At 38.3% G+C, this 72,089-nt stretch overlaps 4 protein-coding genes across 8 annotated transcripts; 1 reads left to right on the top strand and 3 right to left on the bottom strand.

Annotated features, from left to right (window-relative positions):
- Positions 1-30,129: 30,129 nt before the first annotated feature.
- On the bottom strand, positions 30,130-33,104 carry LOC111877141 (uncharacterized). Of its 5 annotated transcripts, none has more exons than XM_023873672.3 (10): positions 32,965-33,104; positions 32,093-32,220; positions 31,869-31,983; positions 31,735-31,771; positions 31,580-31,649; positions 31,388-31,492; positions 31,144-31,294; positions 30,968-31,050; positions 30,615-30,708; positions 30,130-30,522 (listed from the first exon to the last, which is right to left on the bottom strand). In XM_023873672.3, exons 2-10 carry the CDS (start codon positions 32,130-32,132, stop codon positions 30,450-30,452), a joined length of 768 nt encoding a protein of 255 aa, XP_023729440.1. In that variant the 5' UTR covers positions 32,133-32,220; positions 32,965-33,104; the 3' UTR covers positions 30,130-30,449. The 5 variants fall into 5 exon arrangements, with proteins under 5 accessions (XP_023729440.1, XP_023729442.1, XP_023729438.1 ...); XM_023873674.2 differs by having other exon boundaries at positions 33,024-33,097; XM_023873670.3 differs by having other exon boundaries at positions 32,834-32,973.
- Positions 33,105-33,644: 540 nt separating this feature from the next.
- LOC111877157 (protein TRACHEARY ELEMENT DIFFERENTIATION-RELATED 7A-like) lies at positions 33,645-34,088 on the bottom strand. The gene has a single exon (XM_023873686.2). It carries the CDS (start codon positions 34,086-34,088, stop codon positions 33,645-33,647), a length of 444 nt encoding a protein of 147 aa, XP_023729454.2.
- A 1,419-nt stretch (positions 34,089-35,507) lies between these two features.
- On the bottom strand, positions 35,508-35,837 carry LOC111877156 (velvet complex subunit B-like). Its single transcript, XM_023873685.2, has one exon. The coding sequence runs from the start codon at positions 35,835-35,837 to the stop codon at positions 35,508-35,510; it is 330 nt and encodes a 109-aa protein (XP_023729453.2).
- A 13,512-nt stretch (positions 35,838-49,349) lies between these two features.
- LOC111877154 (bifunctional aspartokinase/homoserine dehydrogenase, chloroplastic-like) lies at positions 49,350-50,198 on the top strand. The gene is made up of 3 exons (XM_052771404.1): positions 49,350-49,688; positions 49,834-50,028; positions 50,104-50,198. The coding sequence occupies exons 1-3, from the start codon at positions 49,638-49,640 to the stop codon at positions 50,176-50,178; spliced, it is 321 nt and encodes a 106-aa protein (XP_052627364.1). The 5' UTR covers positions 49,350-49,637; the 3' UTR covers positions 50,179-50,198.
- The last annotated feature ends 21,891 nt before the right edge of the window (positions 50,199-72,089 follow it).

The following is a 72,089-nucleotide window of genomic DNA, read 5'->3' as shown; positions in this document are numbered from 1 at the left end:
GAAATCCTCTCTTCATTAATAAGTATAATGAATCTATACAAAGTAACTAAACATTTTTTTTGCAAATTCCCAATCCTAGTTACTTTAGGAAAAGTGAATTGATGCAATCCCATGAAATTACACTTTGCACCCTTGCTAAGAAGTTAGTGGAGCGTGTGTGGTTTACCGGCACACTAATTGGTTCTAAGCAAAGGTGGCAAAGGGTGATTCATTGTTTGTCATAGTTCGATGGAGCATGTGTGGTTTACCGGCACATCGAATAGGAGATTGTAACAATGAAGGCACCATGTAGATTTGCATGGTTATTCACACCCAGTTTGTGATCCTCGGCATCCCAGTCACAAACGAGAGGGGCATATCGAGATTTAAACATGCCATTGAAAAGTTTAATGTATCTCCAAGAAAATATAGTAATTCTCAATACATTTAAAACTTAAGCTTATGTTTTTCATGGTGAAGAATTAGTGAATCGTCATTCACTTACCTCCAAATTATTTGCGTGTTGGATTACGGCATCCCTTTTCTAATATGTAAATAATGTTGTTGGGTCCTAGCCCTAAATTTTTCATTTTGGGTGTTAATTAGGGACTTAATTCTAATCAAACTTTGTTCCTTTCTATTTGTAGATGTCTAACGCAAACAACGCTGCTGCTAGCTCATTCACGCTAATGAGCCTTTGTCAAAAAGTGACTTTCGATGGATTGAACTTTAGCGAATGGATAAGATACATTCGCACTATCACGCATTACGAGGTCAAAGAGTATGTTCTCGATGAGAAGCTCGAGAAGATCAATCCAGAAACTGCTACTCCTAAAGAAATGGCTGTCTTTGAGACCCATGAGCGTGATGCAACGAAAGTTCATTGCATCATGATAGCCACAATGAACTCCGAATTCCAAAAGTCCTATGAGGACATGTATCCCTATGAGATGCATTATAGACTTGATGGAGAGATATCACCAAAGCGTGAGGGAAGAGCGCTATGAGATCATTACGAATATGATCACTGCTAAAATGGGAAGTGGAGAGTCTCGAACCGTGCACTTGCAAAAGATGCAAAGGTATGTTGATCGTCTTCGCAAGTTGAATGTCAACTTTGGGGAAGATTTGGCTATCGACATTGTTCTTCACTCCTTGCCCGCATGCTACAACCAATTTAGGATGACCTACCACATGAACAAGGAAGAGGGCACCCTAAGCAAACTCCAAGGGCTCCTAAGGACTGCTGAGAGCAACCTTAAGGACAAGTTTGTTGCACCAACTCCTAATTGTAAAACTCTAAAAATTTCAAACAATTTAAAATTTTCAAAAACAACCCGGTTTCATAAAGTTATTACAAAAAGGTTTTCAATACAATTATTATCAGAGTCTTCCCAGAACCACATCATAAAACATAATCATGAGGAGCGGTATGATCACACCTTTGCCTTGCCACGGTCTCCTGAAGAACCTGAAAAACATTAAACCACAACTGTAAGCCCGAAAGCTTAGTGAGATACCCCCAAAATACCAACCAAATATACCATACACGCACAACATGCCATATCATAACAGAACACAGAACAACCATGCACTTCGTGTCTACTGTGTGACTGGTCCGCCGCACCGGCCTTCAGTCCACCTGGTCCACCCTTCGAGTCTAGCCATATACATCGAGTCTACAATGTGATTGGTCCGCCCGTACCGGGCCTTCAATCCACCTGGTCCACTCTCTGAGTCTACAGTATGATTGGTCCGCCCGCATTGGGCCTTCAGTCGGCCTGGTCCACTCTCCGAGCCTCAGCACGACTAGTCCGCCCTCTTGGGGCCTACAGCCTATCCGGACCGCACGCTCGGCCTTTGGGATAACCGGTCCGCCCTGGGTATGTTGGCCTACAGCACAAAGCAGGACCCACCTCAACCCAACCCCAGTCCAACAACCATATGCACATAAACATTCAATCATATAACAATTCACTTAACCGAGTACCACTCCACGATACTTCACTCGCTCCAAATCACAACAATCACTTGACTCATACGAGCTAGAAAAAACTCTGAACCACCGGGATCCCAATCTGAGTCCAACTTTATCCACTCCATGCTGACATGATGACACATCCTTCAGCCTCAGAGCAACTCCCATGAGTTCTCCTCCGCAATCTCATACCCATGCTAATCTGGCTCTAGCATCCTCGGGTTGGGAAAACCCGATACACTGACGACACCTCCAAACGTCCCCCAGGATGAATTACCGCTACATACATAATTCCCTGTTTAGAAATAAACTGGGAATCCAAGACTCCATCCCTGCATCCCTTCCGAGCCTCTTGGCTCTACACCCTCGAAATTCCTTCCGAGACCTCAGCCGACATCCAACCCGAATGTGGTTTCATACCACCGCCGCAACACACTGCTCAATAACCATAATTGGAACACCCCAATCATAACTCCGCACTATCGCTTTCACTTCCGTGAACTTACACTCCCGCTCGGAGCTACATTCATTTCCCTTTCCTTACCAAGGAAATCCACTTGGCTGCCTTGACACTACCACAAGTGCCACGGTGCTCACCCAATACTATACCATCCCCTTATAGCATAACTGTTATCTCATGCACCACACATGCTCTGAATCCGCTCGCAAGGACTCTCGAGTCCATGCACCACCTTCCACTAATCACGATCAATACCCGGGGCCAGACCTTCTGATGCTATCACATCGCTACATACTCATTCCAAATCCTCATACAGATCTATCAACACATGCAGAGTCTTCAGCATGACTGGACCGCCTTACCAGGCCTTCAGCCAATCTGGACCACTCTCAGGACCTTCAGCAGGTCTGGACCGCCCTCTAGGGCCTTCAGCCAGTATGGATCGTTCTCCGAGCCTTCGGCCTGACTGGTACGCCCACCGGCCTTCAGTCTATCCGGGCCGCTCAACTAGCATCCAACATCCCGAATTATCCCTCCAGGAAAACTCTCCCACGCATACTGCTCTAGCCCTCTAGGGGCTCCGAACTCTGACTCCATCCTACATACTCAAACCCGGCCTGATCCCAGGCCTTCCACAATCAATCACCCCTTTCTCACAAAACCCTTGGTCTGTATCCCGCCCCGTCTGCATGTCACTTGCTCATACCAGTCTACGCTCTTGGCTGATCGAACCGCTGCTGAATCCCCAACAGCTAATCGACTACTCATGCTTATCGATCTTCCAGATAATTTCCAATTCTCCCCCACTTAGAGCACCGACCACCGACCACCGGTTGCCATCACTGACAACCCTACACAACACAATCCCTTACACGTGAACTGATTCCTACTAGAATGAACAACCTTCAAAAAATTACATATCAACACAGATCATCTCGGACATCGAAAGAAACCCGACACTCAGCAAACCACTCCTCAGACTGCAGATGTTACCCGACATTCAGACCAAAAGACGGATCTCCCACTAAAAATCCTCATGAATGATAACCAACGAAATTCCCAATACCAAAACCCTTAACCATACCAAAAATCACACAACGAGACTAGCAGATAAACAATACTCCATAATAATCGCAAGATAACAAGATATCAAGAAAGAAACATACCCGCAGATGCATCCGACACTGTCCTGACCTCCTCTGCTGTAAGCTGAAAAGCACAAACCTGAGAACTTAGGGGCTCCACTCCACCCTGACCTCCACCCGAAATCCTCAAAGTGGCCGGTGCTGGAGCCTGCATCGGTCCTGCAGCAAGCTGTGGACAGTTGACCCTCAAGTGTCCAACCTGATGGCAGTGATAACAAATCCTCAAATCCTGAACCGGGGCTGTCTGCCGACAATCCCGCACATAGTGCCCCTCCTTTCCGCACTTGCGGCATGCACCACCGGATCTACAAAATCCGATGTGACCCTTCCCACACTTCCCACAAGCACGACTGCTCTGATCTCCCAATCTAGAATCAACGGTCTTGAACCGTTTCGGCGCCGGCTGCGACTGTGCCGGGGCCTGCCTCTGCTCTCTCAACTGCAGCTCAATCTCCAACTCACGCCGCCTGGCGGCCTCCTGCAGCTCTAAAAAGGTCTCGCACCTCTGCGTAGACACAAACTGCTTGATATCCCTCTTGAGCATACTCAGATATCAGGACATCTGAGCCTGCTCCGAAGCGAACTCAGGACAAAACATCGCCCTCTCAGCGAACATCCTGGTGATCTCCGTCACCGACTCCGAATCTTGCTTCAGCTCCAGGAACTCCTGAGCTAATCTCTCCCTCTCAACCCGTGGAACATAACAAGTGCTGAACATCTCCCAGAACTGATCCCATGAAACCGCAGCCCTCTGCGCATCCGAGTATGATCCTGTGGTCAATCTCCACCAATCCTTCGCCCCGAGCCTCAACAGGTTCAGAGCACACCTCACCCTCTGATCGGCAGGGCATGTGTCACACCCCAAAACCAAGAACGGCGGAAACGTTCTGGGGCGGAGGACGTCATGTACAGTATCACAACACAGTAAATGTAAATAAGCAAACAACATCATCCGTTGCATTAAATATATAATTTTAATACAAGCGTGTTCCGTCCAGTTTTAGACACCAAAAATATAATGTAATTCAAAATAATATGATGAGTCTTGAATGCGCTCCATCTTCTCAAAAGCTAGCATCGGTACCTGTCTACTGATGACCTGAGAATACAAGTTATTTTGAAAGAGTTTATCAGCATTAAGCTGGTGAGTTCATAAGTATTTTAGTGTCGGTGTTTGTTATCAAAACGTTTGAACGTGTCTCAAGTATAATTTTGTAAAATGTATGTAAGTGTTTGTAAAAGTTTGAATCTCTCAGAAAAACCTATATTTTCTATTAAAGTAGCCTTCTACCAAGGCTTAACTGTTTTGTATGCTCGTTTGTTGTAAAAGTGTGTAATTTCCCAAGTGTAACTATCATTTAACAAATATAGTTTGTACATTAATGTTTAAGTGAGGTTATCACTAAAAATATGTAATAGGTAAATCATTGTAGTACTGTAGTTTTGTATTATAGGAACTACTGCTGTACTAACTACCTTAAACCGGATTTATATTAAGGTATAATGTGATAATTGCACCATACTATCGACTGGTAACAACGACATACGAATGGTCGTAATAACGGAATGACGTTTGGCACCCGCAGACCTGCAGGTCCGGTTGTAGCTAGCAGCAAGGTGTAGGATAGTCAATCCAGTATAGATCTATACGCAAACTCACGCTCTCCCTCCAAGAGAATTCTGGCTACAACTCGGGCCATGACATTTAAGGCATGCTCCGATCCAGTGGATCACAATTGTTAACGTATTCTTGTATATGTAGTGTAATGTTTCTCGTTCTAGTATAGTTGTATATGTTCTCCTCCTAGTATAGTTGTATATGTTCTCTTTCTAGTATAGTTGTATGTGTTCTCTTCCTAGTATAGTTGTATATGTTCTCTTTCTAGTATAGTTGTATATGTTCTCGTAGTAATGTAATGTATAGAATCATGAATGAACTGACTCATTGATCTAGAAGTTGTAGTAGTATGATCCTGTGTTACCCCGATGGTAACTTACTAGTGATGTGAATAGTACGCATGAATATGGAAGTACTTTTATGTCTATATATATATATATATATATATATATATATATATATATATATATATATATATATATTTGATATATAATTAATATTGAAACGACCTTCGGATGGTCACCCGAAATCCCACCAGACCACATCCAAATCGAGAAAAAGGAAATAGGGCGGATGGCCTTCCTAAGCCCTTTAAACATTTCTTATATATCTATACATATATGGGCATGCAATTTATAAGAAGTATAACAAGGTTTAAATAAAAGTATTTGATAAGTAAAAGAGTTTGTAAAACATTTCGAAGTAAAGCAGTTTGATAAACAGTTTGAACAGTGATAAAATCATTGGTTTTCTAGTTATTAATCACATGTGATTGATTTCAATAACTATAAGCATTGAACTTGTATCCCCTCCATAAAGTATTTAAAACTTTTAAAAGCATTTCAAAGGTTAATTAAAGGGGTATGAACTCACTTATGGTGAGTGGTTTGCATTGTAGTGTCGGATACCGTGGTAGGTGGCAAACGGAGACTTGTTCACACGCATGAGCCTAGTTATCATATAATAAGCATATATATAACTAATTAGCCAAATAATAACTTAATGAAATAAGTTGGGACACTTAGGAACATGTAAACACTTTGTATAAGTGTTATAGGTCCTAATGGTTGTATCTAAGTGTTATGGGACAAGGCTAAAGGGGTTGGAAGCTTCCAAGAACCTTGAATAAGAGTTTACTACCCAAAAAACCCCACCCAAGGAGTTTACGGTTGTAAACCCTTGAGTTTACGGCCGTGAACTCCACTCTTGGTGGTTTTGGGTGTTTTAAGGTGCTAAATGAATTCTAGAATAAGCCTAGCTTGGTGGTTTAATCCTTTGGGTAGTTTAGGGCATAGATAACACTCCTTTGAGGAGTTTACGGCCTAAAGACCATACCCCTTAGAGTTTACGGTCGTAAACTCTCATGGGGTGGATGTTTTAATTCTTTTAAGTCTCTTGCACAAGTAGGATAATTTCTAGGCTTTTGATTTAGGCTAAGGGGGACTTTAGGCACACTTTGGTGCCTTTACTTGGAGTTTACGGCCCAAGAGCATTTCTTGGCCGTAAACTCCCTTTTAGGGATGATTTTGATGTGTTTTAGTCCCCATTTTAGCTACAAGTATTTGAGGGTAATAGTCTAAAGCCTTACGGGGTGATTAGGGCTCATTTTGCCCTTGAAAATGGTGTTTACGGTCCAAGAATTTCTTGGGCCGTAAACTCCTAAAACTTGGTGTTCTTGATTGATTTCTAGCCTCAAATGATCCTACATAATATGCTAAACTAGTTGCCTAACACGGAATTGGGACTAGATAGCCTTAAAGCTCCTTTTTGGAGTTTACTCCCCAAGAACGTTCTTGGGCGGTAAACTCCCGGATCTCATATATTAGACATGTAATCTATGTTAATAAGCATAAAACAAACATTATAACACAACTAGAGAAGTGTACTCACGATTTGGGATGAAAACCCGAAGATCCGTGAGAGAGAATATGGCTTTTCTCTAGTTGGAAATGTGAATAATGAATGAATTTAGTTCAGAAATCTATTTATAGTCCTGAAATATTTTGGCAGAAAATATTTTTATTCTGGAATTGGACTCTAACATTATGAAGTGTTGAAATGCTCAAGTTTCACAAACCCAAGAGCATCCACTCTCCTGATACCTCCTTAAATGTAAACCCTAGCGTACACAAACTTATTCGGAAAAGTCTGAAGTTCATTGAAACTGGACTAGCTTCTATTGAATAGTTAATGTTTGTACAAAGTGGAAATTTCGGGTTGTCACATCATCCCCCCGTTAGAAGGAATTTCGTCCCGAAATTAGAATTTAAGCAAACAAGATGTTACAAATAATTAAGCGAAAAGATGAGGGTATTTCAGTTTCATCTGGTCCTCGCGTTCCCAAGTGAATTCCGGTCCTCGCTTGGCGTTCCAGCGAACCTTCACGATAGGGATACGGCTTTGCTTCGTCTGCTTGACCTCACGGTCCATGATCTCTACTGGTTCTTCCACGAAGTTGAGGCTCTCGTTGATCTCGATCTCGTCGAGTGGGATTACAAGAGTCTCGTCGGACAGACACTTTTTCAAGTTAGATACGTGGAATGTAGAATGTACGTTACGAAGTCCGTCGGGTAGGTCGAGTTTGTAAGCTACGGGGACGACTCTTGCAAGAATCTCGAAAGGCCCTATGTACCTTAGATTAAGCTTCCCACGCTTGCCAAAGCGTATCAAGCCTTTCCAGAGTGAGACTTTGAGAAGGACCCGGTCTCCCACCTGAAATTCCAAAGGTTTTCTTCGTTTATCAGCGTAGCTCTTCTGTCGGTCTCTAGAGGCTTTTAATCATTCACGGATCTGAACAATTTTCTCTGTCGTTTCCCGAATGATCTCCGGACCGGTGAGAGTACTGTCGGAAGCTTGCCCCTGGCTAATTGGGTATCACCCACCTCAGCCCAGCATAGAGGAGATCTGCACTTTCGGCCGTAGAGAGCTTCAAATGGAGCAGCCTTGATGCTCGTGTGATAACTGTTATTATAGGAAAACTCGACAAGGGGTAAATGAGTATCCCATGCCTTCCCAAAGTCAATCACGCAGGCTCGCAACATATCTTCCAGTGTTTGGATGGACCTCTCACTCTGTCCGTCGGTCTGTGGATGGTAGGCTGTGCTCATGTCCAACCTTGTTCCTAAGGAATGTTGTAGTGATTGCCAGAATCTGGAGGTGAACCTACTATCTCTATCGGAGATAATGGACATAGGTACACCATGTAGCCGTACGATTTCCCTAATGTATGTTCTCGTAAGTTTCTCCATCTTGTCAGTTTCTTTGATAGGCAGGAAGTGTGCAGACTTGGTCAATCTATCGACGATGACCCATATGGTATCAAGTCCACCCGTTGTCTTGGGCAACTTGGTTATGAAATCCATAGTGATCCGCTCCCACTTCCATTCTGGAATCTCTGGTTGTTGCAATAAACCAGAGGGCTTCTGGTACTCGACCTTTACCTTTGCGCAAGTAAGGCATTTATTTACGAAGGTAGCAATCTCTGCTTTCATATTAGGCCACCAATATAGCTTTTTAAGATCCAGATACATCTTAGCTGAACCTGGGTGGACGGAATACCGAGTGTTATGTGCCACGGTCATGGCCAAGTCTCGGAAACCACCGTGTTTCGGTGTCCAGATCCGGTTCATGAAATATAAGGCTCCGTCACCCTTGGCTTCTAAATTCTTGTCCATTCCTCTAAGGGATTCACTCGTCACATTTTCAGGTTTCATGGCTTCAAGTTGGGCCGCCTGAATTTGCCTAGACAAGTGCGAATGTATGGTTATTGACAATGACTTGACTTTGCGACCAGAATATTCCTTCCGACTTAGGGCGTCTACTACTACGTTGGCTTTACCCGGATGATAACGAATATCGCATTCATAGTCACTGAGTAGCTCGACCCACCGTCGTTGTCTCATGTTGAGCTCCTTCTGATCGAAATTGTGTTGTAAACTCTTGTGGTCGGTAAAGATAGTGCTTTTCGTTCCGAACAAGTAATGTCTCCAGATCTTCAGAGCAAACACCACTGCTCCTAGTTCGAGATCGTGGGTCGTGTAGTTAACTTCGTGTGTCTTCAACTGTCTGGAGGCATAGGCGATGACCTTACCTTGCTGCATCAAAACACACCCGAGCCCTTGATTCGATGCATCGCAATAGACTATGAAGTCTTCTATCCCTTCGGGGAGGGATAGTATTGGTGCGGTGCACAAGGCTCGCTTGAGCGTTTGGAACGCTCTCTCTTGTTTCTCTTCCCAGTCATAAGCCACGCCTTTCTGGGTCAGGGTTGTAAGGGGTTTCGCTATTCGGGAGAAGTTTTGAATGAATCTGCGGTAGTAGCCAGCGAGACCTAGAAATTGACGAATTTCTGTAGGCGTCTTGGGTGCTGACCAGTTCTCAATGGCTTTAATTTTGGATGGGTCCACGTGGATTCCCTCTTCGCTTACCATGTGTCCTAAGAATTCGACTCTTCGGATCCAAAATTCACATTTCGAGAACTTCGCATAAAGTTTCTCCTTTCGTAATGTCCCTAGAACTTGTCGCAGGTGATCGCCATGTTCCTCCTTACTTCGGGAGTAGATCAGGATGTCGTCAATGAAAACGATGACGAACTGATCCAAGTAAGGTCGGCATACTCTATTCATCAGATCCATGAAGACTGCGGGCGCATTGGTCAATCCGAATGGCATCACCACGAACTCGTAATGTCCGTAACGAGTTCGGAAGGGTGTCTTTGACACATCCTCCTCTAGTACTTGTAACTGGTGATATCCGGATCTCAGATCAATTTTGGAAAAATAATTTACCCCTTGCAGTTGGTCAAATAGATCGTCTATGCGAGGCAGAGGATAACGATTCTTGACCGTCAGTTTGTTGAGTTCTCTGTAGTCAATACACATACGGAATGATCCGTCTTTCTTCTTAACGAACAAGATTGGTGCTCCCCAAGGTGAGAAACTTGGTCTTATAAAGCCCTTACTGAGCAGTTCGTTAAGTTGACCAGAGAGTTCTTGCATCTCAGCTGGTGCTAAGCGGTAGGGCGACTTGGCTACTGGGGTAGCTCCTGGGACTAAGTCGATTCTGAACTCGACCTGTCGTTGCGGAGGTAATCCAGGTAGCTCTTCTCGGAAAATGTCGGGGAAGTCGCTCACTACTGGGATGTTCTTTAGTTCTTTCATTTCGAGGCTCGTGTCGACGAGGTGAGCAAGGAATGCATGGTATTCTTTACGCAGATACTTTTGCGCTTGAATACTTGATATTATACGAAGATTCACACCAGGTTTGTCGCCGTAGACTATAAGAGTTTCGTTAGACGGAAGGTTTAGACGGACTGCTTTCTCGTAGCACATGATGTCGGCGCGATGAAGACTTAACCAATCCATGCCAATGATAACAACAAAGCTTTTTATTGAGACCGGCATGAGGTCGATTAGGAATGAATGGTTATCTAGAGTTAGGTTACAACCTAAGTATATGATATTCGTACTTTCAGTTTTTCCATTAGCCATTTCTACTGTGAATAGTTCTTTGAGTGCGTGTGGTGGTTGTTTAAGCATGCGAGCAAATTTATGGTTTACGAAGCTTCGCTCCGCTCCACTATCGAACAGAATGCATGCATAGGAGTTATCGAGGAGGAACATACTCGTCACCACTGTCGGGTCAGCAATTGCTTCCTCGTGGCCTATAGCTAGTACCCTCCCTGCTCCTCCAGCATTCTTTGCTTTGGGGCAGTCCCTCTTAAAGTGGCCTGCTTCGCCACATCCATAGCATGTCGGGCTCGCGCCAGAGCCAGGGACCTGGGTGATCGGTTGTGCCGGGAACTTACAGAAACTGATGGTGTGTCCTTTCTTGTTGCAGTTAGAGCACTGCATTTCACGACAGGGGCCGTTGTGGTGGAAGTTGCATTTGTTGCACTTAGGCAAACTTCCAGCATACTGCTTCCCCGGAGCAGTAGCAGCAGTAGGGGTTACCGCGGCATGCACTGCCACAATTTGCTGCTTTCTGGCAGCTTGCTGCTTCTTCTTTTCATCCCAGAATTTTCGCTTAGTGTCAGCGGGTTTGGAGGGTTCCGGGATGGTTAGGGTGGTTGTTGTTGCAGGGGTTTTGACTCCATGGTCAATGAGTCGCTGTGCCAGTCGCTTGGCACTGTCGAAGGTAGCGGGGTTTGATGCTAGGACATTCCCCTGATACGGAGGCACTAGCCCCCATATGTACCTTTCGATCTTTTTCCCTTCAGTGGGAACCATATTGGGGCAGAGGGCCACCAGCTCGCTGAATCGGGCAGTATAAGCGATTACGTTGGTGCCCTTCATAGTCAGGTTCCAAAGTTTCTGCTCCAACTTCTAGACTTCGCCCCTCGGGCAATATTCCTCAATCATGAGGTCTTTCATCGTTTCCCAGCCCATTTCGTTGGCTATGACGAGGGTTAGTGCTTTAACGTGGTCGTTCCACCACGTCAGGGCTTTTCCCTCAAAGGTGCATGCGGCATACTTGACTTTGCTCGCAGCAGGGCATGAACATATTTCGAAGACTGATTCAGTCTTCTCGAACCATTGCGAGAGGGAAATGACTCCGTCGGTGCCATAGAAAGGCTTCGACTTGCAATTGGTGAAAGCCTTGTAGGAGCACTCTCTCGAGCGCACAGGGGTTTCAACCGGAATTGATTCCACAGGGGTTCCACCTCTGCTGGCATCAGATGAGTGATACTGAGCCATGGCAGTTGCCACTGCTGCAGCTACGGCAACATTCAGGGCTGCAGTATCGATGACCGGAGGCAGAGGAGGCGGTGGAGGTGCAGGGTTATTCCTGGGAGATTTGCGAGGAGGCATCTTTCAGCTATAAGTTTATAAAGATAAGAAAGATGGTAAGAATCAATTTGTAAGCAACGTGAGAGTGACACATGGACTAACTAACCATAGCCCAACAGTTGAATGAGTGTTTGAGATCGCAACAAAGAATATTAGTAGGAAACACAAATGTACAGATTTTTCCCACAGATTCGATAGATGTCAATAATACTGGTATTACTGATGTAATAAGTTCAGGGAAAATCGACCTATCAGTAGGTCTTACATCATACCATACAGAAAAGTTTGATAGTTCTTAGATTCCTAATTAGAGTACTGAAAGTTAGGAATATTTTACAGATAAGTGCTACATAGAGCACAAATGTTAAAGGCTATTCCTTAACCAAAAGACAGAGATGTACTAGACATCATCTAACGGTGATGGGAATTCCTCGGGCGAGTCCTGAGGTATGACACTTGACGAAACACCTCTTGAAGGTGTCGCTCCTGAGCCCTCTGACGGGCTCGAAGTTCCAAGACTTCAGCTCGTGACGAAGCCAGCTGTTGCTGCAGGGTTTCATTGGTTCTCCGGGTCCGTTCCATGTCTTCTTCAAGACGGCGGATGCGGACTGTGTTGACACCAGAGTTGGCATCAATCTCCATGACCCGGTCGATGGCTGCTCGACCTTGCTCAACATTACGAGCTATTCTACGGATAATGACGGGCAGAGCTCGGTCAGCAGAACCACCTTCACTGACGTTGTAAAAGCTTCGGTCCCCAAAGTATGGTAAGGGTTGACCCTGTTCGTCACTCCAGCGATTCAAGTTGGTTGCCCACAAGGGAGTAGGACCTGGAAAAGCTGGTCGGGGGTTGTTGTTCGGGGCTTAACCTACTAGCGATAGGTTGTTGACTTCAGGCTCGGAGTCGGATCCATCAGAAAAGCCTTTTGCGAGGTGATCATCCAAAGGGATTGGATGCTCATCTTCGGGCTCTTCTTCGATCCACTTGGCATTGCCTTCATTTGGAAAGTATGGGTCGCCGTGATGGAATCCAGCCATTTAAATCTACGCGAGAAGAGAGGTATAAGAATATAGTATACATGTAACTAGTAGTACAAAATACACCTATAGTATTTTAAGTTTAAGTTCTACTGATCTTCTTGTGGTATTGTTGGTAAGTTTTTAGACTTGTTAACACATCACAACCATTCTAGGGCATATGCTAATCACTCCTCGGACCAGCATAGTTGATCAGGCTATGCCATTCCTAGGACTGACCATACATCCCCGAGCTCACTTGTGATATTTAACAATCGTAATACTTTTGTTCTTGTCATTGTGACACTGATTTTAGTATGAATGCAGACTAGTATACTTAATTAAATATTTTAATATTTAAAGTATATACTCTGGGTCAGAGTGCTTTAATCCCTAATGGGTTTATAGTTTAGTATATCTTTTATGGGTTGATATACTTGATTCACTATAAACAATGCTCTGATACCAATCTGTCACACCCCAAAACCAAGAACGGCGGAAATGTTCTGGGGCGGAGGACGTCATGTACAGTATCACAACACAGTAAATGTAAATAAGCAAACAACATCATCCATTGCATTAAATATATATTTTTAATACAAGCGTGTTCCGTACAGTTTTAGACACCAAAAATATAATGTAAATCAAAATAATATGATGAGTCTTGAATGCGCTCCATCTTCTCAAAAGCTGGCATCGGTACCTGTCTACTGATGACCTGAGAATACAAGTTATTTTGAAAGAGTTTATCAGCATTAAGCTGGTGAGTTCATAAGTATTTTAGTGTTGGTGTTTGTTATCAAAACATTTGAACATTGTAAAATGTATGTAAGTGTTTGTAAAAGTTTGAATCTCTCAGAAAAACCTATATTTTCTATTAAAGTAGCCTTCTACCAAGGCTTAACTGTTTTGTATGCTCGTTTGTTGTAAAAGTGTGTAATTTCCCAAGTGTAACTATCATTTAACAAATATAGTTTGTACATTAATGTTTAAGTGAGGTTATCACTAAAAATATGTAATAGGTAAATCATTGTAGTACTGTAGTTTTGTATTATAGGAACTACTGCTGTACTAACTACCTTAAACCGGATTTATATTAAGGTATAATGTGATAATTGCACCATACTATCGACTGGTAACAACGACATACGAATGGTCGTAATAACGGAATGACGTTTGGCACCCGCAGACCTGCAGGTCCGGCTGTAGCTAGCAGCAAGGTGTAGGATAGTCAATCCAGTATAGATCTATACGCAAACTCACACTCTCCCTCCAAGAGAATTCTGGCTACAACTCGGGCCATGACATTTAAGGCATGCTCCGATCCAGTGGATCACAATTGTTAACGTATTCTTGTATATGTAGTGTAATGTTTCTCGTTCTAGTATAGTTGTATATGTTCTCCTCCTAGTATAGTTGTATATGTTCTCTTTCTAGTATAGTTGTATGTGTTCTCTTCCTAGTATAGTTGTATATGTTCTCTTTCTAGTATAGTTGTATATGTTCTCGTAGTAATGTAATGTATAGAATCATGAATGAACTGACTCATTGATCTAGAAGTTGTAGTAGTATGATCCTGTGTTACCCCGATGGTAACTTACTAGTGATGTGAATAGTACGCATGAATATGGAAGTACTTTTATGTCTATATATGTATATTTGATATATAATTAATATTGAAACGACCTTCGAATGGTCACCCGAAATCCCACCAGACCACATCCAAATCGAGAAAAAGCAAATAGGGCGGATGGCCTTCCTAAGCCCTTTTAAACATTTCTTATATATCTATACATATATGGGCATGCAATTTATAAGAAGTATAACAAGGTTTAAATAAAAGTATTTGATAAGTAAAAGAGTTTGTAAAACATTTCGAAGTAAAGCAGTTTGATAAACAGTTTGAACAGTGATAAAATCATTGGTTTTCTAGTTATTAATCACATGTGATTAATGCAATCACATGTGATTGATTTCAATAACTATAAGCATTGAAATTGTATCCCCCCCATAAAGTATTTAAAACATTTAAAAGCATTTCAAAGGTTAATTAAAGGGGTATGAACTCACTTGTGGTGAGTGGTTTGGATTGTAGTGTCGGATACCGTGCTAGGTGGCAAACGGAGACTTGTTCACACGCACGAGCCTAGTTATCATATAATCAGCATATATATAACTAATTAGCCAAATAATAAATTAATGAAATAAGTTGGTACACTTAGGAACATGTAAACACTTTGTATAAGTGTTATAGGTCCTAATGGTTGTATCTAAGTGTTATGGGACAAGGCTAAAGGGGTTGGAAGCTTCCAAGAACCTTGAATAAGAGTTTACTACCCAACAAACCCCACCCAAGGAGTTTACGATCATAAACCCTTGAGTTTACGGCCGTGAACTACACTCTTGGTGGTTTTGGGTGTTTTAAGGTGCTAAATGAATTCTAGAATAAGCCTAGCTTGGTGGTTTAATCCTTTGGGTAGTTTAGGGCATAGATAACACTCCTTTGAGGAGTTTACGGCCTAAAGACCATACCCCTTAGAGTTTACGGCCGTAAACTCTCATGGGGTGGATGTTTTAATTCTTTTAAGTCTCTTGCACAAGTAGGATAATTTCTAGGCTTTTGATTTAGGCTAAGGGGGACTTTAGGCACACTTTGGTGCCTTTACTTGGAGTTTACGGCCCAAGAGCATTTCTTGGCCGTAAACTCCCTTTTAGGGATGATTTTGATGTGTTTTAGTCCCCATTTTAGCTACAAGTATTTGAGGGTAATAGTCTAAAGCCTTACGGGGTGATTAGGGCTCATTTTGCCCTTGAAAATGGTGTTTACGGTCCAAGAATTTCTTGGGCCGTAAACTCCTAAAACTTGGTGTTCTTGATTGATTTCTAGCCTCAAATGATCCTACATAATATGCTAAACTAGTTGCCTAACACGGAATTGGGACTAGATAGCCTTAAAGCTCCTTTTTGGAGTTTACTCCCCAAGAACGTTCTTGGGCGGTAAACTCCCGGATCTCATATATTAGACATGTAATCTATGTTAATAAGCATAAAACAAACATTATAACACAACTAGAGAAGTGTACTCACGATTTGGGATGAAAACCCGAAGATCCGTGAGAGAGAATATGGCTTTTCTCTAGTTGGAAATGTGAATAATGAATGAATTTAGTTCAGAAATCTATTTATAGTCCTGAAATATTTTGGCAGAAAATATTTTTATTTTGGAATTGGACTCTAACATTATGAAGTGTTGAAATGCTCAAGTTTCACAAACCCAAGAGCATCCACTCTCCTGATACCTCCTTAAATGTAAACCCTAGCGTACACAAACTTATTCGGAAAAGTCTGAAGTTCATTGAAACTGGACTAGCTTCTATTGAATAGTTAATGTTCGTACAAAGTGGAAATTTTGGGTTGCCACAGCATGAACACGTGAAGAAACACCCCTCCACGTCCGACAACCATCTCATAGCAACAATCGGGTCCTGAACCCCATCGAAGGTAGGGAGCTTCGTATTATCGAAGTCCCGATACTGAAAACCTCTAGCAGCTCCTCCCTCTGTTGCTGCTACAGCCGTTGTAGCCGCCGTGACAGCCGTCTCTGTGAGAGCCGCATAGCGCTCATCAAAATACTCAACCATGGCGGTCTTGATCGACCCAAACAGTTCCGGCAACTCGGCCCGGAACAACGCAGTAACCTCATCATGCAGGATCTCACGAATCCTAGCATCCAACTCGCCTATGCTCATATGACCAATAACATTGGGCGATAGTGACCCACCCTCTCCTGCTCCCGATCCCGATCCGGATCCACTCCCATCATGCCTCGTAACCACCATACTGAAAAACACCGCAAGATCTCAGATACTTCCCACTAACCCGGGAACCAACCCCCAACCCAACCCTAGAGGTTGTGGCTTCTTTGATACGCGTATGGGTCCTGTGCTTTCAGTAGTACGGGCCCATACTACCTTCCACACCTACCCATATTTATATCAAGTATCCCACAACACCCTAGAGAAGAACATACATAACAAGCACTCAACCCTCACTCCTAGAGGAACATCGGAAATCTCCCACGGAAGAAACCCTAGGCTAGCAGGCATCATAAATCAGGCAACATTATCATGAAATCCTGAAGATCCCTAGCCTAGTACTAGCATGCTGTTCTATCATAGCTCAAAAACAAATATCATGTATGGTATTTTAGGGTTACTTACTGGCTCCGGCTGATCGTACCCCTGCGTCCTCTTTTACTCATTTTGAAAACCATTTTAAATTCTCTTTTGAAAACTCTCCTTGATTTGAGACTGGATTCACACGAATGTTCCTCCAATTCACTCAAACCAAGGCTCTGATACCAACTTGTAACACTCTAAAAATTTCAAACAATTTAAACTTTTCAAAAACAACCCGGTTTCATAAAGTTATTACAAAAAGGTTTTCAATACAATTATTATCAGAATCTTCCCAGAACCACATCATAAAACATAATCATGAGGAGCGGTATGATCACGTCTTTGCCTTGCCACGGTCTCCTGAAGAACCTGAAAAACATTAAACCACAACTGTAAGCCCGAAAGCTTAGTGAGATACCCCCAAAATACCAACCACATATACCATACACGCACAACATGCCATATCATAACTGAACACATAACAACCATGCACTTCGGGTCTACTGTGTGACTGGTCCGCCGCACCGGCCTTCAGTCCACCTGGTCCACCCTCCGAGTCTAGCCATATACATCGAGTCTATAGTGTGATTGGTCCGCCCGTACCTGGCCTTCAATCCACCTGGTCCACTCTCTGAGTCTACAGTATGACTGGTCCGCCCGCACTGGGCCTTCAGTCGGCCTGGTCCACTCTCCAAGCCTCGGCACGTCTGGTCTGTCCTCTTGGGGCCTACAGCCTATCCGGACTGCTCGTTGGGCCTTCGGGATAACTGGTCCGCCCTGGGTATGTTGGCCTACAGCACAAAGCAGGACCCGCCTCAACCCAACCCCAGTCCAACAACCATGTGCACATAAACATTCAATCATATAACAATTCACATCTAATCAAACCGATCTAGCAGATCACATAGCATAACATCATCCTAACCAGGATACCGACCTAACCGGTCACTAGCATATACCATCCTAACTACCAGGATGCAATCATAGCAAAGCAATAACATAACAACGATACCCGGATCACAATCCGATACAGGGACGGCCTTGGTGCCATAGACCCTGTCGATATAGTGAGGATAACTCACCTCGCAACTGCCAACTGAAAAGATAAGACCGAGCTGCTCCGACCACTGACACGATCTCCACCACTAGCCAAAACCAACACTGAACTCAAAACAAATGCCAACAATTACCAAAATGCCCCTGGAAGTCAACTGGTCAACCCTTGGTCAAAGTCAAAGTCAACCTCCTGACTGACTCTACTCGTTAAGTCAACCCGATGACTCGTCGAGTCCCCATGCTCAGAACTTCCCTAATCCACGACTCAACTCACCGAGTCCTCCCTTGACTCACCGATTCACGGCTCAACCAGAAGAAGGTTAGGACCTCACGACCAGACTCGCCGAGTCCAAGGCTATCTTCAACCAACTCGCTGAGTTGTTCTTCCAACTTGTCGAGTTCCTTCCCATCTTCAAGCAACTCGCCGAGTACACCCTTGTGATTCGCCGAGTACCCCTAGATCTTAATCCATACAGAAGCTTTCCAGGCCATGCAGATGATCCAAACCATAGATCTACCCTTCTACAACCCATCCATCACGTAAAGTGGCAAACTTCACGTGAATCCAAAGAGATCTAAGCATATAACACTCTAGGGTTAGGGTTTGGGACAAGACGGCTTCACCAACCACTCAAGAACAGGGACTTTAATGCACTCTAGACCTTCTCCATTCCAGATCTGAGGTAGCAACCTCAGATCTAACCTCCAAACCCAAACTATCACAAGCTATTCTTTCCAAATACTCCAAAATGATGAATCTATGTGAATATCAGCCCAAGCAACGAAATAATACCTCAAAAGAGAGCTCCAATAGAAGAGAAATCCAAATCCTTGCAAAGCCCCTTGCTCCAAGCATCTAACTCTCCAAGATCTCTTCCAAAATCTCTTCTCCAAGGTTCAAATGCTCTCAAAACACTCACAAACGCGCCTTAGGGTTTTTTGGACTTCAAGAGAGGGTAAAGAGGCTGGGGAGAGGGTATAATGTCCTTTATAAAGGGCTCATCCTCCGAAATTAGGGTTTTCTCCACACAACACCAACTTGCCGAGTCCAGCCGCCGACTCGCTGAGTTGGCCACTTAACACGCGACCATAATCGCGACCCTACTCGCCGAGTCCACCCATGGACTCGCCGAGTTGCCCATTCACATTTTCACTTTGAACCCTGAACTTGCACTCTTGAACTCAGGATGTTACACTAATCCATCCGCTGCTCCTGTTTTGGCTATAGGGCAGGGAAGGGGCAAGAAGAGGAAGGCTCCGTCAAAGAGCCACCGCAAGGCAAAGTCCCAAGATGGTTCCTCTTCTAGTGGGACCAAGGTTGATCCTGCTAAGCCCAACCCTAACCCAAAGGAGGCAGAGTGCCATCATTGCCACAAAATAGGGCATTGGAAGAAATGTTGCCCGGAATATCTGCAAGCCATCAAGGATGGAAAGATCAAGCCATCTTATGCAGGTATATACACAATTAAATCTAATGATTCATCTCATGCTATTTCTTGGGTTCTTGATACAGGATGTGGTTACCACATTTGTTCTGATTTGCAGGGACTAGGAAGAAATAAGGATGTGGAGCTTGGAAGAATAAATCTAATCATGGGGAACAGAAGAACGTCGGTTGTTACCAAGATTGGAGTGTATTCTTTAGTGCTTAGTAATGGATTGAATTTAGATTTAAACAATTGTTGCTACTTGCCAGATATGGCAAGAAAAATCATTTCTTTTCATGGTTTATTTAGACAAGGATTTAGATATTCGTTTAATAATGAAAATGGTTCTATTTATGCTTATCTAAATGGTGTTTTATACTTTGAAGCAATGCCTTGTAATGGAATTTATGAAACTGTTATGGTTGTAGATAACCTAGGAAATGATGTGTTGTGTATGGATTCTTTCAATAGTATGGATAAAGCATCTTTGTGGCATTGTCGTCCTAGACATGTCAACAAGAAGCGCATAGCCCAACTCCAAAAGGATGGAGTGTTGGAGTCATTCGACCTTAGGGAAGATGACACGTGCGAATCTTGTTTACTTGGAAAGATGAGCAAGTCACCCTTCACTGGCACTTGTGAAAGGGGTGAGGGTTTATTGGATCTCATACATACCGATGTATGTGGGCCCTTTAGATCCACCACAAAGGATGGGAACCGCTTCTACGTGACTTTCACCGATGATTATAGTCGATATGGGTATATTTACTTAATCAAGCACAAGTCAGAAACGTTTGAAAAGTTCAAAGAGTTCAAGCATGAAGTGGAGAATCAATTGGGCAGAAAAATCAAGATGCTTCGATCCGATCGAGGAGGAGAGTACCTATGTCTTGAATTCCACGACTATCTCAAGGAATGCGAAATCGTTTCGCAATTGACGCCACCTAGGACACCGCAGTTGAATGGTGTGGCAGAAAGGCATAATCGAACCTTGTTAGACATGGTTCGTTCTATGATGAGTCGTGCTTCACTACCTATCTCATTTTGGGGGTATGCCTTAGAGACTACCGCCCATGTCCTTAACCGAGTCCCTACAAAGAAGGTTGCCAAAACACCTCACGGGATGTGGACAGGGAAAGCTCCCTCATTGGCACATATCAAGGTTTGGGGTTGTGAGGTTTTCGTAAGACGAGAGACTCACGACAAGCTCGAACCTCATAGTGAGCGATGTATTTTCATCGGCTACCCGCAGAGATCCTTTGGATATCTCTTCTATAGATCGATTGACAATGTTGTCTTCGTTGCGAGGAGAGGAGTTTTCTGAGAGAGAGAACTCATAAGCCAAGGAGACAGTGGGAGGCAAATCGATCTTGAAGAGATTAAAGAATCGAGCGATGAAGGAACCTCTACCGCTGGCGCTCAACCCGAGGAGGAAACTCCGGTTGAACCAATTGACGAGTCCTTACCTCTTAGACGTTCCGAAAGAGTTAGAGTTCAACCCCAATTTTATGGTTTTCATATTACTACCGAAGGGGACACATATATTACTGATGGTACACCAATAAATCTAGATGAACCTAATAGCTATAAGGAAGCCATGTCAGGCCCAGAGTCTATAAAATGGAAGGAGGCGATGGACAGCGAGATTCATTCCATGTATGACAACCAAGTTTGGAATTTGGTTGACAATGTGCCCGGACGTAAGACGGTTGGGTGCAAATGGATCTTCAAGAAGAAGACCGACGTGGATGGGAATGTGCACACGTATAAGGCACGACTGGTGGCGAAGGGCTTTACTCAAACTCCCGGAGTTGACTATGATGAAACCTTCCCACCAGTTGCTAAGATAAAATCTATTAGGGTGATGCTAGCCATTGCTGCATTTCATGATTATGAGATATGGCAGATGGATGTCAAGACCGCTTTCCTTAATGGGAAGTTGGCTGAGGATGTTTACATGGCTCAGCCAGAGGGTTTTGTCGATCCGAAGCATCCCAATAGAGTGTGCAAGCTTGAGAAGTCCATTTATGGACTTAAACAAGCATCTCGCAGATGAAATCTTTGCTTTGATGAGAAAGCCAGAGAGTTTGGATTTGTACGAAGCGAAGATGAATCATGTGTATATGTCAAAGCCAGTGGGAGTATAGTTAGCTTCCTCGTTTTGTATGTCGATGACATACTACTCATAGGAAACGACATCCCGACTCTGCAGGAGGTTAAGTCCTGGCTCGGGAAGTGCTTCGCTATGAAGGACCTCGGAGAGGCTTCCTATATTTTCGGAATAAGGATAGTGAGAGAGCGAAGTAATAGACTAATAGGACTTAGTCAGAATACTTACTTGGAAAAGGTACTAAAACGTTTTAGTATGGAAAACTCGAAGAAGGGAGAACTACCGATACAGAGTAATGTCAAGTTGAGTAAGACTCAAAGTTCGAGTATCGAAGCCGAGATAGCAGAGATGAGCCGAGTACCTTACGCTTCCGCAGTTGGCTCGATCATGTATGCTATGACTTATACTCTCCCTGATGTGGCCTTTGCCTTGAGCATGGTCAGTAGATATCAAGGGAACCCGAGCAAAGCTCATTGGATTGCGGTCAAGAATATACTTAAGTACCTTCGGAGGACCAAGGAATGGTTCTTAGTCCTCGGAGGGAGTGATGAAGTAAAGGTGCGAGGGTATAGTGACGCCAGCTTTCAGACCGACAGGGACAACTACCGTTCGCAGTCGGGCTGGGTCTTTACCCTTAATGGAGGAGCAGTGACTTGGAAAAGTTTCAAACAAGAAACCGTAGCTGATTCAACGTGTGAATCAGAATACATTGCAGCGAGCGAAGCATCAAAGGAGGCGATATGGTTGAAGAACTTCATTGGTGACCTTGGAGTTGTGCCTGCCAGAAAGGAGCCTATGGAAATTTCCTGTGATGATGAAGGAACGGTTGCCTTGACCAAGGAACCGAGGGATCATGGTAGATCTCGGCATATCGACAGAAAGTATCATTTTATTAGACATCAAGTAAAAGAAGGAAACCTCGTGGTTAAGAGGATATCATCAGAAGATAACCCAGCAAATCCACTTACGAAGGGACTGAGTAGGGTTAAGCACTTGCAGCACGCTAGGAGCATTGGGCTGAAGGATGATATTAGTTTAGATTAGATAGTTTTAAAAACATATAATAGATAAATGTAATTGACATTTGATGATTAAATAAAGGAGTATTATTTATAAGTAAAGTTACTGTCTTATGTTAATTGTTTAACTATTGTTTCAATTTGCATGTTTTGACTTCCTGAATAATTGAGTTATTAATAATAATCGAATTATTCGAATGGTCCACAATCGTTCATATGTTGGAAGTAGGTATGAATGAAGATTGTCATGAACTGGTATGTAGAGTGTCTAAAAGGTATTAGACATAGCAAAGGTTTGCTGCAACGTTCATGAGTGCTTATGAACAACTTTTGAGCATTGGAATAAACTCGCGCTTGCTGGAATCATTTTATGGAATGTGACAAAAGTGATCGCAAGACGATAATATCATATGGTCTTAAAACCAAGATATATGGTTTATTGTTTACTAATTGGTTGTACATTGATAATGCGAAACCGCATCAGTAAATTGATGTCATAAAACGCATTGTTGTGTATAGTTGATTAATAAATAGTAAATGCATATAAGTCAAAGTTTATCTGTTACTTCTATCCTAAGAGGGTAAAAGCGATATCACGGCCGCTCGATGATTTGATTTGACTTATGTGTCGGGCCCGGTCAGGACTGAATTGATGTGTTCAATTAAGTTCTATGTCAAATGAATCTATCGAGAAACCAACTGCTGGACAATTAGTTCCATGAGATTGTCCGCACAATATCTAAACAGAGGACTGTACGATCCCTTATCTAAAGGACAGGTTACTGATGAGATCATAGTTCGACAGCGTCTTTGAGAGCTACGATTGCTAATCAAGTTGTACGTTACATTTGTGGTTACTAGACTTATCCAAGTGGGAGACTGTTGGATTAGTGTCTAAGCCCGTAACCATATTTGGTAAGTACTTGACCCGATTGTGCATGGTCCTTTTGGGTTGCCTTCACCAAAGCAACTTGACTAGAGAAATAAATAGAGAAAGAGGTTATTATGATTTATTAATATGTTATAAGAATAATATATTAAAGGAGAAATCATATTTGTTTAATTAATATTGGTCAATAATTAATTAGGAATTAATTTTGTGATTAAGTGTAATTAATTAAACTAGAGGGGCTGGATTGTAATTATGTGATAGTTGCAAAATAGGGCAATGGTTATCCTTGTTAAAGGTTGGACGAATTCAAGGGATAGGATATCCTTGAAATCGTCCAAAGGACCAAGAGATAAGGGTTATCAAGGCTTATCTTATGATTGCTTGGTGGGCAAGCAACTAGATAAGGATAAGGACTGAAACCCTAATCTCAACCCTATATAAAGACCCCTAGGCCTTGAGAAATCGTCCACTTGCTTCCAAGAGATCCCAAGGATGATTTCTACCTCTCCCCTTCTCTCTCTATAGCCTCTCTAATTGCTTGTGGTGTTTGTGAGCCATTAGAGGCACTACACTTGTGGTGCTTGCTTTCAAGACTTAGGGTTTGAAGATTTAAGTTGTTATTGCAATATAACAACAAGAGGTATGTGATCTAACCTTATATATGAATTTCAAAAATAGCAAGATACATTAGGGTTTTATTCATGTGTTCATAATGTTGTGTATCTAATAGTGAAAACATAGATCCAAATCTAGGGTTGCATGCACACATAGGATTGTTTGTATAAAACCCATCACCTTATCCCCCTGAGAGTTCCAGAAACCCTAACCTTCCTGTGAGACTTCATTATTGAGGATATTGGAGCTTGGAAGAGGAAATTGGTGGGAAAGAGCTTGAGGAATTAAAGGCTTGCTGCAAAGGAGTGGTGTAGATCCGGGATCTACTTTAGTTGGAGCATATATTGGAGGTAATAATCTGTTGCTTGGGCTCTTTGGTATCTAGATCTATTATCATTTGAGATTTTGGGGCATTTTTGGTATGATTAAGAGCTATTTCACGTTAGAAGCTTAGATCAGAGGTTGCTACTTCAGATCTAGGCTTGTGATGGTCCATAATGTCATAAAGTTTCAGCCTTTGAGTTGTTGGTGAAGCCCCTTTGTCTAAAACCCAATCCCTAGTGTGTTTTTGGGCCTATATCTCCTTGGTTTCACGTAAAGTTTGCAACTTTATGTGAGTGTTAGATTGTAGAAGGGTGAATCTATGGATTGGAGCCCCTGCATGGCTCGAAAATCTTCTGAATGGATTAAGAACTGGAGAGACTCGGCGAGTCACATGGGTGTACTCGACGAGTTGTATGAACCTGTGCATGGACTCGACGAGTTGGAAGAACAACTCGGCAAGTCTGTTCTTAGACTCAGCGAGTTTGGTCGCAGAACCCAATTTCTTTTGGGTTAAAGCTTTGGATTAGTGATTCGGTTGGCGACTCGGTGAGTTGGACAGGATGGGACTCAGAGATCGTTGGACTCGGCGAGTTAAGTTGTGATATGAGAGTTTTCTGGGTGTGGGAACTCAGCGAGTCGACGGGGTGACTCGGCGAGTAGAAGTCAACCAGGAAGGTTGATTTTGTCTGAGGACTTTGACTTTGACCAAGAGTTGACCAGTTTGACTTCCAAGGATATTTTGGTAATTTTGGGTATTTTTGGAATTGGTTCTTTGGTAGTGTTCTGTGGTGAAGATCGTGTCGGTGGTCGGAGCAGCTTGGTCTTATCTTTCCAGTTGGCAATTGCAGGTGAGTTATCCTCACTATATCGACAGGGTCTACGACACCAAGGCTGACCCTTTATCAGATGGAAATCCGGGTATTGTTTGTTATGTTATTGCATTGCTAGATCTACATCCTGGTATTTAGGATGGTGTTATGTTAGTGACCTGGTTAAGGTCGGTACCCGGTATATAAGGTAATGTTATGCTGGTGACCGGTTAGGTCAGAATCCTGGTTAGGATGTTGATATGCTATGTGATCTGTTAGACTGTTTGTCTGGTTAAGGATTTGTTATGTAATTAATTGGTTTATGTGCACATGGTTGTTTGACGGGGATTGGGTTGAGGTGGGTCCTACTTTGTGCTGTAGGCCAACATACCCAGGGCGGACTGGATATCCTGAAGGCCCAACGAGCAGTCCGGATAGGCTGAAGGCCCCAAGAGGGCGGACCAGATGTGCCGAGGCTCGGAGAGTGGACCAGGCCGACTGAAGGCCCGGTGTAGGCAGACCAATCATACTGTAGACTCAGAGAGTGGACCAGGTAGATTGAAGGCCGATGCGGGCGGACCAATCACACTGTAGACTCGATGTACATGGCTAGACTCGAGAGGGTGGACCAGGTGGACTGAAGGCCCGGTGCGGGCGTACCAGTCATACAGTAGACCCGATGTGCATGGTTGTTCTATTTGTGATATGTTATGAGTATGTTTATGTGTGGTTGGTATTTTAGGGGTAACTCACTAAGCTTTCGGGCTTACAGTTCAGTGTATTGTTTCAGGTACTTCAAGAGATCGTTGCAAGGCGAATGCGTGATCGTACCGCTCCTCATGTTTTATGATTTTTGTGATATTGTTCTGGGGGATACTCTGATATTTAAACTATTTTGAAAACATGATGTATGAACTTAATGGTTTTTGAATGAGATAAAATGTTTTAATTTGGCTCGAATTTTATGGGTGTTACAGCTAGCTATAGCGGGACCTGTTCATCGCCGGATGTTCTCGGTTGTACTGTTCTGCGATTTACCGCGTCGTGTTTATCTTATGCAAAAGGATACGATTTCAATGACTATATAATTTTCCCCATTATCTTTATTTTGTGACACATTCACATAAACGATGAGGTAGACTATATTTTGATAATAATAGTTGTACATGGGAAAAACCTTCATTTTATAGAGAAGCAAACCTCCAAAACAGTCGGGTCTTGATAGAAGATTACTTTTTATACTAGTAGGAAATATGAGATTTTCTAGGGTTTTCATACTTATACAAACTTTTTCATCAAACATTTACAAGTCTTTTCTTCACAGTTTTACAAATTAATGACACTAAAATACTTATGAATTCACCAGCTTAAATGATGATCTACGCTTTCGAAATAACTTGTATTCTCAGGTCACCAGTAGACAAGTACGATGACCAGGTGTTGAGAAGACGGAGCAGTCAAGACTCGTTTTTTATTTTGATTACTTATTTTCATGTCTTATTCTATAAAAGAGCACACATGTATTAAAATTTTACTATTAATGCAATGGATGATGTTGTTGCTTGTTTACTACTTTGCACTGTTGTGATTCTTTACATGACGTCCTCCGCCTCAGAACGTTTCCGTCGTTCTTGGTTTTGGGGTGTGACAGATGCAGGCAACCAAATCTGCCTAGTGAGGTATTCTATTGATATTTTCTTATATTAGTTACAATCAAAGTCTAAGTTATTTTAATACATAGATCATTAACGATTGTAGCAGGATATCATGTATTTAATACACAAATATGCATCAATTAAGGAATAGTGATGAATAGATGATAATTTTCAGATACTTGCAACAAAAAAGAACAATTGACTAAAAATAATAATTAATTTAAGGTTTATGATACCTTTCACACTCCCTTCGTCTTTCTCAAATCTGAATTAGTCGCATAGAACATTGCAGGAACCCTCCATAATATGCATGATTTGATACCATTAACGATCATATCCATACATCAATGAAGATGACAAAGTTTCATTCCAGATCTACGATAGCAGCTTAGCTAACTCATCAACTGAATCGTAATTACTGACCATCTATTGACTCGATTTGACAAAGTAATATGTGTAATCGGAAGCATTGTTGGTTTTTGCTAACAGCGTCGGAATTTAGTCGGGATTAGAAGTCGTGACAGACGAGGAAAGCGAAGAGATCGCTGATGAAACGAAGGTGCGACGGTGGTTTGAGAAAGAGAGAGAGAGAGAGAGAGAGAGAGAGAGAGAGAGCATTAACGTTCAACATCTTAATATCATATTTTAGTTCCAATAAGAACCTTGCATCAAAAAAATTAAGATACCCCCGTGCCTTTTTTCCAATTTATTTACAAAACTGCCATAAGAGATCTCAGCCCCTTATTTTTCCGATCTTATGGCCTAGAATTAGTTTTCGGGTTCTTGGGAAACTATGAGTTCTCAAATGATCATTTCTCTCTCTCTCTCTCTCTCTCTCTCTCTCTCTCTATATATATATATATATATATATATATATATATATATATATATATATATATATATATATATATATATTGATTGTATTCCTTGCGACATATAGAATAAAAGGTGGATCATTACACAAAATTTATCATAAGGGATGTTAGGGTTATGTTTACTTGCTCAATGAATATGGATAATTTTTATGTGTTACAATTATAAAGGCATTATCGAGTATCTTTTGTCCTGTGCATCAAAAACCCATGGATCGGCCCTTGTCAAAAAAAAAAAAAAAAAACATATGAAAACCTTAATCTGATGGAATTTTAGAATCAATATCTCTAACTCGTTTCTCGTATGTTAGTCTTGTTTGAATGGAAAGATTACTATTTACTAAGGTTCTTTTCAGTTTTCACTGGTCAATGTGACGAACCAATGATCTATTATAATTCATGCATACATATGAATGTAGAGCTTTTAGAACCATATCAAGATATGGCAAAAGCTACATCATTACCTTGTATATGATTTCTATCGATATGGTTTTGTATATATGACGAGATATAAGCATAAAGCCTTCGACACATTCAAGACTTTACAAAATGGAATAGAAAATCAGTTTTATAAAACTATAAAAGTCACCCGGTTTGATCAAGGTGGTGTATATATGAGCCAAAATATTTTGCTATTAGATTTTGGTTAAATCAAAACTGTATTTTAGTGCATTTTGTATCAGATATGGATATCCAGTATGATCGGTTACTATTAGAATAATCATTTTTTTTTTAAAATCTAACTTTTGATTAACCTATATAAATCTGATTTTTTAATATTCTTTTTAAAATATTCAAATTTACTTCAACTAAATAAATAGTTGTAAAATTCTTTAAATTTTTTCAGATTAAGATTTTCGCAAAACCCGATTCTTAATTGGTCAAAATGAAGAATTTTTAAACCGGTTCGATTTTTTTTCCATCCGATAAAATAAAAACCTGAACGAACTAACCAAATAATAAACTGTAAACCCGAATCTTAACACAAATGTTTGGGCCAAAATGGGCCACTGTAACCCCATTTTTTTATCGGAAACTGGGAAAATCAAATCAATGAGGTTTTTGATAATGTGATTTCACACTTATTACTTGGTTATTACGGTTTTGAATAATCAATAATAACTTTTTTTATTTAATCGATCAAAGACTTAATAATCAATTGCAACTATTGGATATTACGGTTTCAAACCGGTTTCTGAACAAAAATATCCAAGCTTATAGGAAACGGTTAGGTCAGTTTTAAACTGATTTAAAATAAACCTATTTTTTCAATAGTTTTTAAATTTTGAGTAAATTACAAGAATGGTCCCTATGGTTTAGGGTAATTTACGTGTTTGGTCTCTAACTTATTTTTTTAATTCTGAAGGTCCGTATTGTTTGTTATTGTTACACGCTTGGTCTCTGTCTTACCTAAAAAAACTATTTTACCCTTGATTTCTTAAAATATTTAAATAAACACACCCCAACCCCAACCCCCCTCACCTTACCTTACCTATCTCATAATTTTTTTCTATTTAAATAATAGTATTTATAGGTAAGACAGGGACCAATCGAGTAACAAAAACAAACAGAAGGGACTTTCCGAGTTAAAAAAATTAGTTAGGGACCAAACGCGCAAATTACCCCAAACCATAGGGACCATTCGTGTAATTTACTCTTAAATTTTTTTACCAAACTTGCTTTCGTTGTCGGAATTTAACGAAACTTTAATGATCGATTAGAAACGGGCAAATAAATAACAATCATGGCTAGGCCATGAGCTAACTTATTTTCCGGGCATTCAGGGCTGTTTAGGGGAATAGTTTTTTCAACTTTATGCTTTTAGAAAATATTTTTCAGGCATCCAAGATAGTAGAAGGAGTGAAAACCGGTCTTGAAAAACCATTAAAACAAACAAACAAACAAATTGAAGAAATAATGGATGAAAACAATATTTTTACCATATAAAAATCGTTTTTTCATAGATTTGAAAACCAGTTTCTAAACCCGTTTCTTCAAACCAGTTTGAACTTAGCAATATACTCAAACCGGCGATTTGGTTTCGGTTTTTCAAACCAGTTTCGGATCATGAACCGATTTATTGTGTACCCCAAATTGACACATCAACAACTATGATCAACAATATCAATGATCTAATCTTGTTTATCAGTAGTAAAGGTATAAAGTAAAAACAAACAAAACAAGATGTAAACAACAGAAGCTCATTTACCATCTAAAGTCAATATTACAATACAATCTCAAGCTGTCAAACAAACAAATTTCCATCTAAAAACCAATAATCCCGAATATCTTTATTTTATAACAACCAACTTACAAAACAACATTATATATAAATATTTATAGATATATATATTATATATGTATACCATTAAATCGCCACCGAAGCCCCTCTATCACTCTACTCATTATTCCTCCCAATACAAAATCTGTTTCTTTTAGTTGTCATTCTTCGGTTATTGTTTACCCAAATCTCCCCATGTCAGTTCCATAATCAAGAAATAAATCTCTCAAGCTCCAAGTCTTGCATTCAACCATTGACACACCTCTTCCATCTCTTTAGGAACTGTATAATGACCAAGCCTACAAAAATCACAATAAATTTTCCTTTTCCTTTTAGGGTTTTGATCTTATGACAATGAAGTATGCAATTTTGTTTTTAAATCCATACATACCCTTGGTAGCTTTTGAATGTAACATATCGAAAACCGGCGGAACTCATCATCTGGGAAGACCTCTCTCCGTAAGTATATGGAACTACTTCATCACCTGTAATGCAACAAGTATCAGTGTAGTACATAACAAAACAGAACAGACTGTACCGTGTTTGACATGCATTGGACTCAGACTGCAACTCATACCACCGGACGATCAAATCATTGGAAATTTCCCAAAAAGACTTTTCCAATCCTACTATGTCTAGTCTCACATAGTCTTGTCATGTCATGTTATAACCTGTCTAGTCTAATTCAGTACTGTCATGTCATGTCATGTACATTGTAAAGTAGACTTGATTTGAAATACGTACTGAGTCCATGACAGAGCAAAATGGGCAATGAAGCAGCACGTCTTGCGGCTTCGTTTGAGCCACCAATTTTGTTCCTTAAATTCCTGTAAACATATATTTACGTACGTATTCAAATACATAAAGATTTTATCATGTAAAAAGTTTTTTTTTTTTTTAATAACGAGAAAAATATATACCTAGCACCAGGAAGCCACCCACTCAATCCAACAACAGCTTTTAAGTTAATTGGGTAAGGATTTCCATTTCCATATTTCCCTTGAGCAAAACAAGCTGCAGAGTAAAGTGCACATGCAGCACCCATACTAAATCCACCAATCCCAAGTTTTACTGTTGAAAAAAAAAATGAAGCCAATGTGTGAAAAACAATAAAAATTAATGAACATAATAAATTATTTGGGTTTTTAGTTTGAGTGAAATTACCATCAGAGGGCTCTGTTGATAACAAGTTTGCTATGTGAGCTATTGAAGCATCTAACCCTTCAACGTCATTTGGACCATCTTCTGAAAGCTCTCCTTCATCAAACCCTGTTAAGAACAAGAAAGATTAGTAAATTAAATATGTTGATTTTTTATTTGAATTAAAAAAAAATAAAAAAATGTTTTATGGATTACATGCAGCACAAGGGAATCCACCGAGCACAGTCACTGGGCGAGTAGGTGCAGTTGGGCATATCCATTTAATCTGCAAAAAAGTAACATTTTTAAATGGTGTTTTTTTAACAAAAGGAAAAAAAGAAAAACAAAAGGAAATAAATAATAATGCTTACATTTGGAAGAGGAAGATTGTCCAAGAGTTGTGACCAACTGCAGTTATATATATAAAAAAAAGAGTCAAGATTTTGTGTAAAAATGTAAGAATTTATTTAAAAGTTAATGAATGAATCATAAATGATAAATCTACCTTGAACCATTATCACCAAGGCCATGCAACCAAACTATAGTTGCTTGGTGTTTTGCTTTTGGCCTCACAACATATGTTCTTCCGAATTCCACAGTTCTCCTAGCTGTTCTACTACCTGGAATTCGTTTGAGACTTTTATCAAACAGTTGGTGTGCAGCTATTGATTGAGCAGTGAATTGAACAAAAAAACAAAAGATAGAAGGGGAAATGGAATTTGAACTGACCGGAACCCATTGAAGCGCTTGAATAACTCATCTTGGACATGTGAATCGTTTGAGAGGAAAATGCGTTGATCAGTAATTAATCACTAATGAAGATCACTACCACCGGCTTGTATCAGTGAAAACGTGTGCTGCAATATGAAGAAATAGGTTTGTTGGGAGAGTGTGAATTTATAGGCAAATTGGGAATGGAATAAAAAGAAGTGAATATTCAAACACTAAATATGCATATATGTGAACCAGCTACACATTGTGCCTAAAATCCAAAAAGAAACAATGGCATCCATGGAAAGGAGAGGTGAAGAAAAGGGGAAAAGCAAGAAATCTTTTTCATAACGAGAAAGATAGAGATGGAAAGAGAAAGGGAATCAAATGCAGAAAAACACAGGGCACAAAATCAAGAAACCCCACTTCAGGTAATGGGATTAAGGGCTCAAAAACATTGTCGATGAAGAGAATCTATGCTTGGTGGTGCAGTGGACATATTAAATTTAAAGCAACTCCCGCAAGCAACAAAGAAAGAATATTACGCGAAACATGACAAAGAACAATCCAATTTGGTAAACTTTTTTTCTTTCAATTCTTCAATCATTTGTTTATACATTTCTACCGATGATTGATGGATACCCATTAGCTTCAAAGTTAAGTTCAAGCGTCTAACTTATCATCACTACATTCCATGACTTTCAATAATCAAGATTCAAGAACAACATGGGAAGATAAGAAAAAAAAAATTACGCCCACCTGAAATTCAGGGTAAAACAGAGACATAATAATTATAAGCTGGAAATCAAATTCTACAAAGTGATGAGGGTTTTTGTTTGTTTATGCTTAATTTACAGAGAGCAGGAGCAGAATTCAAAAGCATCTTGTACCCTTTTTATTTAATTTAAATTTCAAATTCCCATTGATTTCACTGCCCACTGCTACACACCTTCCTGGTTTTGGGTACATTCCCCGTGCCCATCTTTTGGAACTACTCTCTCTATTTCGTCATTTTCCATTTTCAAGTGAGTCATCATGTTTTTGAATTTGATTAAGAATTTATCGACATCTGCACGCTTTTATCTTATCGGCTTCAAATTACCCTAACTTTTATTCATTTTAATCTCATGGTTATTATTCGGATTATTGTATAACTTAAAAATTGAAGTTTGTTTTCTATATTATTATTATTATTATTTAATTTTGTTTATTTTCTATTTTTTTACTTTTTTTTCTTTTGTTTTTAGATGGAACCCGGAATTATGCCTAGATACTTTTAAGGATTATTGTTACCGCAATCAACTTATTATTTTTATGTTAAACGACTTTTAATATTTTTCTTGGCAAATGGTATCGGTAGTGGTGTAATCCATGTAAAATGAAAGAATTGATAGTTTTTATGTTAAACGACTTTTAATATTTTTCTTGGCAAATGGTATCGGTAGTGGTGTAATCCATGTAAAATGAAAGAATTGATAGTTTTTTTTTTCTTAATTTTACTTTATCTTCTATCTTACATGTAAATATATAATATATAAACTACAAAAACAATAAATTATCATTTTATTAATTAAGCTTTCATGTTGGAGGCGATCGTAGGTATTGGTGGTGGTAGCGGTAGATGGTGGTGATAGTGACGGCGGTGACGATAAGTAGGTGGTGGTGGTGGTGGTAACGGTGGTAGGTGGTGGGTGGCAATGGTAGATGGTGATGGCGGTGGATGTGGTAGGTGGTGGGGCGATGGCGATAGGTGGTAGTGATAGTAGGTATAGGTGGTGATGGCGATAGGTGGTACTAGTGGCGGTGGCGGTGGTAGGTGGTAGGGCGATAACGGTAAGTAGTGGTGGCAGTGGCAGTGACGGTTGGTGAAAGTGGTGGCGGTCGCGGTGGTAGGTGGTGGTGGTGGTGATAGCGGTGGTGACAGTAGTTGTGGCGGTGGTAATAGGTGAGGGTAGTAGAGATTATGTTGTGAAATAAAACAAGGATAATAAGGTAAAATGCTACTTTCCTTCATAGTAGGGAATTAATTTCATCGTTATCTTGAAGGAAAGTGTTTTCCCCTTTATGATGGAAAGTTTTTAGTTTTAGGATTCCAATTTCATTATACAAAGTTGAACCAAACACTGGGAATGTCGTGGAACTGGATTCCTTTTCCCTGAAATTCATTCCATTCTAGGGAACCAAACGTACCCTTAAGATGAAGTGGCCACCTAGTGAACACGTTCCTAATCAGCAATGTGAACTATCATTTCACTTGTCATGTCATATATCCAAGGTTGTAAAAATCGTTCGACGTTAGCTAGTCGGTGGACTAGGGTTAAGGGATTAATCGGCTAGGCGGAGATTAATCCGGTACCATTAATTGCTAATTTGTTAGATTTTAAAAAATAAAATATGACTAATATCATATAAAATTTCATAAATACCACTAATATCATAACAAAATAGGTTAATATAATAAATACAACACTAATCATACCTCAAATAGTTTCTATTGAGATATAACTTCTTCAAAGTGTTAAAATTTCATCGGGTTCTATTGTTTCAGTCATTTTGTATGCATGGATTAATTGCTAGGCGCTCTCTAATCGGTCGAGTAGCGCCTAGGGATTAATCGAAGATTAATCGGGATTTTTACAAGATTGCATATATCCCATGTTCGTTTGGGGCATTAAATTACCAAATTTCTTCCATATCTTTATGTATCATATCCGATCAGATATACGTTTTCTTTCTCAAAACGCTTTCTCTCATTCTTCTCTCTCAACCGGTAATTTGGTTTCAATGACGATGGTGGTTTACATGAAGGTTGACCTTCAATTCCAAGATCTTTTTACAAGGTGCCCTATTATATGTTACTTTGATGGAATACATCACTTATTTCAGGATGTGGATTCTGTTGGAGTGGACAATAACGAATTTATGGCTTTTCTAGAAGGATACACTCAGGAGGAATGTGAGAATGTGTATTATTGTCTGCCAAAGTTATTTGTTTGCTGAAGGGTGGAGGATATTAGCTATGTAAATTGATTATTACGACTTCATCGAAATAGGGTATGCTTATGGTTGCATACTCTTTATGTACATAGATCACCTTGGTGTGAATATGTAGGATTGGCTTGATGATGAAAACACTAATGTATGCAGTCTTGATGACAACCATTCAGGTTTAGAGAATTTCATGATGATTTGCATGGAGAATAGATGTTGACGTTTCATGATGATTTCATGATGACAACCATTCAGGTTTAGAGAATTTCATGATGATTTGCATGAAGAATAGATGATTCGCATGGAGAATAGATGGCTTGCAAGAAAATATTGATGTTGACATTGACCTAGATGATTGAATTCGTATGAACAAGACCAAAAATGATGTTTTTGCAAGTAAGCTTTGCCCCAAGGTGAATCCAACCCCAAACAGTCCACCTCATTAGGAGCCATATGTGGTGGTTGGTAGTGGTGGTAGGGGTGGAACTGTGTGGTGGAGGCGGGGTAGCGGTAGGTGGTGGTGGTTGTGGTGGCGGTGGCGATAGGTGCGAGGTGGTGGCGGTAATGTTGGTAGGTGGTGGGTGGTGGGTGGCAGCGGTAGGTGGCGATGACGGTTAAGGTGGTAAGTGGTGGGGGATAGCAGTAGGTGATTGTGGTAGTGGGTATAGGTGGTGGTGGCAGTAGGTGGTAGTAGTGGTGGTGGCGGTGGTAGGTGGTGGTGGCGTTTGCTGTGGTAGGTGGTAGGGCGATAACGGTAAGTAGTGGTGGTCATGGTGGTAAGTGGTGGTGGCGGTGGCGGTGGTAGGTGGTAGTGGTGGTGGTGGTGGTGGTGATGGCGGTGGTGATAGTGGTGGTGGGTGGGTGGTGGGGGCGGTGATGGTGGGTGAGGGTAGTAGAGATTATGTTGTGAAATAAAGTAAGGTTGATAAGGTAAAATGCTACTTTCCTTCATAGTAGGGAATTAATTTCATCGTTATCTTGAAGGAAAGTGTTTTCCCCTATTTGATGGAAAGTTTTTTGTTTTAGGATTCCAATTTCATTATACAATGTTGAACCAAACACTAGGAATGCCGTGGAACTGGATTCCTTTTCCCTGAATTTCATTCCATTCTAGGGAACCAAACGCACCCTTAATATGAAGTGGCCACCTAGTGAACATGTTCCTAATCAACAATGTGAACTGTCATTTCACTTGTCATGTCATATATCACATGTTCGTTTAAGGCATTAAATGACCAAATTTCTTCCATATCTTTATGTATCATATCCGATCAAATATGCATTTTCTTTCTCATAAACCGTTCTTTCATTCTTTTCTCTCAACCGGTTATTTCGTTTCGTTGAAAATGGTGGTTTACATGAAGGCTAACCTTCAATTCCAAGATCTTTTTACAAGGTACCTTATTATCTATTACTTTGATGGAATACATCACTTGTTTCAGGATGTGGATTATGTTGGAGTGGACAATAACGAATTTATGGTTTTTCTATAAAGACACACTCAGGAGAAATGTGAGAATGCGTATTATTGTCTGCCAAAGTTATTTGTTTGTTGAAGGGTGGAGGATACTAGCTATGTAAATTGATTATTACAACTTCATCAAAATAGGGTATGCTTATGGTTGCGTACTTTCTATGTACATAGATCACCTTGGTGTGAATTTGTAGGATTGGCTTGATGATGAAAACACTAAGGTATGCAGTCCTGATGACAACCATTCAGGTTTAGGGAATTTCATGATGATTTGCATGGAGAATAGATGTTGACGTTGACTAAGATGGTTTGCAAGAAAATATTGATGTTGACATTGACCTAGATGATTGAATTCATATGAATAACACCAACAATGATGTTTTTGCAAGTAAGCTTTGCTCCAAGGTGAATGCAACCCCAAACAGTCCAGCTCATTAGGATCCATATATTCATATAGATGAGAATGAGGCAAAAGTTGATGAACTGACAACCTTTACTGAGTATGTTCACTGGAAGAAGCAGAAGCATGTGCTAGGTATGAGATTGAAAGTCTTAAACAGTTAAAATATATGTTTTATTATTGTTGGATTTTATTTAAAATCGTTTTCCCAAAAACAGTAATAACGGTAACAAAAGTTTAAAATTAGAATAAACTTAAAACTCGTTTTAACCTACCAATGATCGTTTTGCAATCAAAGATAGATTAAAACAGTCATAGAAAGTAAAAGTGATACAACCTTTGAAACTTTTATTCTCATGAGACAAGGAAGTTAATGAAGTAATGCTTGAAGATCCAAAAGAGAAGCGCTCTAAAAGTATCCACCAAGCAACAGTAAACTACCAAAACATGAAAGTCTTCACTTATGTTAAGTTTTTCTTAAGCCATTAAAACTTATACCAAATAAGCCTTAAGGAGAAGCAACTTTTGAACCTTCAAATATGGCACCAAATTGCAAAAAAGAATAGAGGGAGAGAAAGAACTTAATAACCACGGAATTGGAAGCCCTTAAAGAGAGAAAAGAGAGCAAAAAACCAACCATTTCTTACTAGTAATACCCTCCTTGTAAACTACCAAAACATGAAAGTCTTCACTTATGTTAAGTTTTTCTTAAGCCATTAAAACTTATACCAAATAAGCCTTAAGGAGAAGCAACTTTTGAACCTTCAAATCTGGCACCAAATTGCAAAAAAGAATAGAGGGAGAGAAAGAACTTAATAACCACGAAATTGGAAGCCCTTAAAGAGAGAAAAGAGAGAAAAAAACTAACCATTTCTTACTAGTAATACCCTCCTTTTATAATACCACTATGTACAAAGTCAAGCCTTACATTAAAGAAAATCATGGTGTCCTTTATGAAAAGTATGAAGCTTAAATGGAATACCACAAGCAATCTTATTCCTCTTGTGTGTACCTAAGGCTTTCATAGAAACAAGTCAAGGTTTGGAGTGTGATACACATAATGCATAACTAGCTAGTTGTGATGTAACTAAATGGTCACTCTAAGTGGCTAAAATGCTGTACACAACTTTAATAATCATACCATATGATATTTTCTAGTTTTTATTCTCTTTTGCTGTTATTTCGTAGAAACAATAATTCTAAATATGTTGGTAAAATATTGTTTTCATAAAATAATGCTTTTCCAATTAAATACAATTGATGATATTTATTAATAATCAAATTACCCTAATAAATAATCAATTCGTAGTTACTTGCTATAAGGTGTAACCCTATAGGGTCATATGTCATTAGCAAATATCATTCTATAATGACTCTATGCATAAAGGTCTTTCAATCTCCCACTTGCACAAGACTCGTCATAGATTGATATGGACAATGGAGAACGTCTAACAAAATTCCATTGCCCTAATAACACGTTAGGAATAATTTCATTCATCAACATGCAATTCCCAAAAGCTCAAATCTACTTTTGATCTATACAGTAAGTTTATCAGTTTTCCTTTGTTACAAACATCCTGTTGAACATGAGACTTAGATCACAATTAATCTCATTTGGTTTTCAACTTTGGGTAACATGCTTTATATGTCTTGCTCTCAACACATAATAGGAACAAATCTTATCTTGACTACATAAGCCTCTTGCATAGTCCACACTACACCTGATAATGGCTTTTATAATTGCTCAGTTAATGATCAACGTTTGACCACATCAAAGCATAACACTCACTACACTTAAGTCTCATTCTCTATCTCAAGTATTAAGGATAAAATATAGTACATTTTATCAAGTATCACTCATGAAAGCAAACCATGAGGTTATCTTGATGCGGGTCCGTCCAATACCAATTCTAAGACAATACCTATGAATCTTAGTTACAGCATATTGCCTACTTTCATCTTGAGAGTCAACCAATCCAATTCATATTAGTCTTACTTCATAATTTCTCCCATAATTATAACCTACTATGAACATTTATAATAATAATAATATTATTCATGGATTAAAAATGTAAACATAAAACACAACAAGTATTAATGTTAAGATCATATTTTAATATATCCAAACAATACAATAGTTGTTGTTATAATGTTCCAATATCCAAATACTAAATCCAAATGAAATCCCATTTCTAGAATAACAAAGTGTTACAGCTCAAGTGTGACCATTCATGCCTAGCTTAAAGGAAAGACTTTATTAATGGGCTTGACTAAATTTAATTTGTGTGAATTTTGTGAATACTATTATCTCCATATTTAACTTTATTATAAGTATAGTTAAATATCTTAGAGAATATGATTGGTGTTCTTATTTAATTTAGAGTCTCTTTACTTGATTAATTATACTCTTAAAGTCACAAAATGTTTATAGTTATGCTTGAATGGAAGGACTCAACTTAGTTTTTCAATGAACTCACTCATCCAATCATATTTGATTATAGCTTTTGAAGTAACAATATATTTTGATTTTGTAGTAGAATGTGCAATTATGTTTTTCTTGGAACTCATTCCAACACAACGTACTCTTCATTCCATAATGAATTTATAATCTAATTATAATTCATAATTATATCTATATGTTTTGAATTCAGCATCTTGTGTATCTCTTTACATAAAGATCTTCTTCTAAACTGATTATCTCATATACATTCTCTTAGTTCTTCTTAAGTACTCTTAGTATGACTTTATAGTCACCCAATTACTTACCCGTGTATTCAATTGATATCTTATGATATGTTCATAGTATAATCACCTGCACTGTCTTGTGTATAATATGACATAAATGGTGGATTCATTTTTCAATGAAAATAGAACATAAATCATTTTATCTAGCTTAAATCTATGTGTTAAGTCCTTTTGAGGCAGGGTAAAAATGGTGCCATGTGGCAATGCCAAAAGTCCCTCAGAGGAATCTTGCATCTTAATCTCTTTCAGTATATTGTTAACTTTTTGTTAAAGATTTAAAACTTTAACATTCATCTTAATCTATCTCTCTAGATTTTACATTCCAAGAATATATCTTGTCTTTCATCTTAGAAACACTTTCCGAGCCAAGACGAAATGGCCTTACATAGTCAGAATGTTATTTCTCATGACTAAGTATGTCTCATTCATACAAGGTTAGGAATATCACTATTGATCCTACTAGTTCTTAGTAAACACAAATTTTATTTTCATTTTGATATAAAAAGAATGTTATTTATCATGACTAAGTATGTCAGAATGTTATGTCTCATGACTAAGTATGTCTCATTCATACAAAGTTAGGAATATCACTATTGCTCCTACTAGTTCTTAGTAAACACAAATTTTATTTTCATTTTGATATAAAAAGACATATCTTGTATTTTTCATACTAAAATGACAACTCCAATCTTGATATGTTCTCTTTATGTATCCACAAATGGATCTTAAGGGTTACACATTTTGTTAGGATACCTTGGACTAAGACAATCACTAGGATAGGCTATATAAACATCTTCAAGTTGGCGCGTTTTTCTTGAAATATATTTTCCATATCTCATAATCAAAATATGTAGTTATCATAGATAATATCCTAATAGATCTAATTATAGCTATAGAGAGAAGAATAATCAAGCCCATACTTGATTATTATACGTGGATTACATATCAGTTTTCATGACTCTAAGTCATTTATTAGGTTCAAGATCTGATATAACGTTTTGGTAATTGATGAATTTTCCAGAAACCATCAAGAAGAACTCATCAATGAAATATTCCATATATCTCATGTTATAGATTATTTCTACCATACATGTGAAAAGTTTGTGTTTATGAATAACTATTATTCATGTTCGGCAATTCCTTGTTAAAAGTAGTACATTAGGCTATGGTTCTTGAGATGCTTCAAGTTCCATGTACCTCACACTTTCTTTGTCGTTAGAAGCTTGCTTTCTAAAACTCAGCTTTTAGTGGAATAACAGAACTTATTCATGTTGGATTTGTATAAATAATCTAAGCTATCTTTTAGAGTATTCATCAAATATGTAATTAGTAGATTTGGGGTTTAGAAGCTTTAGTCTAATATATGCTTTAAATCCATAAAACATTAAGTAAGATAAGGTTGGGGCCTTTCCATACTAAATCTTATAACGTGTTTTATCTACTTATTCGTTTGTGTTTGTATTCAAAGTACAAGTAACAATTATTAAAGCATAATCCCAAAAATATAAAGGGAGATAATTTCTACTGATTTGAAAGTAACAATATCCAATAAGCTTTAATTCATCCTTCATTATCACTAAGGCTTTAGATGGTTCTACTGATCTTTATCTCAAATTTGTATTTGAAATTTCAAAAAAAAAAAAGTTTCACAATGATGGTTTAACATGTAAAATATAATTACAAAAACTATAGTTGTTAAGAAAGTTGATTTTGTATCTTGTGCTAAATCTCAGACATTCACTAGAAAGGAAGTCATACATCATAGTGTATAGTTCCTTAATAATTATTTTCTCTATAGTTTAGTGAAAATATCATTAGGAATCTTTTGTATATAAAAAATATTCACATACGTCAAATGAACTACATTATTTGCCTTTAAAAAAAATCCATTTCTTGTAGTTGGAATATGTGTATATCATTTATATATAACAATGTAATAGATAACGTTGATTCAAAACAAGTTTAAGTCAAAAGTGTTTGCTTAAGTAAATATGCTAGAAATATAGGAACAAAGAGATTCTAATCAAACAATTCCATAGAAGATAACATCATATCAAATGAACACATAAAGTAAATAAGATTGATGATTTCATTAGAGAGTAAAGATAAGTTCGATACGATGAAGAGGGAATGAATTAGTCAAAAGATACTCTATCTATCTAACTAACTCTGCTATATATATATATATATATATATATATATTGCATGAGAGAAGTGTTTTTTAGGAGTTGACTAATAAGGCCATGATACCTAACTCAATAACCTAAATTGCGAACGTAAACAAATATGTGAGATGTAAACAATCAATTTGCAAAACCTTTCATATACAGACTTGACACAATCTAAACATTTTGTGAGACCTGACAATCTCCCTCTTTGTGTCGAGTCGTGAAAGTTAGTATTCACTTCTTTTCATCAAACACCTTTGGAATCATTGCGATGAGAACCATACGTATAACCATACACCATTTCAACATATCTGAAACACACTTGACATCATTTGTGGTGTTCAACTTGCATACCTCTACCCTTGAAAGAAAATTTGAAAGAATTTTATAAATGAACATATGTTTATCTCTTTAGTGCATCATACTATTTTGTAGAACACCGTTCTTATTAAAATTGTAGACCATAACTCATGGATAATTCTGAATAGAACCAAACTCAAGATTTTCCAATCCTTTAGGTTGTGGGAATGGCTTCAGAAAAGGCTTTTTCTTCAAAACAATTGCGATCTCCACATATATCTTGGAGATTTCTAGAATATACCTTATGATCAGTCTTCACAAGTGTTGAATAATAGGATCATAATTTATCTGATATTTTGACAAAATATTGAAAATAACAATCCAATCATATGGATTCATAAGAGGAAGATCAAAAAGTGTGAAATGAAACAACTTGTGATTAACTCATTTGTGAGCCTTGAAAGCAATGTTTGTAAACTCATCAGCTTTAAATGGCTTTCCAACCTTTAAACCATATATTCTCTTCAAGGTCCAGACATCATATCGAGGCTTTGATTGTGATGCATAAAACTTTAACAACTTCTTATTAACATAAGGATTGCTCATTGGAACTTTTACAATATTCTCAAACCACCAAAATAAGAATGTATTTGTAGTCATCAAAAATTCTAATTGGATGTCATGATCATTACTCGTCGAAAAGGAAGTATTTTGTTCAAGCCAAAAGGTATTCACCTTTTTAATTACATCATCTTGCATTCTATCAACAATCCAGTCATGCAATAATGCTCTTTTTGTAACTTCAGTTGCCTCTTTGTCTCTCATTTCAACATTATGTTGATCATGTTTGATTATAAGAGCATTCAACTCATCAAGCTCTCTATCTCTTTCTGCTTGTTCCTTTTTCATTGCTTCATCACCAGAAGGATCCACTTCTTTATCAGAAACAATTTTAACATTTCCCTTGCTAGAAGTTGTTGGATTATGTGTCTAAGCTCATAACTAAAATTAGTATATACTTGAATTGATAGTAGCACAATCCTTTTGGGTTGTCCTCAAACCTAGCAATTGGACATGATGATTTTAGAGAGAGAGAGAGAGAGAGAGAGATTAATTTATTGTGTGAATAATAAATTAAATAAACGGTTTATTAATGTGTTATGAAATATATTTATATTAATTAGAAATCATATTATTTAATTAATAATTAATCAAAAATTAATTGAAATTAATTTTAGGATTAATTGGAGTAATTAAAAGTATAGGGACTATTTGGTTATTTATTAATAGTTGAGGAAGGCTCTAGAACCTCATGGAATGAGGTGGACGAAAATCTCTAGGGCAAGCTTAAGAGATTTCGTCCAAGGCCCCTTGGATAAGGGGATTGGGCTACTTGGTCCCCAAGCAAAGGAATCTAGGGCTTATCCCTTAAGCCCTAGCTTTGGCACCAAGTTTTCATCCGATCCCTTCCCTATACAAGCCTTGGATGAAAGTTGTCTCTTCCCTCTCCTCTCTCTTGCTAGCTTGGGTGTGATTCCACTAGAGGCACGATACTTGTGGTGCTTGCTTCCAAGAGATCTTTAAAGGGAATTTATAGTTGTTTGCTATAACAACTAAAAGGTATGTAATATCCTAAAACATAGATCTTATTTAGGTTGCATGCAAACTTAAGGGTTTTATTTTTGTTTGTTTATCTAAATCGCATCAATGATATTAGAGCATTTGGTTTGTTTATAATTGTTTATTTTGAACAAATTAGGGTTTACTGAAATTAAACCCTAAAATGTCATAATTTCAACAAGGGCTAGGGTTTTAGAAACCCTAGCCTCCACCCCTAGGATTTCGAAATTTAGGGCTAGGGTTTTGAAACCTTAACCTTCCTTAGGATTAAATTATTTGATTAATTTAATTAGATAATCCTTAATTGATTTAATTTTTTTAATTGTTAATATTTAAATCATTATTAATTTATTTTAAATTTGTTAATTGAATATTAATTTCGAAATTTAAAATATAAACCCTAGTATTTTGAAAAGTTTAAAATACACCTTATGCTATATGTAAAATTAAAAACTTAGTTATTCCTATATGTATAAGACTAAGTCAGTCAAATCACTAGTACGCCTCATTCACGAAGTCATACTATAATGAGAGTTTAAGGAAGCGGCTTATAAAATGACCGTCATTGGTTATTCATTCTTACCCACTGCTCTTTTGTATGGTGGAGGGTCGTTAGCCGAACGGATTTGATAGAACATTAAATCTCATTAAAATTATAATGCTATTAAAAGTATCAGAACCCTTTAAGTCCCAAATCTAGTTACTTTAGGGAAAATGTGAAAAGTATGTTAATCCATAAAAACGCACATCATGCTTTATATATCGTTAGTGGAGCGTGTGTGGTTAATCGACACACTAATAGGGACTATAAAGAGATAGGATGTGTAACACCCATGTTTCTAGGCTAAGCATTAGTATGATGATGTAATAGTTATGGTCAACAACTGTAACCTAATTTGAAGTAATAAAGAGGAATTGCTTGAATATTATGTGAAATTATGTGATTTTATGTCCATTATACTTATTTATAAGATATAATAAATTAAGAATGAAAATAAGCGTCAAAAATAAAATAATAGATAAACTCAATATCTATAAAAAATTTGTACTGGCCGTGACAAGGATTTTAGAGATATAAAGAACGCCAAAATCCGAGTTATAACGAAGAAGTTATGACCTGTAGAAGTTTCGCGGCAAAACCGACATGATGTTGTGTGATGTAAAAAGTGAGTTTAGGATAAAATACTTTTTAGCCTTAGTGATCTAAACAAAAGTCGTAGTATACATTAAACCGAGAGCGTGCATAAAAAGAACGTCAAAATCTGACTTCGTATGAGGAAGTTATGATTTTTCTAAGATTTGACATAGCAGTATGCAGCCCGGAATTCGAATTTTAGATCAACACATTTTTAGACAACAAAACTAAACGAGAATCGAATATCTCGTTAATAGGAGTTCAATGATAAAAAGACAGATGGAAACGGACATCAGATGATAGAGTTATGAATTTTTAACGGACTTTACATGTCCAGATCTGTTAAAATATAACTTTAAAAATAAAGTCAAAATTAGCCAACGAAGTCTAAACGAAATTTGTAGAATACATCTCCTCCTACGTGTGTATATAAAGAACGTCGAAAACAGAGCTCATATGCGAAAGTTACGGAATATAGAAATCGGGATGCGTGTTGTGAGGGTACAGGTGTACGCCCCACGTACATAACCTGTATGCCCCGCGGTCTTGCAACGCTTGGCTCTGGAACATCCACGCTGCTCCATCAGAAATGCAACACTCGGCCCTACTACATGCAACGTCACCTTGTACGCCCTGCGTACCGAACTACGCCCAGTGTAACCAAGGACTGACGCCTATAAAAAGGGTGTGAGGGTCTCCTTTATTCTTCACACCATAACCATTCTCTCTCCCTCTCTCTCTAACCTCTATCTAAAACCCTCCCAAAGCCTTAGTAACTTCTAGGTGTTAGAGGAAAGCCTCGGAGCGCCAGAAGGCTCCAACAAAGAGAGCTTTTCGGCTCGGAAGTTCTGCCCCCGCATAGCCTGGTTTCTAGCCAAACCTCCCGGTAAGTGAGTTATGGTTACCCTACTTTAAGTATAGCTTAGGTTTAAATTTATTATCGTTATTATGAAATCTTAAACTATATATATATATATATATATATATATATATATATATATATATATATATATATATATATATATATATAATAAAATATAATATATAGAGTGTTATTATAACATCTTTTAATTGCTTGCGGTACGGAGAATCTGGTTTGAAGACACTACTAGAAAAACAGTCTTTTACGACATGCAAATAATGACACACACTGATAGAGGATGCGCATCTGTGCGTGCCCTAAAAATTAATGTCAGTTTTCCAAAATTTGAAGGATAAAGGACACACATTTGTGCATGCCCTAAAATTAGTGTCTAACAAAACAAAATTAAAAACACGGAGGGCACTTATTTTAAGTGTGTGTCATCTACAAATGTCGCTTTATATTTTTTTCTAACTAAACACACGTTTTTAAAGATGGATCCTCTAAAATTCTAAAATTCCAAAATATTGAATACCCCGCTTCTGCACCCTCTCCTTTGGATCGCCTTATCTCTCGTAAAATCGCATAGAGCCATTCTCTCCCTCCTCTCTCTCTCTCTCTCTCTCTCTCTCTACACAGCCACTGGCCATTCACGATGACGTCTTCGTACCCTTTCCTTCTTCCTTGCTCCATATTTTTGACCTTCGTCGGAGCTATCTTCTTCTCCCCCGCTGCCACCAACAAACCGCAACCTTATTCATTACCCTAAAAACAAACTAATCTTTCACCTCTCATAATCTCTCTCATAACACTTAGGTTTTTGGCAATGAAAAAAATCGACCCTCTACTTCTTTGACGTGTTCTAATTTCTTACTGTATCTAGGTTAAAATCAACCATTGTAACAGAGCATTTTCTCGCGTAGTGTTTAGAGGGAAAGAAAACCCCTAAAATTTGAAACTCCGCGTCTTCTCCTTCCCTTCGTATCCTTCTTTGCCCTAATCTTGCTTCTTGACGCCATCATCTTCTTTCTCCCTACATCGACTGTTAGCTTTATACTTCCCATTCCGAGTGCTTAATACCTTATTTCTATTTACTTGAAAATATTTGCCCTTCAGTCTAGACGTCTACTTTTCCTCCTTAGACAATGATTACAACAATGTTGGATGAAACTGCTCGCCACTTGTACATATCCCTTCGCCACCACCTCCTCATGTCGCCAATTTTCCCCATTGGCTACATATTTTGTCCAGTTGAATTGAAGGCTAAAGGTCTTGATTTATTTATTCATCTCCTGGTTCAAATTAATACTTCATGCTTGGATTCTAGTTGACTCTCTTTTTTTAGTATAGCTATCGTCTTTTAAAATTAGGGCTTGTGTTTGAATCATTTCATTGAATGACAGGTGAATCAGACTATCTTCTCAATTTATTTGACATTGAAGGCTACATCCTACACGTAATTATTTATTATTGATCTCCTGCTTTAAATTAATGTCTCATGTTTCAATTCTAATCGACTCTCTTGTTTATGTATTGTTATGGTCTTCTCAAATCAGAGTTTCCTCGAGTGAGCTCACATTCAATCTTGATTTTGACTGGCGTTCATCATATTTTACAAGATGCGGTGATGCTAAACTGGATAACACACAATGTAAGGTTAGCTTCATCTTCTATCTTGAATTCTTGATTAGCCTTGTTCATTAAAGCTGACCTTACTTATAACAAACCTTTATATTTGTCTTTGTGAAGATCGATATAGTTTGAGGGTCAAAGGTTTTGGATATTTTTCATTGTTGTTTGTGTTCTGACTCTTAAATCTGTGCATGATAGCTGAAAAGGTAATTTGATTTTTACTAGGTGAAACTTTCTCCATTCCCTAATCCATATCAGTTCACTTCTTTCTCCTTCTAGTTATCATAGAAGTCAAATCAAAATCAAAGTGATTGTGATTTGAATATGTTCGTAGTTTGGATTGTAGTTTATGGTTACTATAATGTTTCCTCTTCAATTCGCTATCACTGGTTACCTTTACTCAATCCTTGTTGCCTTTTTCACTTGAATTACTTATAATCATGGACCTAAAAGAACAATCTGATATGATAAAATTATGTTATATTTTTTATTGAACATTAATCAAAGGTATATATTTATTATCTCAAAGACTTTCTTATTTCTTATGCAATGTCTTTCATAGTTGGGAATTATTTCTTGCTAGATTCAACTTATGTTTCTATTATGCAATAAGTTGTCTTTCTTGAATTCATTGAAATAAGCTTCATCCTGTAATTTAGTTACTTATCACTCATTCTTCCTTATATCCATTACTATGAGTAAAGACATCAAAAGGAGATTCTTCAAAAACTAGTGCAAATTCAAGAAGAAAGCGTTTGCGAAATAATCAAAGAAATTCGAATCCAATGACTAAGTTGCTGCATTAGTTGTTAAAGTTCTTGTTGTTGTTGCATTGGCTGTTCTTGTTGTTCAAGTTCTTGCTATTGTAAGTCGTTCATATGTCACATTGATTGTTGTTGATCCTTGTTTGTTTTGTGCATAATAACTTTTTATAGTAGACTAGTTTGTTTCTTGATGATCACTTTGATTCTAAGACTAGTACTTTTTGATTAATGTCTTACATCCCATATGTCTTGTAGTAGACTACTATATATATATATATATATATATATATATATATATATATATATATATATATATATATATATATATATAATAGACCACCGCTTGGACAGATGTTGATGGTGTCTATGGTGCAGACCCTAGAAAAGGTCAGAATATTTTTACTTTTTTATTCAGATTAATAACATATGTTGAAAATTGAAATCTTTCTCAAGAACAAACAAAATCTTTTGTAGTTAGTGAGGTTGTGATCTTGAATAACTTGTCTTATCAAGAGGCATGGGAAATGGTAATCTTATTCTTCTCTTTCTGTTTTATAAATTATAATCATACCCTTTTTGGGTCTTCTTAGATGTTGTTTCTTTTTAACTTAATGAGCTTAATGAAATGAGTTAAGCAAATAATATGGCTTATTGTATTAAGACACCAATTATTTACCTATCATTATTCATTCAGTCAGTTTTTCCATACATGACTTAATGAGAAAAAAGGACAAAACTGCCCCTTAATTTTGTTTATAACTTGGGTGATGCTGTCATATTTTGGGGCAAATGTTCTACATCCAAGAACTATAATTCCACTGATGAGATATGACATTCCCATTGTTATAAGAAACATCTTCAACCTCTCTGCACCTGCCATTTTTGGTTCCGGGTACAGCAAGTGCCATTTTTGGTGTTGTAAAAGATGTTGGAGCTAATGTCATTATGATTTCTCAGGTATTTATCTCACTCTACTTTTATATAAGTATAAAAAGGGTGTTTTTGTCTTTTTTTAATGAAAAATATGAATGAATAGAATCCCTTCCTCCCATCCCTAGGAATAATTGAAATTCATCAAACATGGAATCTGAAGGAATTGAATTCGGTCCATATGGCAACCAAAAACACCATGGAATGGAATCCAAAATTCCAAACCAAACCCATCAAATTACTATTTTATTTTTTAATTATTTTTAATTATTGTTTTATTTTTGGCTAGCAGTGAACATTCTATCTGCTTTGCTGTCCCTAAGAAGGAAGTGAAAGCAGCTACAAAGGCATAAGAGGCCAGATTTCATCAAGCTTTAAGTGATGGACGTCTTTCTCAAGCATTGACTTTTTTCTTGACCTTTTTTATAAAAACTTTCACCTACAATTTTCACCAACTTTTTACATAATAAATGTTAGTTACATTTTTGTGACAGGTGGCAGTGATTCCAAACTGTAGCATTCTTGCAGCAGTTGGCTAGAAAATGGCAAGTACTCTAGATGTCAGTGCAACTCTATTCAATGCACTTGCAAAGGTAACACCTTTTTTAATTTAAGTCATACATATACATTATAATATAACATGATATTTATTTATTAAATGTTGAAATTCAGGCTAATATTAATGTGAGAGCTATAACACAAGGGTGCTCTATTTATTTATTAAATGTTGAAATTCAGGCTAATATTAATGTGAGAGCTATAACACAAGGGTGCTCTGAGTACAACATCACTATAGTTGTAAAAAATGAAGATTGTGTAAGAGCCTTAAGAGCAGTTCATTCAAGATTCTATGTTTCAAAAGCTTCAATAGCTGTGGGTATTATTGGGCCTGGGCTTATTGGTGCCACTTTACTTAATCAGCTTAGAGAACATGTATATTTTATATTTCATATCATTTCTTATTAATTGCTTATGAATCTAAACATTTATAACTTGCATCTTTTTCAGGCAGCAGTGCTGAAGGAAAATCCAACACATATTTACGTGTCATGGGAATCCTTGGATCAAAGAAAATGCTGCTGAGTTACACGTAAGTTTCATTTGTTGAAAATTTCATTGATCATTATATTAATTTTTAATTTTTTGATTTTGATGATGTAAGGGTGTCGACCTTTCTACATGGAAAGAAGTTCATAAGGAGAAAGGGGAAAAAGCTGATTTGGAAAAGTTTGTTCAACATGTTCATGGGAATCACTTTATTCCTATTACAGTAATACTAGATTGTACAACAAGTACTATTGTAGCAGATCACTACCATGACTGGTTGCGAGAAGGAATTCATGTCATTACCACTTGATAAGGTAACAATATTAAAATTCTATTCCAATAATGGAATGTAATCACTCATTCCATTCCATTCCATTAATTGTAGTATTTGAAGATGAGAGCTCTTCAAAGGCAATCATTTACTCATTACTTTTATGAAGCCACTGTTGGAGCTGGTCTTCCAATTATGCTTACTTTACGAGATTTAATTCAAACAGGGGACAAGATTATACGCATTGAAGGAATTTCAGGAAAAGGTTGCTTGCTTGGCTGATAATGATGCTAGGCTTGCTGTAGATCCAAACAATAATGATGGTAAAAGTGTATTTAAAGGCTTACAACCTTCCATTGTGTTATTTGGGTTTTAATGATGTTCTATTAGTTTGTTTAATTTTTACCCTGTTTATTCCATTCTTGGTCATTGCATATAGAAGACATACTGATATTGATTATGTGACTAGATAATAGTTAGTATCTATGATGTATCTGTTGATTTTACTAATGTGGGAAAGCTCGTCAATGTATAATCCATAACCACATTTTATTCTATGCCAAATAATAATAAAAAAACTTTGGTGTCGATTTTGAGTCAAACTAACTAATGTTTATTCTTCTATTTTGTTTTAGAGTTTTGAAAGGTGAATTACAAAAGGATGGGTGATACCAATGAAATCAAAGCATCCTTCTACACTTGCAGGTCCTTTTTCCTTTTTACAATTGTTATCTTTCTAATACTCTGTCCGCTTCATGACAGTTACCATGCAAAAACTGTGATAAATAGTAAGTTTACCCGTGGAAAGGACTCCATTCAACAAGGATCAGATATTGACATCAAGGGTTCAAACTTTTCTCTTTAGTAAGGTAATTATAGGTTGAAATGAAATAGTCCATTTGCTTGAGATTTTTGTGATTTTTACGGAAATAATTGATATTTTAATTTTCAAAATTAAAATCCAAAGTGAAGTAATTATTTAGTTATGTGGAATATGATCTATGCTATTTGCTAAATCTGGTGTTTATCAAACTGTTTGTTGACATTTGCCAAATTGCTTCTATTCATTAAAATAGTTAATACATGTTCAAGTATGTATACCAATACCTTTTTTCATATAGTGATATAATAATTTATCTATTCCACGAGTTTGTTTGGAAATATTTATCTAGAAAATTGATTAATTGTTTTATATTTATCTTTATCTTTCGAGTAGGAAGAAGATCCAGAATGGTATTCACGGCAACCAACTTTATCTCAGAGCCTATTATAGACTCCACTACAATTTATCTATTCATGTTATTCTTTTAGAAAGGAAATTGTCAAAGGAGAGTTTAGTCATGGGTTTCTTTTAATGTTGTACATGTTTTGTTTTCTATAATAAATATTATGCAATATTAGCAATGTGTTACATTTACTTACTATTGGAATGATTATTTGAATTTTGACATATTAGTGCAATGAATTATCTTTATTATTTATGGTATTTTATTTTTTATTATGAGACTTTTAATGTGTTATTTAATTTGAAAATTAGTAAATTTATCAAAAAATATATAATTTTAAAAACATTTAAAATTATGACACGCAAAAATGCATGTCGTTTTCCTTTATGACAGTGGCTTCCTTGATATGAATTGTGTGTCATAAACACGCGCATCGTAAGTTCTGCCTTTATGGCAGGGCCTTCCTTGATACGCATTGCGTGTCATAACTTCGCGTCGTAAATGCGTGTCATAAAGGCGCGTCATAAATAGACGACGCACAAAAGTGTGTCGTCTCTCGTTATGATAGGGCCTTCCTTGACACGTATTTATGCATCGTCTGAGCGTTTTGCGACACGCATTATGCGTCGTAAAAGGATGTTTTTCTAGGGTCGTTGGATTTCAGAAGTGCTATAATGCCAAAATGGTCCTGCCCTTAGGTGTTTCATGTTTGGCCCCTGTATGTACATAGTGGTTGAAAAGTATTGTTTAACATTTATAAAATAATATCGCTCGTAAATAGTCGCAATAAATATTAGACTAAAATCTAGTGGTTATAATACTAGGTTTCGTCGAAGGGAAATAGAATTGTTAGAAGCGAAGCGTTGTCCGAGTTGGAATCACCACTTTAGCAGGTGAGTGCATAGTACTTTCATCTTACACATAGATATAAAGTATTTAATATAAAATATGTGTTATGTGTGCATATTATTTGTGTTCTTGATATCTATGTTGGATGAACGATTTATACATGTTTTAAATGACTTAAATTATATATGTATTTTATATCTACGAAAATGTTGGGAAAAACATGGGTAGATGAAATAGTTGATGTGTGATGAAATAAAATGATGAGAGGCCTCGATGTTTACGATGATCCAGTCATCTAGCGGAGTATGATGACAACCACAGACTATTCTAGACAGTCCAGTGGAACGCTTGCTGGCTCGCAACCTCTTGGTGTTTATTTGAACTACGTGTTCACCAGGTGTACTCCATCCCCCTCATGGTTTCCTTATTTGACATAAATGGGTGAGGAATCCCCTAAGCAGTGTTGTCACCCCGATGAAAATCCTTAGGCTAGGTCCCTTATAATAGATGCTTTATGGACGTAAGGTGAGGATAACGGGAACGGGTAATCGGGTTGAATGATTTGATGAAATTAATAAACTTAATTATTGTGGGTTGAAAACCATTTGTGCTCACCAGCCTTCTAATTCTGACCCACTCAGTTTCTTGTATACAGGTAGTGGCAAGAAAGCACAGGAGTGATAGTCTAAAGAGAGATCAATGGATTATAGGTCACTAGAATAAATAGATGTTGTAAGGCCTATGTTGTTTCTGTTTATGCTTTTGATATGTATTGACAGTGACATCCCGAGGTTTTTAATATAATGAAAATACATTTCTTCGGAAATGCTTTGATAAATTCTTTATTATATTTTTGGGAACAAATTCCGCAACATATTTCTTTAAAAGTATACTCTGATTTTCAAATAAAGCATACACAAGTCGGTCTTTTCTAGCCGTGAAATTGGGGATGTTGCAGTTGGTATAGAGCATTAGTTTAATCGAAATAGGAATATGTAGGATTTATAGACTTAAACTTAGAATGCTAAGTGATCATTGTGAGATGAGTGTGTACAATATTTTAGACACGAGAACTAGCTTATTTAGGAAAGATGCCTAAAATGCTTTTATGTGGTAAATGATTTATGTTATAAGCTATAAATATGCATTATATGCTATTATTTAATCGGATCTATGGTTTGTTGCTGATCAGATCTGGAAACTTTATATGTTCAGATTTCTAAACGTTCGACTACGATATTAAAACTAGCATGTAACGTTTCGGAGTGACAAGGAAGATTTAAGCGTCTATCGTAAATAAAGATCTAAATTTGCATACTTTGGTATATAGATCGACATGGCGAGAACCCGAAGTGGATTTAAAAATGAAAATGGAAATAGGAGTCAACAACCTCAACCCCAAGTGATTGAGCTTGCATCGGAAGTAGCACTTGCACCCGAGCCAATCACGATGGAAGGACTACATGCCATGATTCGGGTTATGATGGCCGAACAGATGGAAGAGACGAGTCAAATGTTGCAGAATAATAAGGAAGAACCTATGATGCCTATTGAACAACTAGAGCTAAATGACGAACAGTCAAAAGAAGGGAAGTAGAACCGTTGGTCAAGTTGAACCGCCAATGGTTAGAAGGAATAACCAAGATGAAGGAATTGAGAGGAACGGATGCAAGTATAAGGACTTCACGAATTGCAAGCCATCAACTTTCACTGAGAAGGAAGATCCCATCGGAGTAATGGATTAGATCTATGAAATGCAGCTAGCCTTCATAACATGTGGTTACAAGGGCAAGCTACAAACCACATATGCAGTGCGTCAGTTCAGAGGTGACGCTGTTCGCTGGTGGAACACTCTAGGGAAGACCATAAGCCCCAATGAGCCACTACAAATGACATAGGCAGAGTTATTGGTACACTTTAAACACAAGTTATGATCGGCCCGAAACCTGCTAGAGCTAGAGAATCAATTCCTGACGTTGAAGAAGGACAACATGTCCATTGATGAATACACCAATGCTGTCACAGAAAAGATGGAGTTTTCTTTGCGCATCGTCCCTGACGAGCTGACAAAAATCGATAAGTATGCAAAGGGACTTCAATGGGAGTATGTTGTGCCAATACACCAAACACCTACTCTTGAGGCAGCTATCTGGGCTACCAAGTCTGTTGAGGATATGATTAAGGGAAGAGCCGGAGGCAAAGTTGAAATTGGCGAAAAGAGGAAGTTTGAAGGATCTTCAAGGTCCAACAAGAAGAGAAAATTCTCTAATTATGGTTCGAAGAAATTTGGAGGAGGAGGTGAAGCTAAGTGGTGCGAGAAGTATAAAAAGAAACACTTCAGGAAATGTAGCGAGGATGCGACTTGCTACAAGTGTGGAAAGACTGGGCATTACGCCAACGAGTGTGCATCCAACAAGAGGGTGTGTTATGGATGTAACGAGAAAGGGCACATTTCAAAAGACTGTCCGAAGAAGAAGGATGCAGCAAGGCCTAACATTCCACCAAGGTTGAAGGCGAGAGCTTTCCAGATGACCCTGGAAGCCACAAGGGATGCAAAAGATGTCGCTTCAGGTCCCTTTCTTGTAAAAGGATTGCCTGCCAATATATTGTTTGATTTCGGAGCGAATTACTCCTTTATATCACACAAATTTGGTGGAAGACTAGAATTGCATGTAGATAAACTTGATATTGCTCTAGTTGTAGAAGTTGCCAGTGGCAAATTCATACTTGTTAGCAATTGCATTAAAAACATCGTCATCGACTTGAACGGAAACGAATTCCTCGAGGAATTGTTAGCCATTAAGTTGAATGGTTTCGACATCGTACTGGGAATGGATTGGCTTAGTGCAAACGATGTTGAGATACTATGCAAGAAGAAGATGGTGAGAGTAAACCCACCTGAAAAAGAGTCATTTATGGTGTACGAGGACAAACATAGAGTAAATTCTTGAATCATTTCCTTGATGAAAGCCAAAAAATGTTTGTCCAAAGGTTGCACATGATACTTGGCATTTGTAATTGATGCAAAGAAGGAGAAGAAAGAAATACAAAGAATACTAGTGGTGTGTGACTATCCGGAAGTCTTTCCCGAAGATCGTCCCGGATTTCCCTCTGATAGACAAGTGTAGTTTCGAATAGACTTGTTACTAGGATCGACACCAATAGCGAAAGCACCATATCGGTTAGCACCGACAGAGATGAAGGAGGTTATGATGAAACTTCAGGATTTGTTCGACAACAGTTTCATTAGACCTAGTTCATCAACTTAGGGAGCTCTGGCGTTATTCGTGAAGAAGAAGGATGGAAGCATGAGGATATGCATAGACTATAGAGAGATGAACAAGGAAACGGTGAAAAAAAAGTATCCATTGCCAAGGTTTGATGACTTGTTCGACCAGCTGCAAGGTTCGAGCTATTTCTCAAAGATCGATCTTAGGTCAGGATATCATCAGTTGAAGGTGAGAGAGCAAGATATTGAGAAAACCGCATTCATAAGGAGCTACGGACACTATGAGTTCTTGGTTATGTCATTTGGACTAACCAATGCTCCAACAACATTTATGGATTTGATGAACAGGGTTTGTAAACCATTCCTCGATAAGTCTGTGATGGTGTTCATAGATGACATTCTGATTTACTCAAAGAGCCAGCAGGAGCATGGAAAGCACTTGCGAGAAGTGTTAAAAGTTTTGAAGATGGAGAAGCTGTATGCAAAGTTCTCCAAACGCGATTTTGGATTCTAGAAGTCCAACTATTTGGTCATGTGGTGAACCAAGAGGGAATAATGGTTGACCCAACAAAGATTGAAGTTGTGATGAAATAGGAATGACCAAAAAGTACCATAGAGATTTGAAGCTTTCTGGGGTTAGTTGGATATTACCAAAGGTTTATCCAAAGCTTTTCTTCGATAGTTTCTCCATTGATAGCTTTGACCCATAAAGGAGCTACATACACATGGAGTTAGAAACATGAAGAGTCATTTGAGAAACTAAAGAAGAAGTTGTGTGAAGCACCAATTCTTTCTTTACCCGACAGAGTTGAAGACTTCGCAGTCTATAGCGATGCATCTGGAGTTGGGTTAGGTTGTGTTCAAACCCAAAGAGATAATTTGATAGCATATGCATCCAGACAATTGAAAGAACACGAGAAGAACTACCCCACTCATGATTTAGAGTTGGTAGCAGTAGTATTCACATTAAAAATATGGGGGCATTATCTTTTTGGCACGAAGTGCAAACTATTCATTGATCATAAAAGTCTCCAGTATCTATTTGATCAAAAGGAATTGAATATGAGACAACGACGTTGGTTAGAATTGCTCAAGGATTACGACTGTGAGATACTTTACCACCCTAGTAAAGAAAATGTTGTGGCTGATGCTCTAAGTCGAAAAGTAAACCTTGAAAGAAAAAGGCCAAGAGTGTTAAGAATAGAAGTTGTCTCAACGATTGTGGAAATCATTAAGAAAGCTCAGGAAGAAGCTTTGAGGAAAAATGACCTAAAGGAAGAGCATTTAGGAAAAATGTTAGAATTCGGTATGAATAATCAAGGATCGAAGGTATTCCAAGACAAGATTTGGGTACCTAAGATATGAGGAATAAGAGATCTTCTAATGAAAGATGTTCACAAGACCATGTACTCGATTCATCCCGGCAGCACTAAGATGTATAGGGATCTAAAACCCTATTAATGGTGGCCGACGATGAAGCTCGATGTTTCAAAGTATGTCACGGAGTGCGTAACATGTGTGAGAGTTAAAGCACAACATCATAAATTGTATGGGAGTTTACAACCTTTACCTATACCCATGGGTAAATTGGAAGACATCACCATGGATTTTGTGACTAAACTGCCCAAGACGAAGAACGGTCACGACATGATTTGGGTGGTCGTAGATTAGTTTACTAAGAGTGCACACTTCATAGAAGCCAATGAGAGATGGTCTATGGATAAGCTTGCAAATGCTTACCTGAAGGAGGTAGTAAGACTTCACGGTGTACCCTTAACGATTTTATCAGATCGTGATAGTCGTTTCACGTCAAGATTTTGGAGGAGTTTATAGGAGGAAATGGGTAAGAAGCTGTGTTTAAGTACAGTCTACCTTCCACAAACTGATGGTCAGAGCAAAAGGACGATTCAAACACTGGAAGATATGCTACGAGAATATACCGTAGAATTCCAAGGTAACTGGGATGAGCATTTACCTCTGGTAGAGTTTTCCTACAATAATAGCTACCATTCCGGCATCAAGATGGAACCTTATCAAGCCTTCTATGGACAGAAGTGTCATACACCATCTTGTTGTTTTAAGTCCAGATAAAAGCACTTTATGGGCCCCGAGATAGTCCAACAGATTGCTGAAAAGATAAAGGTGATTAGAGAAAGGATGTTAGCAGCTCAGGATCGTCAAAAGAGCTATGCCAACAAGAAGAAACGACCGATGACATTCGAAGTTGGAGATTTGGTTTTACTCAAAGTCTCACCGTGGAAGGGACGTATAAGATTTGGAAAGAGAGGAAAGTTGATTCCAAGGTTTATTGGACCATTCAAAGTTCTTCAGAGGATTAGGAACCAAGCTTACAACACTACTAGAAAAACAGCCTTTTACGACGCTCATTGCGCGTCGTAAAACGCTCAGACGACGCGCAAATGCGCGTCAAGGAAGGCCCTGTCATAAAGAGAGACGACGCGCTTTTGCGCGTCGTCTATAGACGACACGCATTTACGACGCGCATTTATGACGCGCATTTACGACGCACGGTTATGACACGCAATGCGTATCAAGGAAGGCCCTATCATAAAGGAAGACGACACGCATTTGCGTGTCGTAACCTTACGACGCGCGTGTTTAGGACACGCAATGCGTATCAAGGAAGCCCCTGTCAAGAAATGCCATGTCATAAATGAAGACGACACGCATTTTTGCGTATCGTAATTTTAATTTTTTTTAAAAAAAAAATATCTATAGATTTACTGGTTTTCAAATTAAATTTGAATTTCATGTCTCATAATAGAAAATAAAATTCCATATACAAAAAATACAACACATTGCACAAAAGTTAATGTCATACAAATAATCATTCCAATAGCATCAAATAATCATTCCAATAGTAGACAAATGTAACATTTCAACATTTTTTATATAATTAACTAAATTATTAGCCAAATTTCCTAAAATACCAACATACTTTTCTATGAAGAGCATTAACATTATTCTTTTCCATGAAAAATTTCAAAACCTGCATAATTAAATTAATGTGTAATCAGCTACAGGTCAATATATAAGGTAGGTGTAAAAGAAAAAGTTACAAAGCCCTACAACATCAAATATTCATCACACACATCAAATCTAAGTTGGATTTCTCAAAAAGTTAAAGAAGATTGTTTAGGAGAAAAAAATACTAACCTAAACACTTGGGGAGATCCCACACAGCTATAGATGTTGGTGTACATTCGGTTTGACAAAGTTGATGATTTTCCTCATGGTTGACATTCATTGCAAGCATCCATGCACCGATAGTAACATCCTCATTGCTGAACATCCGGAAACTGATAGATAGAATATTTAATAAAACAGTAACACAAAGATATCTTATACTACAAATATGAATATGGTAAGTGAAAATGTGAATAAATTGCCTGTTGTTTCTAAGAGCAACCAAGCTCGCAACATCTGCAGAGAGAGAATAAATTGGACCATAAGCTTGCAACATATGAAGAAATATTCTGACCCAAGCATATACCCTAGAGGCTCATACCTACAAAATATGAACATAAGAATTCTTCTCAGAATCCACAAAAAAGTAGAGAAGATCTTTACTTTGAAATGTGCCAAGCTTGTCAAACTCGGAGCAGGAAACCGTCATTTTCCTGGATGTCATCCTCAGGAACTTTAATATATCCTCCTCAACTGCTAAAAATAGTCGTAACGTGTTGAAAGAAAAATTCATGAATATATCTGAAACTGCAACATGGATATTTGTTTTCCCAGAAGCATTTGAGAACTTGATAGAAGTATCAAAAGGCTCTAAAATTCTGATCCCATTGCTCTCCATAGTTAAACCAATAGCATTTGCACTCATTTCTATTGTATCGCCCTTCAACACGAGCCTATAATAGACAGCAGATAAACATGAAAGATTTTTTTAGTAAGTTGATCGTTTAAAAAGTAAATCATAAATCTAGAACAAAACCCTCAACCTCCAGCTTATAAACATGAAACAAAACAAAAAGTTATTCATAAAAGAATCATTCTATCTCTCTCTCAAAATATGAACATAAGAATTAACCTACTCCCTTCAGATTTCTCTCAGAATGTACTGGCCTCTTTCCTTCAGTTTAGAATATATTGGATATAGGTTTCCAGGGAGCCAGGTTTTGGACCCATCCACCACATACAAACTAACACACCCAAAATGGAATGAGAAAATAGTGTGCTTACTCATTTTATTAAACAAATAGTGAAGACTTGTTAATCAAAAATAGAAGATTTATGTTTAACCCTATTTAGAAGAAAGACATTCATTTAAGGATAGAAAATAATAAGAAAAATGATAAATAGACTATTGCAGAATCATGTTTGAGTTTTAGTACCTATATATATGCCAGAGAAAGGAACAAACTTATAAGCATTTTTCCAATACCCAAATTATCCAGTAACATGCAACACTAGCATTAGTATGAAAAGGACCAAATACAAATTTAAGGCACCCATGAAATTTAATCAACAAAATTCAATAAGGCAAGAAAGAGAGACCTCCATGGTTGCTCTGTTTTATTTCCAATTCCATCCATATTGTATGCGACAGCAGGAACATCTTCAGAGCTTGCACTCACTGGAGGGAAGCTTCTCATGCTGATGGAAGTCTTAACAAAGCCTTCCGCCTCTTCACCATCATTTATGTTTTTCTCTTCTGCCTTTATCGACATCTCCTTCGCCATCATCACACCATGAGCATCCCTAAAAAACCAAATAATAATAATAATAATAATAATAATAATAATAATAATAATAATAATAATAATAATAGTAATAATAATAATAAAATTAGCAGACTAAGAAGAAAACAATATTTATAATCTTTCCTAGACAGACAGGCAAGAGAAAAAAGTATATGACCTGACACAGGAGAAATAAAGATCCACACAACTCTCAATGAATTCAGCTCGTCAACAAACTGTTTATTTTTAGAGATTTAACCTTGACTTCAGCACCTTGAGTGAAAAAATATGCAAAATCTGCATCAGCTACCAACCCATAGACAATCTCTTTAAAATCATGAACCTGAATACAATGGATTCCTTCTTGTTTGATTACCCATACCTGGTGAAAAAATATAAATTGTTAAAAATGGTGAAAGTTACTCATCAAATACAATCTTTAAAACAAAAAAAAAGTAACACTTTTTTTTTTTATCTTTTATTAGAATTAGGTATAAAGTAGTTGGTGAAAACTGAAAAAACTGTAGGTGAAGTAATGTCTTCAACAATTGCATTCTTGAATTCTTCAAGAGTCCATGAAGAGGACATGTACACCTTTCTCATTTTCACTGCTGCTTTTATTCGATCCCTATCCTCAATGTACTATTTTATATAATAAATATCAGCAAACAATTCAAAAATATAAAATATTATATACTCAAAAGTCAATAGGGTTTAAAAAACTACCTATTTCTCTCGCTCATCTAATACATCTTCAAAAAGATCTTTTGGGGAGGCACCTGAACTGTTTGATGCCACTGCTAAATATGCAGGTAATTCTTTTACCTATAACCCAAAACAAAATAACAAACGTAACACAAAATTAATCCTAATGTCTTTTTTTATAAAAAAAATATAAAAAATTTATTGACTTACTTTATTGCAATATTCACGCCAATGAGATTTTGAAGTCAGCATTCCAGAAGCAACATGCTCTTCCATCCACATGCCCTTCCATCAGCTTAGGGAAGAATGGAATTGCTAATTCCAGGCTACTGTACAGGAGGGCTTGGAGCCATTGAATTCAGTTGAGATGGAGGAATGGAATTGACATCTTCGGGCTACTATGTAGGAGGAGGATGTTGAGGTGGAGTCATTGGAGGGATGGAATTGATGATTCCGGGCTGTTGTATAGGAGGGCTTGGAGTAGCCATTGAATTCAGTTGAGATGGAGGAATGGAAATGACGTTTCCGGGCTGATGTGTAGGCGAGCATTGAGGTGGAGCCATTGGATTGGGTTGAGATGGAGGGAGAGCTGAAAGGTTTATCTGAGGAGGGGGATTTTAGTTGATGCAGGCCCATATAAGGCTGCTTTTACTATATCTAGTGTTAATTCTCTTTTGCTTTGTGCAACAGTTACAAGTTTAAGGGCATTATAGAATTCTTGACGCCAAGGGAGCCAGTTCTATTCTGATCAGCATGTTGCTATATCTGTAATTTTATGTAATATATTAATTAATATAATAATTATACAAATATTCAAAAAAAATTGATGAGAACTACGTTGACCCATATGAAAATAGAGTAAATTACAAATATGGTCCCTGTATTTTCGAATTTTTACCGTGTTTAGTCCAGAATTAAAGTCTTTTTCAAATTTGGTCCTTTTCAGGGTTTTAGGGACCAAAATCAAAATGAGAACTTAAAATCCTAGTGTTTCATAGTGATCCACACAACTTATAATTCTTTCCATTTCATTGAATTCATTTTCATGGGTTTTGACCATAGAAATGGAGATGGTTGACTTTGACTTTTTCTTCTCTGTGTTCATAAAAGTTGGCTTATTGCTTGAAGATTTACACGAGTTAACCTGTTCATGTTCATCTTCCTCACCATTAACACAGAACTTGCTCTTTGTAATGTCATCTTCAAGAAACGACTCTGTAACTTTCGTAATCTACACTGCAAATTTCAATATATAAGAATATACATATACATATATCAATCAACAAAATGTCCAACAAATTGCATTAATCTACAGCTACGTAACCATGTTGAAGCTACTTGAAGAAGGTCTGTAAGAACCCTAAAAGCTCTTTCAGATTAGGGTTTTCTTTCTTTTCGTATGTAACCCTAACTGATTTCAAAGGAGCGTTAAAGTGTAATAACCCACCCATATGCATAATTGACATGATTTGATCAAGAAAGATGAAACAGAGCAATTGTTGAAATAAAAGATGAAGGAAAATAAACCTGGGTAAGAAGGCGTTTTAGGCCCATCTTTCTCCTTCTCTTCAAATCAAAGGTCAGATCTTTGTCTCGCTCTTTCTTCCTCGAACAGAAATTTCAAAATAGATGCTTGGTTTAAAGGCTGCGCGCTTTCAGCGAGAAATTGGTGGGTTTACGAGAGAGGGAGGTGAGATTGCTGGAGATGAGGGGCTCCATCGGCTGGGTGACGCTGGAAAGCGTTGGACGGTGGGGCGGGGCTAGACGGAGGTTAGAGGTGGGAGACACCAGCACCAAGAGAAACGTCGGAGGTAGGAGAAGCTGTCGACGTCGAGAATCGAGAAGAAGAGAAAGGGTTTGTCGAAGTAAGAAGGAGAGAAAGGGAAGTTGAAGAGAGAATGAGCAATACAGGAGGGCATAATCGGGGCAAGTTCTTGAAAAAAAAGCCCTAGCTACTAGGGAAATTAAAGTGGAGGGAGAAAAAAAAGGAAGGCGGGGATTTTAAGTTTTTGTGATTTCATTTTCCCCGGATGGAACGCGCGCGTTCTATTAAAATTTATAAAGCGACGGTCGTAGACGACACGCAGGTGCCCTCCGTGTTTTTATTTTTTTTTGTTTAGACACTAATTTTAGGGCACGCAAAAATGCGCGTCTGAAATCCTTTAAATTTTGGAAGAGATGACATTATTTTTTAGACACTCACCTTTGCGTATCATAAATCACTGCGTGTCATGGTTCGCGCGTCGTAAAAGGCTATTTTTCTAGTAGTGCAAGCTAGAACTACTAGAATAACTAGACGATATTCATAACACTTTCCATGTGTGTTATTTGAGGAAGTTCATGGGAGAAGTTCCTAATATAATTCCACTTACGGAGTTAAAGATGGATGAAAATAAGAGGCTAATCGAAGAGCATGTGGCAATTGTTAACTGTAAGACAAATATGTGACATCCCCAATTTTACGGCCAGAAAAGACCGACTTTGTTTATGCTTTATAAAAATCAGAGTACTTCTTTAATAAAAGTGTTGCGGAATTTGTCCCCAGAAAAACATGATAAATACGTTATTAATACATTTTCGAAGAAACGTATTTTATTCATTTTAAAACGTTTGGGATGTCATCGTCAATACAGGAACATAAGCATAAACAGAACTTACATTTATTTACACTAATGATTTACATCTCCTTTATTCTCTCAGTGAATTATGTCTTCGTATTGATACCTGTGATACAAAGAAAACTGAGTGGGTCAGGCTTGGGAGCCTGGTGAGCATATAGGGTTTTCAACCCACAATAATACATTTATTATATTCAATTATCAACAATCAACCCAAATACCCATCCCCATTATCTTCTTTAAGGTTTTACCCTAAGAATCGATTATACTTTCTTCATTCATTCCTAAGGGTTTACCTAAGGGACTGGCACACAGTCCATTTGCTACCACGGTTTATACAATAGGCACTACATCGCATAGTCACCAGGGTTCATACAATTGGCACTACGTCTCATAGTCACCAGGTCTTACACAATAGGCATTACGTCTCATAGTCACCTGGGTTCATACAATTGGCACTACGTCTCATAGTCATCAGGGCTTACACAATAGGCACTACGTCTCATAGTCACCTGGGTTCATACAATTGGCACTACGTCTCATAGTCACTAGGTCTTACACAATAGGCACTACGTCTCATAGTCACCTGGGTTCATACAATTGGCACTACGTCTCATAGTCACCAGGGCTTACACAATAGGCACGAAGTCGCATCGTCACCAACTATTCCATCTACCCATGTTCTACCCAACATTTTTGTAGATATAAATACAAACACAATTTAAATCATTTAACACCCGTATAAAAACATCAATTCCAAATCCATCTCAATTAGATAATTAATATATAACACATAGCACGTATTTCATAGCTAATACTTTATATTTATGTATTAGAAGAAAGTAACTATGCACTTACGCATATAAACAACAATATATATAAATATACACATAACACGTATTTCATAAAAATACTTCATATTTATGTGTAAGATGAAAGTGACTATACACTCACTTGATCAGAAGATGATCTGACAGCACTACGTCTTGCAGAAGTAGTGTCTCTTCGTAGATCTGGAAGATCTTCACAAAAACCGGCTCCTTGCGGGCAGGGCTTCGGCTCGGGAATAACGCTCTTCGGGATTCTCGGGGCTTCGGATCTCGCTTCGGGGATCGGGAATGATACCGGGGCTTCGGGATATGATTTGCACGCAAATCGAGGCAAAACTTAGAGAGAGGGAAGAGTTTGAACAAGAGCAAATGGTTGATTTCGAGTTCTATTTATAGGCTGAGGGTCTGGGATTACGCGGGGCGTAATCTCAAATTACGCAGGGCGTACTCAGTACGCGGGGCGTACTCGGTTACGCGGGGCGTACTTTGACGTCACTGCATGCGTCGATCTGTGGCACTCGAGTATCGGTCAGGCAACTTGCATCCGCCTAAGTACGCAGGGCGTACTCAAATTACGCGGGGCGTAATTGACTCGTCGAACTTCTAAATTGCGTAACTTTCGCATATGAGCTCCGTTTTCGACGTTCTTTATATCCACGCGAAGGTGAGACTACGTTCTACAACTTTCGTTTAGACTCCGTCGGCTCATTTTGACTTTTATTTTTTTATTAATTATTTTTAGAAGGCCCGGACAGGAAAACTTCGTTATAAAATCATAACTTCTTCGTCCGATGTCCGTTCTCACCTATCTTTTCATCGTTTCGCTACTAACAACGAGATCTTCGATTCTCATTTAGATTGTTTCGGCTAAAAACCGCTCGATCTCAAATCGAGTATTCGGGCTGCATACCGCTAAGTCGAAACTTAGAAAAATCATAACTTCCTCATACGAAGTCAGATTTGGGCGTTCCTTTTATGCACGCTCTCGGTTTAACGAAATCTACGACTTTTGTTTAGATCGCTAAGGCTAAATATCGCTCTATCATAAATTCACTTTTTACGTCATTCAGCGTCGTGCCGGTTCTATCGCGAAACTTCGACAGGTCATAACTTCTTCGTTATAATTCGGATTTCGACGTTCTTTATATGTACGGAATCCTTGTAACATATACTATAACCTAGGTAAGATTATTCATTATAAATAATCTTCTATCAGAAACTCATTTTTGACGCTTATCGTCTTTAAATTGACCAGCCCCGATCTACGGGCGTTACAAAATAAGTTGTGATGCAAGATGGTCGACTTAGTGCTTGTGCGATGGAAACATACGAATGGGCCGAACCTAACCTAGGAAACAGAGAGTCATATGATGAGTCACTATCCACATCTGTTTGCTGATGCATGATTCTGGGATGGAATCATCCTAAGGAGGTGAGAATTGTAACGCCCGTGTTTCTAGGGTAAGCATTAGTATGATGATGTAATAGTTAGGGTCAACAACTGTAACTAAATTTGAAGTAGTCAAGAGGAATTACTTGAATATAATGTGAATCATGTGTTTTTATGTGCATTATACTTATTTATAAGACATAATAAATTAAGAATGAAAATAAGCGTCAAAAATAAAATAATAGATAAACCCAATATATATGAATAAATTTGCAGTGGTCGTGACAAGGATTCCGGAGATATTAAGAACGTCGAAATCCAAGTTATAACGAAGAAGTTATAACCTGTCGAAGTTTCGCGACAAAACTGACACGACGCTGTGTGACGTAAAAAGTGAGTGTAGGATAAAATACTTTTTAGCCTTCGAGATCTAAACAAAAATCATAGTATACGTTAAACCGAGAGCATGCATAAAAAGAACGTCCAAATCTGACTTCGTATGAGGAAGTTATGATTTTTCTAAGATTTGGCATAGTCGTATGCAGCCTGAAATTTGAATTTTAGATCGACCAATAGCCGACACAACCTAAACGAGAATCGAAGATCTCGTTAATAGGAGCTCAACGATAAAAAGAAATATGGAAACAGACGTCGGAGGACAAAGTTATGAATTTTTAACGGACTTTACCTATCCAGACATGTTAAAATATAATTTTAAAAATAAAGTCAAAATTAGCCGACGGAGTCTAAAAGAAAGTTGTAGAGTACGTATCTACCTACGTGTGGATATAAATAACATCGAAAACGGAGCTCGTATGCAAAAATTATGAAATTTAGAAATTGGGATGGGCTATTGCGAGGGTACAGGTGTACGCCCCGCCTACATAACCTGTACGCACCACGGTCTCACACCACTTGGCTCTGGAACATCCATACAGCTCCATCAGAAATGCAACACCTGGCGCTACTACGTGCAACGTCACCACATACGCCCTGCATACCGAACTACGCCCAACGTACCTCCAAGGGTACCCCCAGCATAACCAAGGACTGGCGCCTATAAAATGGTGTGAGGATCTCCTTCATTATTCACACCATAACCATTCTCTCTCTCTCTCTCTAATCTCTCTCTAAAACCTTCCCAAATCCCAAGTAACTTCTAAGTGCTAGAGGAAAGCCCCGGAGCGCCAAAAGGCTCCGAGAAATAGAGCTTTTCGGCTCAGAAGTTCTGCCCCCTCAGAACCTGGTTTCTAGCCAAACCTCCTGGTAAGTAAGTTATGCTTACCCTACTTTAAGTATAGCTTAGGTTTAAATTTATTATCGTTATTATATATATATATATATATATATATTATAAAATATAATATATAAAATATAATATATAAAGTGTTATTATAATATCTTTTAACTACTTGCGGTATGGGGAATCTGGTTTGAAGGGCCGCATAGGGTTGTTGGATTTCAGAAGTGCTATAATGCCAAAATGGTCCTGTCCTCAGGTGTTTCATGTATGGCTCATGTATGTACATAGTGTTTGAAAAGTATCATTTAATAGTTATAAAACAATATCGATCGTAAATAGTTGCAATAAATATTAGAAAAAAAATATAGTGGTAATAGTACTAGGTTTCGTCGAAGGGAAATAGAATTGTTAGAAGCGAAGTGTTGTCCGAGTTGGAATCACCACTTTAAGAAGTGAGTGCCTAGTACTTTCATCTTACACATAGATATGAAGTATTTAATTTAAAATACGTGTTATGTGTGCATATTATATGTGTTCTTGATATCTATGTAAGATGAACGATTTACACATGTTTTAAATGACTTAAACTACATATGTATTTTATATCTACAAAAATGTTAGGCAAAACATGGGTAGATGAAATAGTTGATGTGTGATGAAATAAAATGATGAGAGGCCTCGATGTTTATGATGATCCAGTCATCTAGTAGAGTATAGATGATGACCACAGACTATTCTAGGCAGTCTAGTGGAACGCTAGCATGCTCACAACCTGTAGGTGTTTATTTGAACTACGTGTTCACCAGGTGTACTCCATCCCCTTCATGTTTTCCTTATTTGACATAAATTGGTGAGGAATCCCCTAAGCAGTGTTGTCACCCCGATGAAAATCCTTAGGCTAGGTCCCTTATAATAGATGTTTTAGGGACGTAAGGTGAGGATAACAGGAACGGGTAATCGGGTTGAATGATTTGATGAAATTAATAAACTTAATTATTATGGGTTGAAAACCTTATGTGCTCATCAGGCTTCCAAGCCCGATCCACTCAGTTTCTTGTATACAGGTAGTGACAAGAGAGCACATGAGTGATGGTCTGATGAGAGATCAATGGATTATAGGCCACTAGAATAAATAGATGTTGTAAGGCCTATGTTGTTTCTGTTTATGCTTTTGATCTATATTGAGAATGACATCCTGATGTTTTTATTATAATGAAAATACATTTCTTCGGAAATGCTTTGATAAATTCTTTACATATTTTTGGGAACAAATTCCGCAACATATTTCTTTAAAAATATACTATGGTTTTCAAATAAAGCATAAACAAATCGATCTTTTGTGGCCATGAAATTGGGGATGTCGCATGATGGAATATCGAGAATTATCATTATTGATGGAGCCTGTGTGGTTAACCGACACATCAATGTGAGACGATAAATGATATCAAGGTTGTCAAGCGGGTTTGCATGGTTATTCACAACTCGTTTGTGATCCTCGACATCCTAGTCACAAAAGTGAGAGCATAATCCGAGATTAAACATATCATTGATAAGATTCTGACTCTTAAAAGATCTAGGAGTTTCATAAGATTGAAATTGGTAAAAGCCTTACCTACGTAAAATAGATTTGAATTTGATTACAACATCCTTATTCATAGTTTGAATTGAAAATATGGATCCTAGCCTTAATTTAAATTTATGGGTTAATAATTAAGAATTAAAATTAATTAACTTGAATTCTCTTTTTCTCCCATTTTAAAAAATATCTTGTGAAAAAAATATAGAAATGGTCTTCCTCATTCTTAAGGAAATAGTTTTCCTCAATCTTCCAGAAATGGTCTTCCAATTTCAAGTCAAGGGGAAATTGCTTTTCCCTTCCTTAGGAAATGATGGAACTAGACATCATCTTTCTTTCACCTCCTCCTACTGTGACTCTCCCAATGTCACATTATTCTCAAGTTGAAAGATACGAGACAACTCAATTCCTATTGGCATATAAACATCAAGATGGAAACTTTGTGTACCATGTTCTTATAAGAAATTGTACAACTTGATAGAATGGGTGTCGTTTTCCCAAGGAAGCAAGCCATTAATTTGGTTCTTCACTCGCTTCTAAAGTTATATGATTAGTTCATTGAGAACTTCTATATGATTAGTTCATTGTTGAAGCATAAATGCTTTAAAGCATATATGAAGCAGAGATGCTTATTGAGTCTAATTCCAAGGTTTCCATGGACATTGACAATGGTGACAATGGTGGTCTAGAAAATATTTCTCTTCCCAACGTAAAGGGGTCATCCAAAATCAAACTGTTTGATTGTATGGTAAAGAGAAAGGCTAGTTTTGGGATCGTTCCATGTGTTAACCTCAAAGAGTCCATGTAACAACCCGTTTATTAAATAATTAATAAATAAAATTTATGATCGAATAGTAGACCTAAAATAAATAATTATATATCAAAGGTTGGTCTCGGAGAGCTAATTATCACAATTTTAGGAGTTGGGGTTAAACGGGTAAAATCCGGATTTAATTTGTAAGTATTATGGAAGGAAGGGACTAAATGTTAATTACTGGGACTTAATTTGAAGAGATTTTGGGAGGTAAGGGGTTGTTTGGTAACTAACGGACTCATTATGAAAAGAATTATGGGAGCAAGGGTTTAATTGGTAAATTAAGGATTTAAATTGAAGGAAAAGGAGAACTAGGGGGTAAATGTGTGATTATGGGAAAAAGGATTAGGGTTCGGGGTATATAACCCTTAACCCCCCCCCACCAGTAAACCCTAACCCTAAGCAAATGAGGTAGCCGCCATGCTTGGACCTTCCAGCCGCCACCCTTACCTTATCACCCCTCATCCTAGTCGTTGCCTCCGTAAGGCCATAGTGGATCGTCGGTGACTCCATGCGACTCTGATGACGCGCCTGAAGGCCGGTGCTGAGGCTATTGTGGTGTTTTTCCTTCTTCCGAGACCGTTCGCAGCTATGCTACTAAGCCTCCTACCACCACTCCTTCGTTATTGGATCGCCACCTCTTTCCTCTACTTCTTTCTGTTGGCATTGCTTCGTTCCACGTTGGTCTCTGCTCATCCTCCTCATCCCTTCTTCTCTTTAGTTCATTGCTGCAACGCCGCCTTTAGCCACTGTTGTGGCCGTGAGGGCTACCGCTGTCGTCATCACGCACCACCAAGTGGTGGTTGCGTCCATATTTCCAAGCAAGTGCGTACCGGTGTCGTTGCTGTTTGACAAAGAAAGCACCGCCACCACCGTGAAATGGTGGTTGCCATCGTAACATCACCGTTGTCGCCACCTTGGGCCGCTAGGTGGGTGGCTGAAGTATTGTATGTAGTTTGGAGTATATGAGTGTGTGTTTTGTCTAGCTGGAAAGTCGAGAATAGCCACCGCCACCACCATGGGGGTGGTGGATGCCGCCAAGCGCCACCGCCGGCCACCACGGTGTGACTGTGTGTGTTAGAGTAGTTAGTGTGTGTGTTATTGTGGATTTAAAGCTTGTAATTGTAATTATCAAAAGATGTAATGAAAAGAACCATAACCATCACTGTAACGTGGTGGCCGCCGCCGTGTGCCGCCGTTGACCACCATTACCCAAGGTGGTAGTGGGTGGTGCCCCACTAGCAAAAACCTAACGGACCTAGCAAAACCTTAATGGGCTTAAAGATTAATTTTGGGCCTTTTGGGCCATGTTTGGGTGGAAACCACCGCCACCACCGTGAAGTGGTGGATGCCATCGTAACATCACCGTTGTCGCCGCCTTGAGCCGCCAGGTGGGTGGCTAAAGCATTTGGGCCTAATTATGAGTATTTGGGCCTTGGACTTATTGGGACCCACCATTGGGCCATTGGGATTAGATTGTGTCTTAAGCCTAAATTACTCCATATCATTTATCTGGTAGAGTAAAGGACTTAATGGATTAAGTCCTTAATGGGTTAAGTGAGAAACACTTAACCCTAATCATCATTTTATTTGAAACCCTAATTTCACTTGGGCCTTAAGTTGGGAATTTCTATTGGGTTTTGGTTATTGGGCTAGTAATGGGCTATCCAAGAATGATCATATGGACTAGAACAATTAGATGGACTTTAAGGTAAGGCCCATAGGAAGGTTTGGGCCTAATTTGGAAAATTGGGCCATAGATGGGCCATAGTTTGGGCCTAGATGGTTGTATGATATTGGGCCCTTAGAATGGGACATGTTGGACTGGACTGAACAATTGGGCCTTAATGGAAGACCATCTAGAAGTTGGTCCCAATTTGGAAAAATTGGGCCATATGATGGGCTTGGGTTCATTATTAGACTTTTGGGCCATTGGATTGGGCCTTGAGCTTGAATCAAGCTAAGTTAGGGGTAAAGTAGCATTTACCCAAGTCTGGACTTATAGATATGTGTAGGAACCCAATTATTAATTGGGTGTTATTTTGATGTCGACAGATTCGGGAATCTGTCATCCAGCCGCTAGGGTTTTATCAGCAGGACTTCAGCAGTGTGAGGTGAGTTTTCCTTCAGTCGGAACAGGTCTAAGGCTCCAAGGCCGACCCGTTTAAGTAGTAGAGTATGCCAGGGTGAGCCCAATGTCGGGGTTAGCCCGATTCAGTCTATATGTTTCTGGACTTCGGTCTGACGTGGGGGCGGTCCCGAGAAGTAGTTATGTATGCTTGATGTCTTTGTGATTCGTGCATGTTTATGTGTTATGTTATGTGTTACTAACTCCGGTCCGATGTCGGGCAAGCCCGACACAATATATGTGATTATGTTATATGTTATGTGTTCCGGGGTAAGCCTGATGTCGGAGCAAGCCCGATGTAAGTTAGTCATTATGCCATGTATTATGTATTTCAGGGCAAGCCTGATGTATGCTAG

Source organism: Lactuca sativa, chromosome 4 (assembly GCF_002870075.4).
Source record: "Lactuca sativa cultivar Salinas chromosome 4, Lsat_Salinas_v11, whole genome shotgun sequence".
NCBI lineage: Eukaryota > Viridiplantae > Streptophyta > Magnoliopsida > Asterales > Asteraceae > Lactuca > Lactuca sativa.
The sequence above is the reverse complement of the archived record's forward strand: the minus strand, read 5'-3'. Positions and strand labels throughout refer to the sequence as shown.

Bases quoted from the DNA above. Each gene is read 5' to 3' on its own strand.
- LOC111877141 (XM_023873672.3), bottom strand. From the start codon at position 32,132: ATGTCCAAGATGAGTTATTCAAGCGCTTCAATGGGTTCCG. The intron at 31,772-31,868 runs GTAGATTTATCA...ATATAACTGCAG, and splicing joins CTTGGTGATAATGGTTCAAG to TTGGTCACAACTCTTGGACA. The intron at 31,051-31,143 runs GTATATATTTTT...ATATGTTTACAG, and splicing joins GGGTGGCTTCCTGGTGCTAG to GAATTTAAGGAACAAAATTG.
- LOC111877157 (XM_023873686.2), bottom strand. From the start codon at position 34,088: ATGAAGGAAAGTAGCATTTTACCTTATTATCCTTGTTTTATTTCACAA.
- LOC111877156 (XM_023873685.2), bottom strand. From the start codon at position 35,837: ATGACCACCACTACTTACCGTTATCGCCCTACCACCTACCACAGCAAA.
- LOC111877154 (XM_052771404.1), top strand. From the start codon at position 49,638: ATGGCAAGTACTCTAGATGTCAGTGCAACTCTATTCAATGCACTTGCA. The intron at 49,689-49,833 runs GTAACACCTTTT...GTTGAAATTCAG, and splicing joins TATTCAATGCACTTGCAAAG to GCTAATATTAATGTGAGAGC. The intron at 50,029-50,103 runs GTATATTTTATA...CATCTTTTTCAG, and splicing joins TTAATCAGCTTAGAGAACAT to GCAGCAGTGCTGAAGGAAAA.